Source organism: Thrips palmi, unplaced genomic scaffold (genome assembly GCF_012932325.1).
Source record: "Thrips palmi isolate BJ-2018 unplaced genomic scaffold, TpBJ-2018v1 HiC_scaffold_18, whole genome shotgun sequence".
NCBI lineage: Eukaryota > Metazoa > Arthropoda > Insecta > Thysanoptera > Thripidae > Thrips > Thrips palmi.
The window spans coordinates 15,354,758-15,420,919 of record NW_023144627.1 but is presented as its reverse complement, the minus strand read 5'-3'; the positions used below and the strand labels follow the sequence as shown (position 1 = coordinate 15,420,919).

Sequence of the window (66,162 nt, the reverse complement as noted above, 5' to 3'; positions counted from 1 at the left end):
GGTTCGAGTCCAGATTAGAGACTCTGGAGCTCAAAACGCGTTTAGAGTTCTGTCCGCCTCCACCGGTCGTCTGGCCCACTGTGCGGCGCCGTGCGACTCGCTGTGCGAGTGCGAGGCGAGGCTAAGCCGCTGCCGAGGTTGCAGGGGAGCGCGGCAGCGCAGCCGAGCCCGGCCTGGCTCACTGGGATTAAAATGCAATCACCCTATCCACTACTGTCTCTGCAACGCCGCCGCAGACTGTATTTCGCTCGCAGCGGCCCGGCACCGATACCAACTTGAGCTCCGCGCAGTGTTGCCACGTAAGCAGGCGAAAATGACCCGAGACGCAGCGGCGCTTAACTGAAACAGTGTGTCGGAAAGAGGCAGCAAGGCGCGGGAAGAGCACGGTGCACCTTCGCGACGACTGATTCCACAGGTCGCTCTGTCTCTCTCGCACCCAGACGGGAAGCCCCATGAGTGCGAGAGAGACAGAGCGACGAAACGACTCTCGGAGGGGCGAGAGCCGCGAGGGCACAAAGACCGCAGGAAGCGGCAAATGTGCGTGCAGCCGCCGCAAGCGTTTTAATCCGAAAAGAGGTGAAATGGAGTGCCAGCACAAGAGAGCGCGGTCCTTTTATTGCGGCGGCCGGTCTTACGGACCAACCAGACCGCGGCGCCAAATATAAATTCTCCGGGGCCTCGTTTAATTGAGGGTTATTGCTCTCCTGCATTCGCCACACTTCACCATTTACATGGCCTTCATATACGGGTGCCCACTCCCAGAGCAGCTGTTTTTTTGTGTGTGTGTGTTTTTTTTTTTTTTTTGGGGGGGGGGGGGGCGTGTGGCAACTCTGTTTCTGTTTATTCCCAACTCTTCTCCTGGTCGAACTCCTCCCACCCTCCACCGTGTCCCTTCCCCCCCGCCCCGTCCAAGGACCTCCAAGGACCTGAAGGGCCGGGATGCTTACGCAAGCCGGCACAATGAGCCTCCAAGAAACAGAGCGGCGGGCCTGTCGTCGCTCAGAACCCCTCCTCTCCAGGATCCTGGATCCGCCCCCAGAATCCTAGAATCCTGGCACCCTTTGCCCGCCCCGAACCCCTTCCCTCCGCTCGCGAGGATCATGGGATCACGCCGGGAGTCCCTGCGTGTGCACCCGATCACGCGCCGAGGCTCCCTGTGTCTTGGATCGCCTCTCACCTGCGGGGTTATGTGTGTGTGTGTGTGTGCGTGTGCGTGTGTGTGTGTGTGTGCGTGTGCGCGCGCGCGCCAGCCCAGACCAAATACAGACCAGGCTTTAGTAGAGGTCCGTTTCGACGTGCCAAAGCACTTCGTCTCTCTCTCTCTCTCTCTCTCTACCCCCGTCTCTCTCTCTTCTCTCCGTCTCTCTCTCTCTCTCCTCTTCATCTCTCTCTCTCTCTCTCTCTCTCTCTCTTCTCTCTCTCTCTCTCTCTCTCTCTCTCTGTGTCTCGGGAAATGGATGGCACACTCGTCATCGGGGCCCCGCATGGGGTATTAATTCCTCGATGACATGCTTGCCGGATCCCATTTTGCAAATGGCTTTGCCCCCTCGGCCCTCGCTCTGTTGGAATGCCGCCACGGCCACCGCCGTCCCGCGGCCGGAGTAGAGTGGAGATCCCTCTCGGAAACTAACCAACAACAACGACACGAGCAACCCGTCGGTGTTGTTGTTTTTGCCAGTGACGTAGCCGAGGGCCGGTGCAGGCCCCTGCAGGCCGTGCTGCCATCTGGCGCGCTCCGTCCCGTCCGGCAGACGCAGCTGCTACAAATGGCTGGAGAACCTTGTCGACCTGTCGTTGCTCCTAATTTATGTATGGACCCTCGGATAATGGTGACCAGGGGGACCGGGGCGCGTCCGAGAGCGTCGACGGGGAGCCCGTCTGGAGCGGGCCGGCCGGGCAGACTGATTCAGAGTGTCGCTTTCGTCGCCCTGTCTCTCTCGCACTCATGGGGCGTCCCGTATGGGTGCGAGAGAGACAGAGCGACGAAGGCGAATCTCGGAATCAGTCCGCTGGCCTGGCCGGGCCCCGTTACTCACCGAGTTGGGCAACTTGAAGGGGCGGCCATCCTTTCCTCGTCGCCGTGCCAGGGCGTGCCGGGCCGTGCCGAGCCGGGCAGCACCACGCCATGGCGCGCCACCCGGCCGCCAACAAGTAGTCCCCTGTCTCGTTGTCCTAGATTTGCTGCACTTCCTCCTCGAGGCCATCAAGCTGGCCGTTTACGCCGCCGTAACGACCGCGTCAGGCGGACACCTCCGTCCATAAACCATCCCGGGTCTTCTTCTCCCCCCCTCCACCCCTTGGCTTCGCTCCCGACCCGCGCGGCCAATGCAAGTTTTAATTGGGTTGTTAAACAGACGCGTCTAGTTTTTTCTTACACCGGCCGATAAAATGGACGGCGGGTCGCGGTGTGTCGTGCGGGATACGTGTGTTGTTGTTGTCTAATGTGTTGTTGTTGTCTAACACGTGTGTTGTTGTTGTCGTTGCCTAACACATGTTTTGTCGTTGTTGTTGCAGGGCGTGCGTCGCGAGGACGCTGGGCTGTCGGTGTGGTGCTCGGGGGTGTCGGACGTGGGCAGCGTGTCGTGGCGCGCCGTGCTGTCGCTGCGTGCGCCGGACCCGCGGCCGCCGCCCGTGATCGCGCTGGGCCCGCTCAACCAGACCCTGCCGCTGCGGTCCTCGGCCACGCTGCCCTGCGTGGCCACGGGCCAGCCCGCCCCCGTGCTCAACTGGTACAAGGACGGCCTGCCCGTGGTGCCCGTGCGTGGCGGCCGCACCGGCGTGGACCACTCGGGCACGCTCCGCATCAACGGTGAGCACTGCCAAAAATTACCACTTCCTTTTAAAAAAAATACTTCTTCAAAATATACAAGGTTTCGATAAAATTGTAACACTTAGTTAAACTTAAAATTTTAAACTAGAAAAAAAATAATTTATTTTTCAGAGCTGGACCGTAGCGACGCGGGCGTGTACACGTGCGTGGCGTCGTCGCGCGCGGGCAAGGCGACGTGGTGGGCCACGCTGCGCGTCGAGGCGCCCACCAACCCCAACATCGCCTTCTTCCGCGCGCCCGAGCCCAACGCCTTCCCGGGCCCGCCGGGCCGGCCGCACGTCGTCAACGCCACGGCCACGTCGGTCACGCTGTCCTGGACGCGCAACAACCGCATCGGCGCGTCCAGCCTGCTCGGCTACCAGGTCAGTCGTTTGTCTTTGGTGGCTTTTTCTTCGGGCACAGTGGGCCAGAAGACCGGCGCAGGCGGCAAAACCTCCAGGCGCGTTTTGAGCTCCGGAGGCGCTGAACAGGACTCGAACCGAACGTGTGACCCCACCAATGGATTGCTCTCAGAACGAGCAATCCATCGGTGGGGTCACACGTTCGGTTCGAGCCCCATTTAGCGACTCTGGAGCTCAAAACGCCTCCACCGGTCTTCTGGCCCACTGGAGTGCGCCGCGGTGGAAGTGTCCTCGTCCGCCGCCGAGACGACGAGACGTCATCGTCGAGCCGAAATGGAGACGATTACTGCCGTCGGGCAAACACTCTCGGGGGCCGTCGGGGACGTTGCGGTGGACGGGGCGGATCCAGGGGGTGGAGGGGAGGGGGGGAGGGGGGGGGAGGGGAGCAGCCAGCGGTGCGGCGAGCGTCCGTCCGCAGGTTGCGCACGGCACGGCCACGGCAAGGCAGCCTCCCCCTGCCCGCCCTGCCATTGTGCGTCCCGCAGCACCGCGCTGTTTTTTCTGCCCGCCCTCTCCATCGGCGCTCTTTCCCAGCCTCCCCCCTCCCCGCGAGGCGGCATGGCGGCGCTGGATTCGCCTTACAGTGGGGCCGGGATGCGTCCCCCGGGAGGCGTTAGTGCAGCGCCGTTTAGATAGGCAGCCCGCTGCAGCCGTGCGGGCGGCCTCGTCTCGGCCTCAGACGCACAGTGGGCCAGAAGACCGGTGGAGGCGGACAAAACTCCAGACGCGTTTTGAGCTCCAGAGTCGCTAAATGGGATTTGAACCGAACGTGTGACCCCACCAATGGATTGCTCTCTGGACGAGGAATCCATTGGTGGGGTCACACGTTCGGTTCGAGCCCCATTTAGCGACTCTGGAGCTCAAAACGCGTCTAGAGCTTTGACCGCCTCCACCGGTCTTCTGGCCCACTGTGAGGCGCGGCCTCGGCCACGGCCTCCACGGCCCGGAACGAGGCACGGGCCACGAGGTGCAGGGGCGGCCTCGTCGCCACTCCCAGCCACGCCCTACCAATTGCCCGGCCATCAGCCTCGGCCATCTCAGCCGAGTGGCTGTCTGTCTAGCCGCTCTGCGCGTCATGTGTTCGCCACACTGGGAAAACAAACAACAACAAAAACTTTCCAGGCGGGCCAGAGGCACGCGGCGGACTAATCTATGGACGAACCTCGCTGCGTGTTCTCACGGAGAATCTCGTTCTTATGCACATTTTTTGTCGTTATTGCGGAGCGTCTAAGAAAATAGTGAAGACGGATTGCAGTTGGCCCGCGGAGGAAAAAGGAAGAAAGAAAGAAAAAGGCGCGCAAGGAGAAAGTGCGGCCATTTCGCTCAGGAAAGGGAAGCGGCGGGGCCCTTTCACTTTTTAAAAACAATTTGTGTGCCTTTTTCCGGGACGGACGCGACGCCCTTGGCTGCTTGGCCGCCTTCGGCAGACTGATTTCGAAAGTTCGTTTCCGTCGCTCTGTCTCTCTCGCACTCGTGGGTCGTCCCGTGCAGGTGGGAGAGAGACAGAGCGACGGAAAGGACTCGAGTTCGGCACACTTCGGCCGGCTTCGCTGCTTCGTCGGGCCGCAATCTGGTTTGAAAAGTCGGCTCCCACAAAGACCCTCCTCGGCGGGGGCGGCGGGGCCGCCGGGGCCGCACAGTGGGCCAGAAGACCGGTGGAGGCGGACAAAACTCTAGGCGCGTTTTGAACTCCAGAGTCGCTAAACAGGCCTCGAACCAACCGCGTGACCCCACCAATGGACTGCTCTTCGAACGAGGAATCCATTGATGGGGTCACACGTTCGATTCGAGTCCCGTTTAGCGACTCTGGAGCTCAAAACGCGTCTGCAGTTTTGTCCGCCTCCGCCGGTCCTCTGGCCCACTGTGGGCCGCCGGGGTCGCCAGGCTTGACAAAAGACGCTTTCACGCCGAGTAATTGATTGACCTTAATTAAGACGGCGGGGCGACGGACAGAGGAAGGGGTGGGTGCTCCGTCTCTCTCGCACCCCCGCGGTGTGCCGCAACGGCCCGCGAGAGCGAGAGAGACGGAGCGCCGCTCGGATTCGGCCCGCCGACTGAGCAGCCAGCCCGCGACGTGTGCTGAAAGGGAAAGTTAAAGATGCCTTGAGCCAGGCAGGACTGAGGGTGGGAGGGAGAGAGAGAGGGAAAGGGGGGGGGGGAGTCGCAACGCTGTGCCGCTGCACTTAGACGGCATAGTCCTAGTTTGTCAAGTGGAAGTCAAACACTGCGTCCCGTCCCTCGACGGCGTCTCCGCCTACGGTCCTACGGGCCTCCGGTCCGGCAGCCGTACTCGGAGACCGGAACGACGGACTGGCAGACGGCTGGGGCTTTTACATTGGGCCGGCCGGCCGTCTGGCTGCCTGCCTGACTTTCTGACTTGCTGCCTGGCTGCCTCGGCGCCAAACCGACCAACGCCGACTCCATGAGGGACTCGTGCCGACTCCTTGACTTGTCGCCGGGACCACGTCAAGAAGTGCGCGAAGCGGAGACTTGGAAGAGACTTCGGACTCGGGGGCGGGCCCTGTCCAAGGAATGTGTTGTTGCGCAACCTGTTTTTCTGACAGCGCGCGTGTGTGTGTGTCATGTTTTGTGGACGCAGAGCGAGACGCAGTGGGTCTGCAGGGACGGCCCCAAGTTAAGCCCCTCGTCCGACACGGTCCTGACGTCCGGGGCGTCCCCCTCCCCCGCGCCACTCTCGGCATCTGTCTCAAGTCGGCGCGGCGGGAGCGGCAACTTGTGCAACAACTTTGGTCGCCGCGCTCGCGAGGCCCAAGGTCGCCAAGGTGCCGTTGAGTCGCTCGACCCGGTCGTTTTCCAGTGGGGGCGCTCCGACGCGCGTCGACGGGGGAACCGTTTTTACGGCCAAGTTTCCAGGGCGTCGTCGCCGCGCTCGTCTCCCCCGGCAGTGCGTCTTCTTCGTCATGTCCGGCCAGACCTAGACAATGGCCCAGACGCGTAAAGCTGCTCCAAGGCGGAGCGGCGGCGCGGCGGGCCGTTGCGGACGGGCCGAGTGGAGGCTGGGGGTTGGGTCGGCCCGTGCGCCCAGGTGGACACTGTGAATAGGATTGTTGTTTGCCGCTCTTTCGAAGTTCCTCGCTTCACAAAAGCAGCGCTCCGGGACTCACGCGAGGGGAAAGAGAGAGAGAGAGAGAGAGAGAGAGAGAGAGAGAGAGAGAGAGAGAGAGAGAGAGAGAGAGAGAGAGAGAGACGGCGGCCCTTTGAGCCCCTCGTCGTCGTGCCGGAACTCGGTGGACACGGTCAGCACGCGGGGGCGGCGCGTGGCCACGCCGTGCCGGCGGCCTCACCGCGGGGCGTGCTTGTCTGTGCGGCCGTCGCGGACCTGGCGGGGCCCCTTGTGGGGCGGCAGGGCCCCGGCAGGGCCTCGACTGGGCCTCGGCCCATTGGATGCGACACACTGAGCCCCCGTCGGGGCGGTGGCTGCGGGGCAGGGCGACCGCGAGGGCAGGGGAGGGGGCCCGCATATGTTCACTTGTCACTGCGGTTTACCACCCATGTCGAGGTAGACGCCACACACGCCCACACACGCACACACACACACACACAGACATGCACAGAGCGCGCGTGTAGGGTGCTAGCACGGTGTGGTGGCCGCGCGAGGTTATTTCGCCTCCAGAAGCTGGCCGCTGCCGCCCCGCCGCGACGTTATGACAATGGGGCCCATGTTGTACGTGAGCCCGCTTGGCGCGAATGGCGCACGCAGCGGCACGCTGCTGGCGTCAGCGGAGCAGTCGTCGCTCTGTCCCTCTCGCACCCCTACGGGACGCCCCATGGGAGCGAGACAGACAGAGACATCGGAATCAGTGTGCGGGCGCGGCAGGGAAGGCTTGCTGCTACACTGCGAGGAGAACGATCGCCGCGCCGCCGCGCCCTGATTTGAATTTAAATAGTTTAACCGCGGCTGCGGCTCGGCTGCCGCACCGCTGCTTAAACAGTCGTGTTTTGGGCCGACTTTAAGGAGCCACTGCGTCTGATCCGATGTGGTATTTCGTACTCCCTCAACGGGCATTTGGTCTTTGGACCTTCCTTTAGCATGCCTTTGTTGCGGAGAATGACTATCTGCCTTTGTTTAGGAGCAGTGTTGGCTCAAAGTTGATCAAAACCGACATTGAAGGCATTTTTGTCCGTTTTGATCAACTTTGAGCCAATACTGCTCCTAAACAAAGGCAGATAATCACTCTCCGCAACAAAGGCATGCTAAAGGAAGGTCCAAAGACCAAATGACCGTTGAGGGAGTACGAGATACCGCCTCGGATCAGACGCAGTGGCTTCTTAAACTCGGCCCAAAACACGATTTTTAAAGGCATTTTTGACCGTTTTGATGAACTTTGAGCCAATACTGCTCCCAAACTAAGGCGCATAATCGCACTCCGTAACAAAGGCATGCTAAAGGCGGGGTCCCGTCCGTGGGGTTGCGAAATTTTTCCTGGGATTCGCGGAAATATTTGGTTACAAATTTGTGGTCGCGAGTCGAAAAAGGTTGAGAACCGCTACTCTAGAGCTTTGGCCGCCTGCACCGGTCTTCTGGCCCACTGTGCGCCGTGGCCCAATTTGAGTGGAGCACTCAACGGAAAGGCTTTCAGCGGATTCGCTGCTCCGGTCGGCCGGCACACTGATTGCGCGCTGTCCCTCTCGCACCTGTGCGGGCCGCCCCACGAGTGCGAGAGAGACAGAGTGACGAAAGCACTTGCAGGTTGGGGGGCTGGCTCGGCCGCGCGCCGCAAAGTGTTTCTCTTTTTATTCAAAATAAACAGCAGCAGCAGCGCCGCTGTGAAAAAAGTTGGCAGTTTCCGCCTCGGCTTTTCCTTGGTAGTGCGCCTCCAATTATCCGCGTGAAACTACTGCTAGGCTGTCGTGGCGGAGGGCATGCTGCCCTCCTGTCTGTCTGTCTGTCAGTCTGTCTGTCTGCCTGTCTTTCTGTCTGTCTGTCGAGGCGAAGGAGCGCGACATCTGCCGCCGCCGAGCCGCGCCGCCGCGGCACTGTCACTGTCGAGCTGCAGACTGATTCCGAGAGTCGTTTTCATCGCTCTGTCTCTCTCGCTCCTACATGGCACGTCCCGTGAGTGCGAGAGAGACGGAGCGACGAAAGCGATTCCCGGACACAGTCCGCCGCAAGGGTGGGTGCCGCGCGCCCCGACCAGGGAGAAGTCCGCGAGGTCGACAAGTTTTACAAAACCTGCCCCAACTCCGCAACTTTGGGGCGCGCGTCGCGAACGTAGGAAACCCGCACCTGCCGAGGGAACCGGAGGCAGGAATTCCTTCACGTTTCGACAATCCGGAGGCATTTTCGCGGTTGGCGGACTACGTTGCCGCCGTGTGTGCGTCTGTCTGTCTGTCTGTCTGTCTGTCTGTCTGTCTGTCTGTCTGTCTGTCCGTCTGTTCACCAGCCGAACTGAAAGGCGTCGGTCTGGCACGGCACTGGAATTTTCCCCCTCTTTTTGGGGCCGAGCCAGTGGTCGCCGGCGAGGGCCTCCGAGCTACTCAAGTGGTTTATTCTCCTTGTTGCTCCTGGCCGCCCCGCCCCGCCCCGCCCCGCGTCCGCACTGCCCGGCTCCTTTCCCTCGGAATCACAAACGTCTGCTCGGTGCGCGCCGCGCGCATTCGTGCCTTTTTTCCCCACCCGTTTGTGTTTCCCTCTTTTTGCGGCTGCTTTATCCGCCCTGTCCGTCCCCACCCTTCCGCGTGCAATCTTGTTACTAAACGAGACGGACAGGCTGCAGCGTGAAAGGGGGGGGGGGAGAGGGGGGGGGTGAAAGATACAGATACGAGTCGCGCCACTGCAGCGCTATGCGTCTTGGGCGTCCGCAGTGCACTCGGCCCGCCGCCTCTGCAAGGCCGCAGAGCCCACTATCGCTCTCTGTCTCACTCGCACTCACGGCCGAGCTGGACTTCCCGGCAGGAATTATTTAGCTGCTCAGGTCAACACAACACTGCACGCGAACGATAGCCATGCATGCGCGCACAGCCCACCACGCCCATACCGACACACGTACACACAGGCGCACGCACAGGCGCATACACCCACACACACGTACATGTACACACACACACACACACACAGACGCGCACGGAGCTGGCATAATGGTCAAACAGTTCCACGGCGGGCTGCGCTGGGCTGCGCTGGGCTGCGCTGGGCTGCGCCATGGCTCCGCGCTCCACCCCGGTTGTTTGCCCTTCGGCCCTGCCCTGCCGTGCCGTGCCCTGCCCTGCCGGTCCGCGGTCCGTACCGGTCCGGCCTCAAGGCCCCCCCCCCCCCATTTTGCCCGGGACCACTGACCCACCTAACTGCCCGTGGACTATGTGGACTGCGGACCACGGATGCAGCGGCAATGCTATTGACCGTGGCCTTTTGCTCTGCTTCAGTCCGCCTTCATGCAAGGCCCAGACCACGCTGAATTGGGAAATACCGAAAATACGTTCCGAAGCTTCTTCGTGAATTTCCGGAGGCTTCGTGTTTCAAATTGAATTCCCTGTATTCTTACCACTTGGCTTTGCAGCGCCTACTGGAAACTCATTCGAAGGAGAAAGTTAGGAAGTTTTTGAGATTTTTCGAAGATTAGAGGACATTTTTTTAAGTTCTCTTTAAGCAATTTTATGAGATATTTTTGATATTTTTTTCAGTGTGACGCGGACCCACTAGTCCTGAAGTGCCTGACCGTCTTCCCTTCGTGGCTGTTGCAGGTGGAGTACTACGGCAGGGAGACGGCGTTCGGCGAGGACGCGGCGCCCACGACGGCGGCCTCGGCGGCCTCGGCGGCGACGCACATCGCGACGTGGCACCTGGCGGCGCGGCGCGTCAACGGCCCCACGCACATGGTGCGCGGCCTGGCGCCCGGCCTCACCTACGTGTTCCTCGTTCGCGCCGAGAACAGCCACGGCCTGTCGCCGCCCTCCAACCTGTCCGAGCCCGTGGCCCTGGGCACGCTCGACGCCATGGCCAGCGGCGCGGCGGACACCTCCAACGACGTGGACGCCGACCTGGAGGAGGCCCGCGACAGCCTGCTGACGGACCAGGCCGTGCGCCTGCTCGACGCCGCGCCCAACAGCTCCACCTCCGTGCGCCTCAGCTGGGAGGTGAGTGAACCAGTCGAGGAACGGAGCAAGAGTCGGGTATGGAGTACACGGTGAGCGACAGCGCCGTGTGGGTAGGCAATTCATTCCACGGCAGCACGCCGCGTTGCCTACCCGCGGATCGCAGGCGCACAGCGGGCCAGAAGACCGCTGGACGCCTTTCCAGTTGGGGGTTAAGTCCGTGGGTTCGATTCCCGCCCAGGCGCGGTCGGGGCTCCTTTTTTCGCGGCACGTTCAGGGACTCGATTTGGCGCGCGCCCTCTCCGACTCCACATCCACGACCTCCTTGTGCAACAACTGCACCTCCGGCCTCGCGCCGCCCCGCTGAACGCCCCGACGCTCCACAGCCGTCGAGGCGGCAACGCGGCGAGGCTGCGAACCTCGGTTCCGGTTCCGCCTCGGTTCCGCCCGGGTTCCGGGCCGCCTTTCCTGCCAACCGGGAGCCCCGGCACTCGGCGAAGGCCCGGCCCACAGTGGGCCAGAAGACCGGTGGAGGCGGCCAAAACTCCAGACGCGTTTTGAGCTCCAGAGTCGCTAAACGGGACTCGAATCGAACGTGTGACCCCATCAATGGATTCCGCGTTCGGAGAGCAGTCCATTGGTGGGGTCACACGTTCGTTTCGAGGCCTGTTTAGTGACTCTGGAGCTCAAAACGCGTCTAGAGTTTTAGCCGCCTCCACCGGTCTTCTGACCCACTGTGGGGCACCACCACACTGGCAGCGCACAGCAGCGCGGCGGGGATATCTCGTTTCCCGCCTCGAGGAGCGATAGAGAACGGTTCCGCGAAACACCGGCCAAACGGAGGGGGAGGGGGAGGGCTACTTTGCATGCTGCGCTCCCCGGAACAGTGCTTGCTCTGGTTGCTCCGCGCTCTGCGTTCCGCGCCCGGGGTCCCTCGGACGGCCCTGAGGTGTGCTGAGCGGCGGCGCACACACACCGACTCGGCCACACACACACACACCACACACACACACACACACACACACACACAGAGCGCACGCAGGCACGCCATACCCCATCCTTTCACGGTTTATCATACGCCATCACAATCCCTGGCCGTCTCGGAGTCTCGGGGGGACGATTCAATCCGTGCCCGGCGGCTCGGCTCGGCTCGGCACGGCTCGGCTCGGCCCTGCTCGCTCCCGGGCCGCAGCTCGGCTCGAACGGAGCACGAAAGTGCCGGAAAGAAGGTAAGGCGAGAGATAACGCGACGAGTATCGCCTTGCTGCTCTTGCCTTGCCCTTCTCTCTCTCTCTCTCTCTCTCTCTCTCTCTCTCTCTCTCTCTCTCTCTCTCTCCAATGTCCTCCAGCGGTGGCGGTAAATGAGCCTGTAGTTGTCCTGGCAGACCAACAAGCCGGGGTTTGCGATTCGGGCCGTGGCCTTGGTAGCCTCACCGCGGACACCTTGCGCGGCGGTCGGCAGCACAACGGCCTAGCTTCAGCTTCCCCGGGAGTCCCCGCGCCGGTTTTATCGCTGTTTTCTGCCTTGCCGTGTGTTTGTGTGTGCGCGCGTGCGTGTGTGTGTGAGGTTGCGCGCGCGCGCGTGTGCGTGTCTGGCACGGAGCCGCCTTTATCTCTATCCCGCTGTTTGGACACGGCCTGCCGAGGTGGCCGAGGCCGGGGCGCAGGCCGGGGCGCGCGCACGAAGACAACCCCTCCTCTGGGGCGGTCTAGCCTGAAAGCCTCCAGGCGGCCTCGGATAGCGTGAATACGGTGCGATGCGGCGCCGAGGCCAGCCCGCCGCAAATCAGTAGGAATCGCTGGCGAGCGAGCGAGAGAGATAGAGAAGGGGGGGGGGGGGGGGGGGGAACAAACGTAGCGTGATGACGCGTGATGGCGCGCGTGACGATCCGTGACGAAGGGCGCGCGAACCGTTCGGGAAAAGGGCGCTCATCTGATGTTCGACGCTTCTTTTTTTTTCGTCCCGATGGCCAATTATTTGTTGGGCTTACACTCAATTAATATTCGACGGAGTTGTCGGTCCGCTCCGTCGTGAAACCTCGACAGTATGACGTCGAGCGCCGGGTTCCGGGTTCGGGGTTCGGGGTTCGGGTTCGACTCCCCGCTGCTATTCCGTCTAACTCCCTCGAAGCTGAGAGGCTTGGAGGGCTGCTCGATCATCCATATCCGCTGCTATCTCAACTCCAGCTGGGGGCTCCTCCCGGCTGGACGTCGCTCGCTCTCTCTCTCTCTCTGTCCCTCTCCCTCTCTCGCAGTCATGGCGTGCTCCGTGAGGATGCGAGAGAGACGTACTGCCCGGACCTCCCGCTCGGAATCGGCCTGCTGGGCCTGGCCGAGCGGAGAGACGAACGGCCGAACTGGCCGGACGCCCCGCCGCGCCCGCCCGCCCCCCCCCCCCCCCGCCCCGCCCCGCCCCGCCCCGCCCGCCCCCCCCGCCCCGCCCCCCCGCGCCCCGCCGCGCGCACGGGGCGGCCGACCGGTCAGCGGACAAGAAGGGTGGACCATAAAAAGTTTGGAATGAGTTTCTAACCCGCAATAATAGTTATCAGATAAGGGCCGGATACGGGCGGGGCTTCGCCGGCGCGGCCAGAGCCTGCTGGAACAGAAGGAGGCCGGGGGGCGTAAAATAATTTATATCACAAGTTTGACCACTCAGCTGGACAAATAAAGGGGCGGGGGCATGCCCTGCGCTGCGAGGAGGCTGGCGCACATGCTCAGATGAGAGGGTCGTAAAGTTTTTACATCCGGCGGCATCTGGTACCCGAAGCAACCCGCGGAGATTGACCCGAGGGCGTCGCAGCAGCATATGTGACGCCGCATCTGCAGGAGACCGGAGGAGGCGGCCAAAAGTCGAGACGCGTTTTGAGCTCCAGAGTCGCTAAACAGGACTCGAACCGAACGTGTGACTTCACCAATGGATTCCGCGTTCGGAGACCAATCCATTGGTGGGATCACACGGTCGGCTCGAGTCCCATTTAGCGACTCTGGAGCTCAAAAACGCGTCATGAGTCTTGGCCGCCGGCGCCGGTCATCTGGCCCACTGCGCGCGCTCACCGAGACCGTCCCTCTGCTTGCAGATCCTCAGCCCCGCCCACGTGGAGGGCCTGGTGCTGCACTGGCGGCCCATCCTGGCGGACGACGCGGTGCACGTGGGCCCGGACCTGGGGCACGACGCCGGCTACGTGCCCACGGAGCACGCCGACGAGGACACCCCGGCCGGCGTCACCAGCGGCGCGAGCGGCGGCAGCGGACGCGGGAAGGCCGCCGGGGACGCCGTCGGCGGCCCCGGGTCCGTGACGGTGCTGCAGGCCGGCAAGGCCTCCGGCTTCCTCGTCATCTCGCTGCGCCCCTACACCACCTACACCTTCTTCGCCGTGCCCTTCTACCGCGGCGTCACCGGACAGCCGTCCAACTCCAAGTCGGCCACCACCCTGGAGGACGGTAAGTCGGCGGCCTCATTAAATACGTGTTCCAGATTGAAATCCCGGCGCGGGGATTGACGGTGTGGTCCGTGACACGGGCGATCCGTCACGGCCGCCAAGGCCCCGGCCGTGGCCCCGTACCCTGCTGCCCGGCCTGACCCGGCCTCTCTCGCACGACCCTGCAGGGACGCGCCCGGCCCTCCCTTGCCTTTCAAGCACACGGCAACCAATCAGAGGCACAGTCCCTCCCTCAAACATTGCCGTCATCAAGGCCCGCCGGCCTGTCTCTCTCTCGCACGCCTGCGTGACGGGACAGACGCCTGCCGGCCCGCCGGCCCACCGGCCCGCCTTGCGCCCCACCCTGCCTTTCAGCCCTTGAGACCGTCTTCTCGTTATCACAAAGGAAATGCAAATGCCCTAAAATAATTATACGATTCTCTGGCGGGATTTAATGTGCATTATCTAATTGCAATACGGTACTGGGCGCGTCCGCGGATCGCGATAAGCGTCTTGCTTTATGGCCGACACGTAGGGCGTGCGGAAGGTGGCAGGCGCGCCGCCGTGATCCGCACAGTGGGCCAGAAGACCGGTGGAGGCAGTCCAAATCCTGAACGCGTTTTGAGCTCTAGCGTCGCTAAATTGGACCCGAACCGAACGTGTGACCCCACCAATGGATTGCTCTCCGAACGAGGAATCCATTGGTGGGGCACACGTTCAGGTCGAGGCATGTTTAGCGACTCTGGAGCTCAAAATGCGTGTAAAATCTTGACCGCCTCCACCGGTCTTCTGGCCCACTGTGATCCGTCACTCTGTCTCTCTCGCACCCCTGCGGGCCGTGCCACGGGTGCGAGAGAGACGGAGCATTCATTCGCGGAATTTACTCTGCTGTGTCGCTTCGTGGAAACGTCATTCTCGGGACGCTGTTGCGAGGCTCCGCTCCAAAGGGAATATGGCGACGGACTGGCGCACTGTCGGACGCCCTGTCCCGTTCCATTTGGTCCTCTCGACCTGGCGCGGCCACCCGCCCGCCCGCCCCACCAGGCGGCAGCCAGAGCTTTAGCATTCGCCAAACGATATGAGGGAACGCAGCGCAACCTGTTCTGGCTCGGCCGGCAGGCCGGCTCGGCTCGGTCCCCGAGAGAAACTCAATACAGTAATGGGCAAACAACATTAAAATCTAGTCCTACGGGTCCGCCCCGCCCCGCCCCGCCCCGCCCCGCCCCGCCCCGCCCCCGCCCCGCCCACCATCCCCGCCCCCGGGAGTCGAGGGCACTACACTGAGGCCCCCGCCGCCCCTCGGGGGCCCTCGGAGGGGTGGGGGGCACAGAGACCCCTGTCAAGTGGACGGCATCCGCAGGGATGAATCTGCGTGCAGCTGTCCCGCTGCCTCTCTGGAGTACCCCCCCCCCCCCCTTCCCCCAGCCGTGTCCGCTTGCCTTCATTTCGTGTCGCGTTGTTTTTTAAATGCCGCTCTATGACGAGCTCTTTATCCCACTTCCGGACGCTTCAATTAAAATTACATTTCCCCCTCCCCCGGTGGCTATTTTCTTGTTTTTTTGGGTTTTTTTAGACGTTGCTTTAAACTCTTGCCTCGGACGACCAGAGGACTTCTCGTCTTTCATGGTACCATCATTCCAGCAATGCAGAGCCAGCTGTGTCACAAATTCCTCCAAAGTTTACCCAAATTCAAAGCTAAACGCATTCGATTTATTTTAATTCGCAATGATGAAGTCCTATTATTTTTTTCGCCGGCTGACGTGAAAATTCTAAACGGGTCTTCATTTCGCCAATTAGGAGAAGGGGGTCCGGAGGCCCCTCTAGCGGGCTGACGCCGCGCGATGTCGCTCCGTCTCTCTCGCACTCACGGGACGTCCCGCAATAGTGCGAGAGAGACGGAACTATTCGGATGCAGCCGCTCCGGCCGGCCTGTGTACGGATGGCCTTAATGGAGCCTATTTCCACGCGGCCTCTAATTTTCCTTTGTCACTGAAAGAGATGACTGAGCAGCCGAAAGAAAAGCGGAAAAACGCAGAAAGGGACACGAGCTTCTTGAATAAAGGGAGAGGTCACGGCGGCTCCCGTCTGTCTGCCTGTCTGTCCGTCCGTCTGTCTGTCTGTTCGTCCACTCGACTCATTGGCTATACGATCCCCGAAAGGTACCAACTCACCGGTCCGTCTTTGTCCAGGCCCCATTGTCCCGTTCCACGTCGCGACTACCGGGAAGAGGTCCTGGAAAAGCCCTTTCGCCCTGCGCCACCGAGACGGACTGCCATGCTGGTACACTCTGAATTGAGTGTCCTTTCTCGTTCTATAGCGCGGCCAGGCCGATGATAACTGTACCGTAAACCCGCTCCAGATTCCTCGGTTTTATCGGGTTCCACGTTATTTTCAGGTTCCTCGGTTTTTTCGGGTTCCTTGGTTTTTCCGTTTTTTTTTTTTGGGGGGGGGGGGATTTTGGGTTTTCGTGTTCCTCCTAGACGGCGCGGGTTGCTTTTGGCAGTGTGGGACGAAGCTTACGCGCCACTAAGACCCCCTGGCGGGCGGCAGCCTGGCGGCAGCGGGCCGAGCAGCGGGGGCCACGAGTAGGTAGGGCAGCTAGGGGCGGCCAGGGCGGCCGGGGCGGCGGGGGACCGGGACCTGAATGCGAAATAATTACAAAGTAACGTCTTGATTCGGTCGAGGAGGGTGCCAACGCCACTGGGTGAAAGGAGAGAGAGAGAGAGAGAGAGAGAGAGAGAGAGAGAGAGAGAAAGCGAAAGGCTGTCGGCAGAGCAATGAGTGACGTGAACTCATTCGCCGGAACGTGCCCGGATTGTTTGATCGACTGTCCGTTAGCCGGGCCGGCCTCTCCTTTACCGCGGGGATCCAACACACTTGACAGCGGAGCCGCTTAATCGACCCGACGAGCCAAGAAGAAGAAGGAGGAGGAGAAGGAGGAGAGGAAGAAGGAGGGGAAGCATCAATATTCCGTGTGTAACGGCAGCGCGCCGCCTGCGAGCCGCGGGGTAGGCAACATGCCGTGCAGCCGTGAAACGGATGGCCTACCCGCACGGCGCTCCCGCCGGTCTTCTGGCCCACAGTGTGCCGCCCGCAACGCGGCGTGTAGCCGTGCATTGGATTGCCTACCCTCGCGGCGCTCAGGCCGGCCACTTCGCCCTGCCGCCTCTGCTGCAGAACAAAGATTGCATTTTACTGGAGGCAAGAGAAGAGAAAAAAGTAATGGTCGTCTTGACGAACGAGACGCCGTTTGCGTCATATTTCCATTCTAATTCCAGCGGTTCTCCATGATTTATGCCTACCGTTTACGAGATGATCTGGCAGCCCCTCCGGTTCGGCCCTGGAAGCCCTGGAACTGGAAAAACAAAGCGCGCTCCAGGGAAGCCGAAGAGTCGCTCCGTCTCTCTCGCTCCGCGACGGTGCGTCCCGCGAGTGCGACGGAGACGGAGCGACGACACGTGACTAATGGTGGCCAATCCGGGGGAAGGATTAGCGGCCGTCTTAATGAGAGATCACGCGACTGGCGCACAAAGGGCCAAGGTCCTCGCGGGTCCTCGCGGGTCCTTGCAGGGACGCGCGTTATTAGCATAATCTAATAAATCCGAGACAAAAGGTGTGTGCTCGAGGAAAGGGGGACGCTGAAAAAGATGAAAGAAACGGAATGCGGGGAGGAGACGAAGAAGGAGGAGGGTGAGGGGGGGGCGAGGCGGCAGATTTATTCAAATGAAATCACCTCGCCAAGCGACGCCTCCCAAAGCGCGAGCCGCGGGCCCGTGAGACGGGGCCTTCTAATTGGTGGCGCCCGTTGCATTTCCCTTCGTTTGCCGACACTTTTACACGCCCCAATTTACAAGTAATTTTTGTTGCGGGCATTGTTTTTTCCTTCGGCCCCGTCCCACAGTGGGCCAGAAGGCCGTGGCGGTGGACAAAACTCCAGACGCATTTTGAGCTCCATAGTCGCTAAATGAGGCGGTCTTCTGGCCCACTGTGTGGCCCCCCTGCCTGCCTGCCTGGCTGCCGCCTTGGGGCTTGCGGCGCGTGCGGTGTGCTTACCTCTGGCTAATGTAGGAGCGCTAAAAGCCGCAACGATTCCCATGCATCATGCCGAATTGAAACTGAACGCGCTCGGAATGTGCGGCTTAATGCGAGCGAGCTCGGCCCCAGATGCTGCGCGCGGTCTGGCCGCCAGCTGTGCTTCGGGTGGCTGGGGATGCGGGACAACCCGGTGGCCGTGTGGTTAGCGACGTCGGGTTCGCGGTCTGAGAATCGCGGGTTCAAGTCCCCAGCAACTTTCTTTTTTTTCCTGCCTTGCTTGTAGTGCTGGTGCGTAAGAACGCACACAGAACGATGTCCAAGTTGGGGACAAGTGCACCTGCTCTGCCTCTGTCCATTTCTCTTCCGGTTTTTCAAACACCGTCCCCGGAGGCCGTTTTGTCGGTGGCTCCGCGCGCCCCGGCCTGACCCCGGCGAGACGGTGTTTACCTTTCCGCTGCCATCCCGGGAGAGAGAGAGAGAGAGAGAGAGAGAGAGAGAGAGAGAGAGAGAGAGAGAGAGAGAGAGAGAGAGAGAGAGAGAGAGAGAGAGAGAGCAAAGGGCGAGTGGTTCCCGGGACAGGACAGGACGTCGCGTCATCTCCGCAGCGAGCCAAGCGGGCGCAGACAGGCAGCAAGCCCCGCCAAATACAGTGTGCGGCCCGCGCCATGCTAGACATGATTTATCGGCGAGTTTGGATAGGACCCCGCGGGGGGATGCTCCATTTTTCATCCGCATCGCGACACGGTTTATTTAAGGAAGCAAACTAGCGCCTTTGCGCTTCGGCTGAGCCCGGGAATGCCGCCCTGTCTGCTCGGGGTTTATCTGCTCACTGTGAAATTCCACAGTCCCACAACAACCTCCACCTTGGTGGTTTATCAACGACCTTGACTAAAGTGCTGCTGTCTGCCGGTTGCAGTGCCCACGGAGCCGCCGAGGAACGTCGACGCCATCCTCATCAACTCCACCGTGGTGTACATCAAGTGGGACCCGCCGCCGGGCCCCGCCGTCAACGGGGAGCTCACGGTGTATCAGGTGAGTGGTCCACCAAGCCCTCGCCTTCAAAGGGAGGGTCAAGAGCTGCTCAGTCGACGGCGGCCTCTGGACTGATTCGGAGGGTCGCTTTCGCCGCTGTGTCTCTCTCGCACCCTCACGGGACGCCCCATGAGTGCGAGAGAGACAGAGCGACGAAAGCGACTCTCAGAATCCGTCTGCCACCGCACGGCGCGGACAGAACGGTGTATGTCACATAGGGAGCTACTGAGACACGCTTCATGTCGCGCAATGTGAGCTCCCTTCCAAGTCAGAGAGAGGGGGGGGACGTCCTCTCTTCCTCTCGCTCCGACGGTGCTTTCCAATCGGCCGATCCACACTCGCTAACCGCAATCAGCCAAATTGATGCTTTCATGTGGCCGTTACTGCCGTTTTTCCCTTTTTTTCGTTTTTCCCGTTTTTCCCGTTTTTCCCGCCGCTACCTCTTTCGCCCTTTTCCCGCGGCCATCCATTCGCCTAATATGCGTTTCTGCGCCGCGATTCCCACCACAGCGATGAGCCGAGCGGAATCGGCAGGCTGCTTCCGAGAGTCGTCGCTCTGTCTCTCTCGCACTCATGGGGCGTCCCATTTCCGCGCGAGAGAGACAGAGCGACCGAAACGACCCTCGGAATCTGTCTGCAGAGAAAAAGAAAATCGGATTAGAATTTAAAATTTATTTCCAATTCGCGGACGCCGGCCGGCTACTCGACCTGGAGGAATGATGGGATTGATTTTCCATCCTGCATGTGCTTTTTTTTTGTTTTCTGGTATTTGGCAGTGTGGCGGCGCATTCGCGGAATTCATAACGTGTTATCTTTTAATTAATTTATCAATGGGCATGGGCGGGCCGGCACATACGCCGGCTGCAGCGCATCGCAGGGGGGAGGGGCAGAGGGAGAGAGAGAGCGAGAGAGAGAGAGAGGGGGGGGTAGAGATGCGCTAATGAAGCCACTCCAACATTGCTTTGGCTCGACTTACAGTGAGCGCTCCCTACTCGGCCGTGACGAAGTGACGGTCTCCTTCAGCGGCCAGACTGCCGCTCTGTCTCTCTCGCACCCTTACGGAGCGCCCCATGAGTGCGAGAGAGACAGAGCGACGACAGCGACTCTCAGTCTGCGGGCTGGAGTGAGTGGCTGGCCACGGACGACGGGTCCAGTCGGGCGGAACTGCCGGCCAAATGCAGCAAACCTCGCGGCGGACGCATCCGCCTGTTAATGATGAAATGGAGCGTGACACGGTGCTCGATGTGCTATGACATTATGACATGCCGCGTCGGCAATGCCAGTTCAGACGCACCACTACACTCGAAACGAAAATCATCTTTCGAGTGGCACTCGTCATAACACTGTCATCATGAGTAGAATTCCTAAAATTTTTTTAAATTTCCTATAGTTTATCTCAAAGTTGTTTCGCGATTTTTTTCTGGTCTTGGCGCACTATTTTTTCGGGCGGCCTATCTTTTTTTCAGCCGCCTTGCTTGTCAGATTTCCCTTACCCCTATCCCTCGCGGTGCGACCACCGGGCGCCAGGCTCGGGCCTCGGCGTGGCTTCCCTGCCGCCTCGCCTTTGTGGGGGAATCCTTGCCGTTTCGGACCCGCGCTGCAATGAATCAGTATTAAACTTACATAGGCGTGGTGCCCCGTACGCCAGCCTCTTTCTCTTTCTTGCTTCTCTCTTGCCTCTCCATCTCTTCCTTTTCCCTCTCTTTCCCTCCGCTTTCGCCGTTTGGGTAGGCAACCCTGGTTGTGTTTCTTCACTCAAATTCCTGCTCGCGTGGATTGTTGATGTTATTTCTTCTACTTCCTTTTAATTCTTCTCCTTTTTCCCTCCTCCTCCTTCTCCTCCTCCTCCTCCCCCATCCTCCTTCGTCCTCGGTGACACGGAATCCTGACGAATGGCGCTGATTTTAATTTGTGCGCGCTTCCTTGTCCCTGCCTGCTTGGGGTCGTGGCCGAGGTGGCCGGGTGGCGGTCGGGGTGAAGGCACGGCGTGCAGTGTGCGCGCGGCCGAGACTTGCTCTGTCCTCGGCAGCCTCCCTGGGGGGTCGTCCGTAAATTCTCACTCCTTTTTTCCCAGTTGGTGCCCAAATTGGTCCCCCGGGCAGTGGTCTTGTTTTTCTAAACACGCACCACCGCACGCCTTGGTGGCCCTGGCGTTTCTCCCCCTCCATAGAATGCATAGCGCTCCAGGACAACAACTAACTGTGTCGAATTTTCAAAGTGGACGACCGAAGTTCCCCTACGGTGGATTGGATTTATATCTCTTTCGATAAATTAAGCCGTCATGTTTGTTTTTATCTGATCGTTTTCAGTTTTCCCAGTCTCTCTCTCCCCCCCCCCCCTGTCCTTTTTTTCGCCGGCCTGTCACTGGCGCTGTGGGTCTTGAGTCTCGGGGTGGCGATTATAAGATGTACGGCCATAAATAACGGTCCGGCGTCAAACGAGCCGGGGGGAGTGGGGCGGAAAAAGGGCCTTACTCTGTGTGTGTGTGTGTGTGTGTGTGTGTGTGTGTATGTGTGTGAAGGGTTGGGGAGGGCCTAGTAATACGGCGAGATAGGGATATCTAGCTGGATTGGCCGGTTTATTTGGAGGACCAAGCTTTTGTTCGTGATTGGTGTGTGTGTGTGTGTGTGGTGTGTGTGTGCGTGTGTGTGTGTGTGTGTGTGTGTGTGTGTGTGTGTGTGCGCGCGCGCGCGTGCGTGTGAATCATTTAGCAGACGCGAAAATGGTCACGCGATTTCAAGACGATTTTTTTCCGGCCTCCCAAATTGAATAAAAGGGACAGCTGGCTTGCTCCAGTGCTCCAGTCTCCCCCCCCCCCCTTTCTTTCCCTCGCCTGCGCCCCTCTGGCGCGACGCAGACGGACAAGACGAGAGAGTGAGAGGAGGTCGACGACGACGCGTTTAGTGGATTTCTTCAATTCTGCCCCGAACATTCTCCGAGTCAGTCCTCGCGACAAGACGTGCACTTAGCCAGTGCCGCCTTTCAGAGTGCCGTGCCGTCGCGGTGCCGTCCCTCCCCTGGCCGCCGGGGCGCCTTGTTTACAAGTATCCCGACGACATCCACAACACCACAAGCAAGGCGGAGCGAGGCGGGGCTGGGCAGAGACGCAGCCAGCGATGCATAAGCCCCTGCCTGTGGCTGTTGTGCCTCAGCCGAGCCTGTGCCTCAGCAGGGGATGTATTTAGCCGGGTGACACACACTCAAAAAGGGAAAAAAACAAGTTTAACTTTAAAGGAACCCAGTGCTAAAATTTGGATCAGTATTCCGATTTTGCTTTAAAAATCTTCTGCCGTGCCTCAGATTTCTTGCCTTCGTTTTGTTGTGACTTTTAAAAAAATCCCTCCAGTACGTGCCGGTGTTTTGCGAGACAACAGAAGATAATGCTACCCGCACCTTGGGCCTTGTTTATTTTTTATTTTTTTTATTTTTTTCTTTTGTTTGTTGGTGCGCATGCGGTGGTGGGTCAGGCGTTCCCTTCTCTTTAATTCCCACCCACATCTGCCGCAGCTATGTATCCCTTTCCCTGCGCTTCTTTTCTTGTTTTCGCTCCGATTCTTTCCCTTTTTCTATGTCTCTCTCTCTCCCTGTCCGTTTTCCCGATTCTCCCATATTCCTGCGCGCGCGTCTCTCTTTCACCGCGGCCTCTCTCTTTCTTTGTTTTCCTCCTCTTTTCTTCACGGCAGCGATGAAGTGGACGTGGGGGAGGGATGTCCAGGCCGCGCGCGCGCGCGCGCGCGCGTGTGTGTGTGTGTGTGTGTGTGTGTGTGTGTGTGTGTGTGTGTGTGTGTGTGTGTGAGTACGTGTGTGCAAAAAGTTGGGGGGAGGGAGATAGAGAGGAGTCGCACTCGTGGGTGTGAGTGCTTTTGCACGTGCCTGCACCCTCGCGTCAGTGTGTGTGTGTGTGTGTGTGTTTATTTTGTCGTGTGTGTGTGGTGTGTGTGTGTGCGTTTCGACGGCCACTCGTCGAGTCGCTCTTGGTTTCATTAATTACCAAGCCTCCCTTCCTTCCTCTCCTCTGTCTGCCTGGCGCGTCACACAGCGACGCCCAGTTTTTGACTGTGTGTGTGTGCGTGTGTGCGTGCGTGTGTGTGTGTGTGCAGTGGGACGTCCAGCCCGACGGCGTGCTCGTCGTCGAGTGGCATGCAAGGCGAATGCCTCGCCTCTTGAGCGCCCATCGTGATGGATCGCGGAGATGGGGAGGGGGACACGGCGACGACACTGGCCGAAGAAAGACCCGGCTGCTTAGCCAAACAACAACAACAAGTGAATAATGAACGACGCGACACGACTTTTTACAACGACGACCAACAACAAAAACAAGAAGAAGCGACCCAAAATAAAAACATCTTTTACCATTTTGCACAGTCTGCACACCCGCTAGGCGAGCTTCTTTTGTAAAGGGCATGGCGAGCACGAAGCACCAGCAGCTCGGGCGGAGAAGAGGGAGGGGGGCTGCCAGTGTGGGGACGCGAGGGCGCGGAAAAAGACAGATCTAGATGGAGCGAGATGGATGTGTGCAAATGAAAGGAAAACTGTGGGCCGCAAAAGGAGACTGGCTGTGAGGTGAGAGCGTCGAGCATGTGTAGGTGTGGGCGTGGGTGAAAAGAAGAGAGAGGGAGAGAGAGAGAGAGAGAGAGAGAGAGAGAGAGAGAGAGAGAGAGAGAGAGAGAGAGAGAGAGAAACCTTGTAGTGCAGAGGGGATGCGCGCGGGCCGCGGAGAGCAGTACAAAGAGTGGACCTGGAATGGGTGTAATGTTGCTGATGGTGGCTGTTTCTTTTCCCAAAGTAGCCAGCCGGTCCAGGGCGGAGCGCTGCCGGGCCTTGCGTGGCGCTGCCTGGCCGTGCGTTGCGGAGCCCAAGGCCCGGCTGAGGGGCGGACAAGCTGGTCATTAGAACGTGTGCGAGTGAGAGGGCCGAGGCCCCCTGGAATGAAAAGGGAGCGTTGAAACATGGCATAGTTTCTGACCTCTTCCGCCTCGTCGCTAGGCAACGGGCAGCAGCAGTGGCGTGCCTAAGCTGCAGGCGCCACCCCGGCCATCGTGTGTGTGTGTGTGTGTGTGTGTGTGTGTATCGAGCGAAACAAATGGTAAATTATGATTCCGAGACAGCAGGGGTGTTAAGGCTGCTGCTCCCCGTTCCCGCGCGTCGTATTGGTCGGCCAGTGCGAGCGAATATTTGCAGGCCAGTTTACTCGCGGACCGTGGGCCTAGGTCGGAGTGCGTGCAGCTTCCATTACCACTCCATAAATTGGTCGAACGCACATCCCCCCCCCCTCTCTCTCTCTCTCTCTCTCTCTCTCTCTCTCTCTCTCTCTCTCTCTCTCTGCACATGAGCACCGAATGAAGGGTGCTGCTGTATGCATGGAAGTCGCGCGCTCGCCCGCTCGCTTGACAAATAATGAATTCCTCGCCCAGTAATTTTCCGGTGTTTACCCGCTCATGATTATGACATAACTTTGGTGCGGTCCAGCGGAAGGAAAATGGGGTGGGGAGTGGGGGGTGCCTTTATTACACGCCGTAACACCCGCAACGGCCTCGCTGCTCGGTTGCACGCTGGTTGCAGCCCGGTCGCACCTCGATTGCACCTCGGTTGCACTCCTGGTTGCAGACCAGTTGCACTCCGGTTGCACCTCAGTTGCCACCTCGGTTGCACTCCGGGTTGCAGACCGGTTGCACTCCGGTTGCAGCCTGGTTGCACTCCGGATTGCACCTCAGTTGCACCCCTCGGGTTGCAGACCGGTTGCATCCCGCGGGTTGCATTCAGTGCCACTGCAGCGGGCAGGCCCCGCGACTGCATTCCTCGCTGAGGTATAAATTAGATTATTGCGGATCACAGCGCGATGGCCGATGGCTGGCCGGTGGCCGTGGGGGCGGAAAGGAATCGATGCAGCCAGCCGAAACGGGACGCGCGCTCGGTTCATTTCCCCTTGTTGTTGTTGTTGTTGTTGTTGTTTCTTACCGTGAAAATGTCAGTAAGTTATTTGTTGAAGCGGTACTTATACCGATAAAATTGTTAATTCTTAAGTCGGGTGCAATCAATGCATCACGTCAATACGTTCCTTAAAAAAATAATCAGTACGAGTCTGACAGTGCGCAGGGTTCGAATACCGACCGCCCCCGCAGTTTCGCCGCGATTTGTTTCCCCGGGGAAGGAGAGACCGCTTCAAGTTTGCACCGTCTGGATTGCTTTTGGATGAGCGTCCGACCCAGGCGGGCCGCACCGCGCGCCGGGTCTTGAGGCAGAAAATAGACCGTACCTGAATCTAGCGTGCCGAGGAGCCGAGCCGAGCCGAGCCGTGCCGAGTCGAGCCGAGCCGAGCCGAGCCACGCTGGAGAGATGCAATTTTCGGGCAGCCTGCCTCACTCCGCGCACTTTGCAGACCCTCGCATCGGGGGTGCGGTCTTGAAGGGGTGTGGGGCGGTAGTGACCAGGTTAGGCCGCTGCTGTGTATGACGTCGGGGACGCCGGGAGGGGCGGCTTGAAGCCCGAAAGGGGGAAGGGGAGGAGGGGGAGGAGGGGGCACTGCCAGATGGATTGATAGGTTATCAGCAGGCCTTGCGAGCCGACAGACGGGCACTGCGGCCCCCGCGGCCCCTAACCCCGACCCCTCCATCGGCTGGCTGCCGGACCCTACACTGCACGTGTATCGGCGATATCGGGAAAGGGGGGAGGGGGCGCAAGCGGGGGCGCACTGTGAAACACGTTGCGAAATTTCGTCGCGCTCTCTGGCAACCTTTTCCTCATGCACTTACAGTTTCTTTATTTCGGATGCTCGCAGTAAGCCCCTTCCGCCAGTTCCTTGTAAATCTTTTTCTCTTTTTTGTGGCCGTGCTAGCTGAGCCACGTCTCGCGTGTCCTCTGTTCCTTCCGCCGCTCGCCAGCCTTGCCAGCAGACTGATTCCTAGAGTCGATTTCGTCGCTCTGTCTCTCTCACACTCGTGGACGCAGGCTCGCCAGACCCCCCGGTCTGATTGGCTGGAACCCGGTGAACCCTCGGCGAACCCGGACCCGACCCACAGGGGCCGGAGGGGCACAACAGCCGGCCGGGGGCGCCCCCTGATTGGCTGAAGCCTGATGACGTCAGCAAGGGCCCGCCAACCTGGCACGTCGCTCTGTCTCTGTCGCTCCCCTATGCGGGACGCCCGGTGCGAGAGAGACAGAGCGGCGAAGTGACTTCTCCGCGCTCGCGTTATGAGGGAACACGGGGACCCGACAGTGTTTTTGCCGACGGCGTGGGAGTGTTATTAAATTTGGGTAACTGACCAAAAACAAGCGCTTTCAAACTGACATCACACTACACTACTTTACTCATACTTCTTCTTCTCCTTTTTTGGATGACGCGCTCCTAGGTGTCATGACTCCGCACAGTGGGTCAGAAGACCGGTGGAGGCGGCCCAAACTCTAGACGCGTTTTGAGCTCCAGAGTCGCTAAACAGGACTCGAACCGAGCGTGTAACCCCACCTTTGGATTCCTCGTTCGGAGATCAACCCATTGTTGGGGTCACACGTTCGGTTCGAGTCCCATTTAGCGACTCTGGAGCTCAAAACGCGTCTAGAGTTTGGACCGCCTGCACCGGTCCTCTGGCCCACTGTGGCGACGGACTGGGGCGCGAAAAACGGGAAACGCGTCTGAGGCTGGAGGTTAGCTGGCGGTAAATATCACCGAGAGGCAGGCTGCGAATAATGATAGGATGGCAAACGCAGTGGATGAGATTGGAGGGCGTCGCGACGCCGAGGCGAGGCGAGACGCAGGGCTGGCTGTGTGCGGCGAGGAAATTGAAAGCGGAAACGGGCCGTCGAGTCGTCGACGTCGCGGCGCTGGCTTGACGGCTGCGGTGAGACGCCCTGCCAGCCCCGCCAGCCCCGCCACCGCCCCGCCAGCCCCGCCAGCCCCGCCAGCCCCGCCAGCCCCGCCAGCCCCGCCCCCCGCCAGCCCCGCCAGCCCCGCCAGCCCCGCCAGCCCCGCCAGCCCCGCCAGCCCCGCCAGCCCCGCCAGCCCCGCCAGCCCCGCCAGCCCCGCCAGCCCCGCCAGCCCCGCCAGCCCCGCCAGCCCCGCCACCCCGCCAGCCCGCCAGCCCCGCCAGCCCCGCCAGCCCCCGCCAGCCCCGCCAGCCCCGCCAGCCCCGCCAGCCAGCCGCCAGCCCCGCCAGCCCCGCCAGCCCCGCCAGCCCGCCAGCCCCGCCAGCCCCGCCAGCCCCGCCAGCCCGCCAGCCCGCCAGCCCCGCCAGCCCCGCCAGCCCCGCCAGCCACGGCACTAAAGGGTAAAACAAACAGACGCCCCCGCATTTTTCGCCTTTTCTTTCCCTCGCCCGCTCCCTGCAGGAAATTGCGAAGGTCCGAAAAAGGTTGAGAATGGCTCCGTTGCATGTTGAGGTGGTACGTTCCCAAAACTCCCTCTCACCCCCCCCCCCCAAAAAAAAGAGGGTTTTCCAAAAATTATTTTTCAAAAAAAATTGTTTTGCTGTGTGGGGCCCAATTTATTCACGCGGCGTATACTGGCGTTTTAACAGAGCGGGCCGCCACCCCGCCGTGTATTGTTGCTGTTGTCGATTCCATCTTTTTTACTCGCTGCTCCCTTTATGCAAATGCGCAGCTTGTGCATGCCATTTGCACGCGTCACAGTGCCGCGGAGGGGGCAGGGGAGGGGGTGCTTCAACATCGTGGACAATTTTCGGCGTGACATTTTCTTTTTTTGCGATGACCCTTTGTGTGTTCGGGTAACCTAACCTCGGGTGTCGAAGACGGACCCCACCGATGGATTGCTCTCCGAACGATGAGTCCATTGGTGGAGTCACACGTTCAGTTCGAGTCGTGTTTAGCGACTCTGGAGCTCAAAACGTGTCTGGTGTTTTGGCCGCCTCCACCGGTCTTCTGGCCCACTGTGCATCAGCTCGCTTGCTATCTCTCACTTCCCCCTCCTCGTGGTGTTCCAGGTCGCGGTGCAGACGGCAGACGGCGTATCCGAGCCGCCCTTCGTGGTGTCCAACAGCACGGTGCTGGCGTCGGCGCCCTCTGTGCTGCTGTCCAACCTGACGGCCGGCGTGCCCTACGTGGTCACGGTGGCCGCGTCCACGCACGTCGGCTGGGGGCCCTGGTCCGCGCCGCAGCGACTCAGGGTGCAGCCCAAGGGCCACTCCCACAGGTACGTTGCCCTAGGTTCAAAACCTGTTCTAACTTCATCCATTTTCAAATTTTACACAACTCGTCAAATTTTTCAAACTTCCTTTTAACTTTTTGGGGTACTTTTTTAGTCACTTTTAGATATTTTTTCGGAATTTTTAGATCAATTGTTCTTTTTTTGTTTTGTTTTTTTTGTAATTTTTAAGGAAGTTTTTGCAATTTTCCTTAATTTTTTGCACACTTTTGGAGATGAGCCCTTGTTTGAGACTCGGTTCCCCCTCTGTCCCCGCAGGCACGCCGTGGACCCGGGCGTCCGTGGCACGGGCGGCGCGGGCGGCGACCACGGCCCGGGCGGGCTGCCCGTCGACAACCCGGACGTCCTCACGCAGACGTGGTTCGTGGCGCTGCTCGGCTCCATGGTGACCGTCATGGTGCTGCTGTTCGCCGCCATCCTCCTGGTGTGGCGCCGCCAGCAGCAGCGCAAGTCCAGCATGCTGGGCAACATCTACGGTGAGGACGCGGGTTCGAATACCCGGTCACGAGCTTTTTTTTTTTGGGTGTGGTTTTTTGTTTGTTTTTATTTTCGGGGACATGTGTTTTCTCGCGGTGCTGCCTTTGTCCGCGTGGCCCAAGCGTCGCCATTTCGTTCCTTTTGGCGGCCGGGGCGTCGTAGCCGCCACACATTAGAAGGGCGAGGCAAGGCGGGGCAGGGCGCTGTTTTTATCCCGATGACAAGTAACGAACCGTGGAAGCTGCGAGGGGGATGCGCAGCGAGCGCCACTCACCACTTGCCGTAATGTATATAAAACATGCTGACCGTAAAGGGGCCCGCCAGGCTGGCGCCAGGGGCGGGGGGAGGGGGGGGATGGCGGCCGGGTTTAGGCCATCCCCTCGCCCGCTTTACAGCCAAGGGGTGGCAAGCCCGGGCGAGCCCCGCGAGGCTGCGAGGCAGCGAGGCACATCCAGTCGTGAAATAACAGCCTATAAATGGTAATTAGCCGGCACTCTGGGAGGAATGCAGTTGACTGGGGCGCCGAGCCGCACCTGCCGCACTGTGTCACCGCCACTCCACCACACTGGCAGGCATGGCACAGTGGGCCAGAAGCCCGGAGCGGGCGGTCACAACCCCGGACGCGTTTTGAGCTCCAGAGTCGCTAAATGGGACTCGAACGGAACATGTGACCCCACCATCGGATTGCTCTTCGAACGAGGAATTCATTGTTGGGGTCACACGCTCTGTTCGAGTCCTGTTTATCGACGCTGGAGCTCAAAACGCGTCTAGAGTTTCACCAGTCTGGTGGCCCACTGTGCGGCCACAGGGCCGACCGCAGTTATGTGTCAGACTTTGTTGCGGTACTGCTGCTGCTGTGTCCACTGGAAAGACTAGTCGAGAAAAAAAATCGTCCGCCGACGGTGGGATTTGAACCCGCGCGGCCTTTGGCGTTGGTCCGTCGGAGGAGCCCCGGGAGGTCGTGGAATATGCCTTGCCCGCCCCGCCAGGCGCGGTTCTGGCCCACACCTCCACGTCAATCCATGTTTCCATAAAGGAGCAGAAGCACTTCTGTGTGGTGCCGGAGTCATTGAGAGGGGAGAACGCCGCGCCCCAACCCGCCCCGCCCCGCCCCGCCCCACCCCGCCCTGCCCCGCCCCGCCACGCCCCGCATCCCACACTGCCCCTTCCTGCCCGGATTACACCCACTGTGCACCCGCGGAGCGCCCTCTTCAGCAGAGAAGAAGGAGAAGAACCGCGAAAAAAAATACAAAAAAAGCACCCAGCGGGAGTTCCAGACTTCCAGACCGCCGCGCTGCCGCCGTTGGTGCGGAGGATTGGATTTTGCTGAGATAATTTTTTTCCCTCCGGTGAGGAAGTCAAGCAGCGTAAAGGTGTGGGCGCGCCGAGACGCGGGGGCACTGTGAGATTAAGACCGAGTGTTATCATTTCCCGGAGGAAAAAAAAATCTCGCTAAAAATTCGCTTTTTCTCGTTTTTTTTGCTGTCTACTTTCTGTGTTGCGAGTGTCTGGCATGCTAACAAGGAGACTCGTGCTTTGTGGACCGTTCCCACTATTTCACCACATGAGCAGGTACGGCGACGGCGGTACGGCGGTACGCATGGCGTGAGGGTGAGGGGTGGGGGTGCCGCTACGTGTGTCTTCGAGGGGCCCTCCGCCGCGTCGCCGCGTCGCACAGTGGGCCAGAGGACCGGTGGAGGCGGCCACATCTCTAGACACGTTTTGAGCTCTAGAGTCGGTAAACAGGACTCGAACCGAACGTGTGACCCCACCAATGGATTCCTCGTTCGGAGAGCAATCCATTGGCGGGGTCACACGTTCGGATCGAGTCCTGTTCAGCGTCTCTGGAGCTCAAAACGCGTCCGGGATTCCGACCGCCTCCAGCAGTCTTCTGGCCCACTGCGCGTCGCCGGGGCAACGCCACGTCTCTTGATGCACGCGCGCCCCGCCGCCAGAACAGCAAAGTGCATTCAAGTGTATTTTTATCGCTAACGGCAAGGTTGTACGTGGGTTAGTTACGGCGGCGCCGGCGCAGGGCGGGCCGGGCCCAGCGGATGCACGCCGTGCGCCGTGCCTTGCTCCTCGCGCCGTGCGCCGTCAGCCATGAAATGGCGCCCCGACATCGCCACACCTCTTTCGCATTCCCCTCGAGCGAGCGCGGCGCAAACGCGGACGGGCAAACGCACCCCGACGACGACGACGACGCGTACGGCCGCAGCCACACCGCCTTCAGACTGAGAGTAGCTTTCGTCGCGCTGTCTCTCTCGCGGGTGCGCACCTGTGTGACTGCGAGAGAGACAGAGCGACGAAAACGACTCTCGGAGTCAGACTGCCGCCCCGGGGCGGTGTCCTCTCTTGCCGCCGAAATGACGCATCCCCGGAAACTCAAATATAACGAGATGCGACCTCTGGCACTGTCTGCCGTGCGGCACGACGGGCGCAGCAAAACCACACGCGGCAAAAAGGAGTAACCAGTATTTGAACCCCGGACCTTCCCCTCTCTCCGACAGGATCCCGGTCCAACGGCGCGGTGCTGGTGACGCCGCTGAGCTTCAAGCCCGAGGACAGCCTGGGCGGCCTGGGGGGCCTGGGGGGCCTCGGGGGGCTCGGCATCGTGCCCCCTGGGGGCTCCAAGCCGCTGCTGCTGTCCAGCCAGGACGCGTCGCTGTGGATTGAGAAGCGCCTCGCCGACCAGGTGGGGCCCGGCGCGGCGGGGTGGCGGCTCTCTGACGTGTCCGCCGGGCCGCCCGGGTCCTCCCTCCAGGGCCACCAGGCCCACCAGGCCGCCAACCTGCCCGACTACTCCGAGGTCGTCAGGCTCATGGCTGGCGACGGCCAGAACCCCAGGCCAGGTAGGAAACTCACAACTACATTAACTGAAAAAAGTTAGCAAGAATTTCGGTTTTGCGGAAGTGAACCCTTTCTTGCTTGGCCCCCGCAGAGTGCGTGGCCAACCCCATGCCGGACTACGCCGAGGTGAACGCCAGCCCCTACGCCATGACGTCCTTCCACGGCTCCTGCCGCTACGACGGCAGTGGCGGCAGCTGCAGCGGCAGCGGAGGCAGTGCTAGCTGCAACAGCGGTAGCAGCGGCGGCAGCGGCGCGGGTGGAGCGGACTGCGCGCCCGCGCACACCACCTCCACCTCCAGCGACAACACCACGCCCTACGCCTCCACCACGCTCGTCGTGCGCTCCAGGCCCAACGCCGCGCCCATGGTCAGTGCCTCAGCTTGCCGTGCAACAGTTTTCACCAAAATACGAATAACGTGCAAGAACAGTGGGCAAGGAGACCGGTTCTTTTTGCAAGGGTCCTTGTGTGTTCGGGTTAAAGACGGGTCTTTATGGCAGAGTCTTAGGATCATGTGTGGTCTGGCCTCTAATGGTAATGTTAATGGAGGGTAGGCCACTCAACGCACCGATGCCGTGCGTGTGGCCTACACTCCGTTTGACGGGCGCGCTGCGCTCGGCGCACAGTGCGCCAGAAGACCGGTTCAGGCTGGCGCCAAAATGAACTAATGTTCTAACTTGGAGTCGAAACTCTGTTGAAATGGACCGCATATTCTCCAAATTCTGTCAAATTGACGTCAAAAATGGGGGTCATTTCGACGTCCTTTCGACCACCTGTGCCCCCTTGGCGGGGCCGACCCGGGCCTGGACAGATCCGCTCCCTCTTAACGAGGGGGTGGGGGGAGCCGTTTAACCGGACACCGAGACGGTCTCGCCCGAGGCCTCGCCCAAGGCCCCCAAGGCCGCGCCCGAGGCCGCTACTTTGCCGGGCTGATCCCCGACTGAGGGCGTGTTAATTTTAATTAGCACCGCCTCGGCCGGCCTCGGCCCTTCCTGCCCTTTATTTCGAGGCGAGCGTCAAGAGCGCGCAACTAACGCCAATTGTGGCCGCTTTGTTTGGGCAGAGTTGGGATTACGGCATGTCGAGGCCGCAGCAGCAGCAGCAGCAACAGCAACAGCAGCAGCAGCAACAGCAACAACAGCAGCAGCAACAACAGCAGTCCGATCAGCAGGCAGGCTACAGCGGGTCCTGTTGCTTGCAAGGCGAGGTCTGCTACTCGGAGAGCTGCTACAGCAACAACGAATACGAAGAGTGCAGAGCAGGTGAGCGATCCGGGTTCAAAAACCACCCTTTTCAATATTGTTTTTCTGTTTGCTTTTTTCCTTGGCTGTAGGTGCTCCTTGTGTAGTGCCCCGCAACCCTCCATTCGGCCTAGTTCTCCATAGTCTCACTCACACACTCGCACATTCACACGGACACACGGACGCTTGGCGGCCAGCCGTTGTGCCGGCTCGCTAACGATGGGAACGCAGCACAGGCTGATTCGCTCTGTCTCTCTCGCACCCCCGCGCCGCGCGCCCTCAGTGCGAGAGAGACACACTACTTGTTGATGTGATCTAATCAGGCTGCCAGCCCTCTTGTAGTGGGCGAGGTGGGGCGGCGGCGCGGCCAAGGACGAATCGATGTGCTGCTTTTGTAGTGCCTCGCGGACTAGGACTGCCATGGGCAGCACCCGGGGCAGCGGGGCGCGGCCACGTCGCCGGAGATGCCGCGCCTATCCTGCGGGGGCGGCATCGCATCGCCCGGGCTTCGCGCGCAAGTGGTTCTAACGATCTCGCAGCACGCGAAGCGACGCGAAGTGCCTGTTGGCGGAGGAGGGGCGTCGCGGTCCGTCCGTCTTCCACGCATTGTTGCCAGATATTAAGGCGGCAAGAGTTGGTTCTGTCTCTCTCGCACTCGTGGGGCGTGCCGCCTGGGTGCGAGAGAGACAGACTGCTCCCTGCCTTTCCGAGGTCACACAAAGCGCGACGCGATCCTGGCACATGTTTGGCCCGCCTAGCGAGTAATCCGCTTGCGATTTCACAGTGTGGTGCCACCGAGGCGCAGGGCTGCTCGCGTCACGCCCCGCGGGCTCACCACCTGTCGGTGGCGGGCCGCACAGCCACGCGGCACAACACGGGCATCGCTGGGATTGTGTTTTTCGACACGCCTGGCTTCGAATCCTGTTAGAAGCGACCCAATTTTTTTCCCATCCGCCTTTTTACCCCGGCCGATTTCCTTGGCTTGCTTTAACGACAGGCTGGTGAAGCGGCGCACCCTTCGGGGTCGAAAGCCGCCTGGTGACGTCACGTACCCGCGTTTCCGCGAACCGAGACAAAGGGCAACTCTTTTGGGTGGCGGCACAGTGGGCCAGGCAGTCAAAAACCCGAACGTGTTTTGGGCTCCAGAGTCGCTAAACAGGACTCGAACCGAGCTTGTGTGGCGCCACCAGTGGATTCCTCGTTCGGAGAGCAATCCATTGGTGGGGTCACACGTTCGGTTCGAGCCCTGTTTAGCGACTCTGGAGCTCAAAGCCCGTCCGGGATTTTGACCGCCTCCGCCGGTCTTCTGGCCCACTGTGCGGCGCTCGGTCCCGAACGCGGCCGTGGGGTTTATGCCATCGCACTAATGGATGCGTCGTTGGCAAGACTGTGGGCGGGGAGGAAAGTTGGCGAGGCGGAGCACGGCGTGGCGCCTCCCCTTTTGGTGTTGCCGTTTTTCCAGCCGTCGTCACCCTAGTGAGACTCCGCCGTCACGGTTCGCCTTCCTCTTCCTCTTCCTCTCTCTCTCCCCCCGGGCCGCGGCCCACGCCACGCCGTTGGTTAGAGAGAGAGAGGCCGCGAGAGAAACGAATTTCCCGCCGGCTGGCTGGTGTCTGCCTGCTCGCCCCACCTGCCAAGTCCACTTCCTAGGCGTATCTTGATCAGTCGCACCAGAGGAATATCACCCAAAAATAAAAACAACAAATAGTCATAATCAATTTTTTTTTCCGTAATAAGGAATTTAAACCTTTTTCGAGTTGTGTAGTAACCTTGCCCGTCTTTTTTTTTTGAAGCCAACTCCGCTGAAATCCTTTTGAAATTGATAGGGAAACATTGTTGGCGTATAAGAAAGGCACATCACGTCCTGGCGGCCCTGGCGGCCCTGGCGGCGTCGCGCCCCTTTCCGCCTTCCGCCGACGCGTCATTTCCCTTGCTTATGGCTCCACCACACCTTCACTTACTTACTTGCCCTCACTTTCGCCCTCTCTCTCTCTCTGTGTGTGTGTGTGTGTGTGTGCGTGTGTGTGTGTGTGTGTGTGTGTGTGTGTGTGTGTGTGTGTGTGTGTCGGGGAGCCCCTTGGGGTGCCCACGGGGACCCCTGCCGGGAGCCCCTGCGGCCACGACACCCGCGGGGGCGGCTCGGCTTATGTTTTGCATCTCCCATACGCATAGCTGATGCGCTTTGGCTCGGTGCTTTGGCGTCCAAGCCGCCGGGCCGTCGGCAGCAGCTTTGCAGCCAAAGACTGTTTGCGCAGAGGGGCTGGCGGCGTCGGCCGAAGTTTCTCAGCTTGATGGTCTTGTTGCAGGCGGGTCGGTGCGCGGCTCGGAGCCCGAGTACGCGTACTCGTGCGCCTCCGTGGCCCTGGGCGGCAGCCACGGTGGCAGCAGCCACGGCGGCCACGGCGAGAACGTGCAGCGTGCCAGGTCGGCGCTCGACTACCGGGACATGCAGGACTACCGCGGCCCCTCCGCGCCTCGCCCCGCGCCCCCGGGACACGCCCTGTCCGCCGTGTCCGCCTCCACCCTGCGGCGGGTGCGGCAGCTGCGCATGCTACGCCCGAACCCCCAGCAGGTAAGCAACCCTCCAACGAAAAAAAGTGGGGTTTGAACCTCAATGAACACCAAAAGCGACGAGGCCGTGTTTTCACTTGGGTTCTTTTAATGTTGGCAGCCTGGCAACAACTACTCGCGGTCCCAGCAGATGGCGGGCGTCAAGCGCCCGCACCAGAGCAACCACGGGCAGCAGGGCCACCACGGCCAGGGCGGCCACGGCCAGGCCGGCCAGGACGCCGTCAAGGACAACCTGCGGGGCTCCAACGGCGGCCTCCACGAGCCGCAGTGGCGCTCCGTCCGCGTGGACAGCCGCTGAGCTCCACAGACTCTTTCTCCAAAGTTTTAAAAAAGTGAAGTGACGTTTCTCTGTGCTGCGCCTGGACAGTGTAGTGAACCAGATGTTAGTCTGTAGCGCGACTGCCGCCAAGAGGCTCGTCGCGGTTCTAGTCAAAATGTGCCATAAAAATTGAAGGGGGCGCTGTCCTCGGATTGTGTTAATTCTACTGTAAATAGGTTCTAGTCTGTGTTCCTGCCCTTCCCGTCGTTATTCGTACTTCCAAAATTTAGATTGTATCATGGGCTCTAGTTTAGATTGTACATAAGCAGTCGTCTCTTTGACATATCAACAAACATTACTTTGGAAGTCTCCGACTGCGTTGGGGGTTTCTCTGACTGATATACCATCAGCCTCCTAGAAAAGCCGAAAAGCCTTTCCCTGACTGATGAAATGTTAATTAAACAAGGCTTATTACATGACTGAAACTTGTACAGCAGACAATACATGTATATTGTGAAGTTTCATCAGAACCTGCGCTGACGATCTTGTATGACCAGTGTAATAGTTACATTGTGTATTGAATAGTATAGATGTTGCTTTCTGTGGTTGGAACTTGGTTGCGATACGTTGAAAGAAATATTAATGGAGTTCTTGCTATGAAGTAGTAGTGTAAGGAGATCGAACCCGATTGATGTAGTGGCACGATCGTAAATTGATGACTTCGTTAGAAATAAACTACACTAATAAACTTATTAAGTCTATTCCACATATTACGTAAGACAGATGTTAAGGCTGGAGTGTAAATTCTCTTTTTTGGCTTTTGACTGTTATCTCAAATCAACTGTCTTACGACAGGTTGATATAATTTTTGTATAAAATTCGAGCCTTTTGTTTAATGCATTGCATGAAACGATGCACACATATCTCATTGTTGATATTTTGTATTGTAACAGGATGATAATTTATCTAGTAGTACCCTTGAGTTTTATGTCATTTCATGAAATGAGATCAGTATTATTATAATTTAATTTCTTTGTACCTGTTAATAATAAACGCCTTGTTTATTACTGCTATCTTTCTGTCGTTTTTCAATCCCGAACCAATTGATATGGAACGTTGCTATAGGTTTAAGAAACGGATACCCGGTGCCAAATGGTCTCTGAGACAATCAATTCTGAATTTTTTGGTGCTTTAGCTTGGAAGTTGCACAGTGTCCATACTGTGCTTTCTCAACAGGAAATAAAAACATACGCACAACTTAGATTTTATTAGTAATTTATTTTAACAAATAACATTAGCTTCTCATTCTCAACAATCTAACCTAAGGTGTTGTAGGAATTGCTTTAGAGATTTACTTCTTACTTTATCGTAAACAAGACGGCTGTGTTGATTTTTCTTAACTTACAATTTGCGAGAGTCGCAATTTTCGAAATTCGGAAATATTCCGATGCAATAACAGATTCTTTTGGAAACAAAACAGCTACATTGAGATACAACTTGTAGATTTATCCTCCTAGATAAACGCCTTTCCATGTTTAGACGTTAACACAGTACACAAAATTACATGCCCTAACGTAGAAAACAAGTAAATTAATTTTTTAAAACATTCATCTTTGGATTACATATACAGTGCCTCGGCACTGCCTGTCACTACACTTGGTCCCTACAGTAGTCAAGTCAGGTATTCTAACACCAGAAGGCACATTCTTCAACATCACAGTTTCGAGTGAGCAATAAGATACCGCGGCCCCGTCGCCTCCCGGACCATTTGTGGATCGGAACAGTAAGTCATGGAAATTAAAGTTCGAGGCACTAGTTGGCCTGGCTACGCCTGGCCGGCGACGACGCAGTGACGCAGTGACGCCGTGACGACCTCGTCGAAGTTGACCAAGTTCCGCAGGGGATTGACGCAGAGCGACGCAAAGCTGGTGCAGCGAGGCGCGCACCGGCACGGCCCGGCACGGCCCGGCACGGCCCGGCACGGCCCGGCTCGCAGCGCAGTCTTGTCGGCAGAAGGCTCGGCGCGACTCTTCTTAAAGTCTTGTTTGAAACGCAAACAACGCCAAGAGAGGCTCGCCGCCTTCTGCTAGATGCCCCTGGTCACCCCAAAGTACATTCCCGTCCCGCTGTCGGGGATGAGTCCGTCTTCAGAGCTCCTTCTTGCCGGCGATGCCGTTGGCCACCCCGTTGGAGAAGACCTGCGCGCCGGGCAGCTTGTTGGGAGGGGTGATGTGGGTGTAGAAGACGTCTCTCCAGATGTCGATCACGCTCTGCGGGAAAAACCTGCACAACGAAATGGCACTTAAGAAAAAGAGGGTTCACCATGTTCACCTTTAAGTTGGCGCATGTCCCAGAATGATGACCACGCGGAGGTGGTCAAAATCCCGGACGCGTTTTGAGCTCCCCTGAGTTGCAAAATGGGACTCGAAACCAACGTGTGACCCCACAAATGGATTCCCCTCCGCAAAAGGAATTCATTAGTGGGGTCACACGTCCGGTTCGAGTCCTCTTCAGCGAATTCTGGATCTCAAAACGCGTCTAGAGTTGGCGGTCTGCACCGTTCTTCTAGCCCCCTGAGCCACGGCCGGCCACGGCTGCTCACCTGGAGAAGGCCAGGAGGTAGAACAGGAACTTGGGGATGGTGACGGAGACGTTCTCCCTGCGGACGCCGCGCACCACGGCGCTGGCAACCCTGTCCGGGGTGATGAGAGGCAGCCTGCAAGCGGGGAGCAGAGTTAGCAGATTGGCAGTGGAGCGTCGTCGGCCCGCAGCCCTCTAGCAGTGTTGCCACACTAAGGAGGCTAAAGTTCGCGCGCTGAAAGGATGGCCAACCGCCGCCTTTCCACTGACCCATTGTGGGTGGGTGGAAGTTGGCAACCCTTCTGACACTGATGCGTCGCAGTCATTTTTGCCTGCTTATTTGGCAACACTGATAGGAGCGGCGAGCGGGTGCCGTCAGTCACAGCACCACCAGACCCATTGCTCGAGCACCGTGCCACTCCACGACAGGCAAGCAGACAAAACATTGTAAATAATCGGAAAAAAAGAAAGAAAAGAAAATATAATTCTATGCCTTTAAGGAGTGACACGGTGGAACATGATGTTTAGTTTGGAGATTGAATCACCGTTAGTTAAGACAGAACCAGTACCTCAGAACGAACTTGATTACTTCCATCTCTGTGTAATACTTACGGGCTTTCATAAACACACACTCATAAGTTCAATCTTAAAATCTAGGTGCGAATGACACATGCGTGAAGCATACAATGACAGTGGAAATGACTGGTTGATGATGGTGATCATGGAAGAGATGCACTTCGGGTCGGTTGCCCCCGGAGGGTAGGCAGACCAATCTACGGCACGCCGCGTGGGCTGCGGGTCTGCGGGCGGAGTGAGTGCCGGCCCGGCCGCGCCCGGCCGCCAGGGGCGCTAGTGTCGCTCCGCCGCACCTTGAGGCGAGCCTTGGGGCCAGCCTGGCGCACCTCCGGGCATCCATACACGTCGTCCAGCTTGAGCGATGAGGTCCCAAAGTCGCTGGTGCACTGCCGCCGTTCTCAAGCGTCCTCTCACTCGCACACTGTCCTTACACAAGTCTCGCGCTAGCACAGAATGAACACGATGAGGGTGATACAGAGCGACATGGAGATGGGCATGAGGTGAAGCGTGTAAAATGAAAGCGACTGGTTGGAGCCGCCCTGACCTGTGGTGCCAGCCCTTGATGAGGTCCGGCCTGGTGTTGATGAAGTACGGGTGGATGGTGGTGAGCTTGATGTCCTTCTGCTTGGACCGGAACTCCTCGTGCAGCGACGACATGAGACCTGCCAATCCAAAGGCCTTGTCAGCCAAGGAATCCAACTGCTCCAGAAGAATCACTTCCTGTCTCTCTCGCACCCCAGTGAGTGCGACAGAGACACAGAGAGAGCGCTGACCTTCGACGGCGAACTTGGTGGCGGAGTAGGTGGAGAAGTTGGCGACGCCGATGAAGGAGGCGACGGAGGCGATGGCGACGATGTGTCCCGAGTTCCTCTTGAGCATGTAGGGCAGGAAGGACTGGATGGTCTGGAAGCAGAGGGCGTCGCCAACGTCAAAACAAGAAGCAAGCAGTGAAAAAGTCCCGCTGCGGCGCGCCTGCAGGGCAGGCAACCCAAACGACTCCGGGCGGCCGGCAGGTTGGCAGCAGTTTTAATCCGTCTCCTGGGAAGCAGCGCCCCGCGGCCCCGCGGCTCCAACACCAACGCCGGGCTTCTGTTGTTTAGTTTGCCCGCGTTCCGGCGGGGGACTCTTTAACCGCGTTAGCCAGCCAGGCCCGCGCATAAAATCGCATTTAGGGGATTATTAATACCCTCGGTGCAGCCAGCAGCCAGGACACGGGAAAAACAGAAACAAAACACGGTGCAGCCGCGAAAATAAAGAAAATGAAACACACCGCAGGCCGGCCGTGGCGGTGACACGACTTGGAAAAAATCCAAAAACAAGGACTGCAGTATAATAGAGTCCCGCGTTATGAGTGGTGGTGGTTCAGCAGCCCCGCTACTGCACTGCAAGCCACCCTCTTCTTTTCATTTTCCGCCCTAATTGTGGGCCCCTGGATGGCAGTGGGGCTGCATCACCACGTCACGTCGTGGAATGGGGAGGGGGACTGATTAAAACAGCGACGCGAGTGGTGTCCGAGAGGCTACCGGGGTGGGGGCCGTTGCGCCAGGACCCACGCCAGGACCTCATCCGCCACCGGCAGGAATGTGGCACGACGCGCTGTTCGCATGGATGGCGGGGAGCAGCGCCACGGCGGTGACGTGCGTCCAGGACCGCCTCCAGGACCACGCCGAGGACCTCTCCAGGACGGCGTCTAGGACCGCGTCCAGGACCATCACCGAGAGGGTGTTCAGGACCGCGTCCAGGACCGTCACTAGGACTAGGATTACGTCGAGGACCACGCTGCGAGCCGCGTCCAGGGCCGCGTCTAGGTCCCCGTCGAGGACCGCACCGCGTCGAGGAAACGCGGCCAGGACGACGGCGTGGCCCGCGCCAACCCTAGCCGGAGGGCCGGACGGCGTGCAGAACGAGGACGGTGACGACGGAGACGCGCGCAAAGACCGAGGAAGGACGCCGTCGGCGTGCTGCCGGCGTTCCCATGTTCCCATGCTGTTTGCCGGGTCATAATTGGCGGTCTAAACAGCGTGCGCGCGCCTCCCGATCCACGGCCGTGCGCGCACGCCTCGACGCACGCGCCGGGCGCCACGCACCGCCACTGTAAGCAGTGATTGCTTACATATTTCTCAGCCGGTGTGGTAATTACGGACCACACTGACACACTTCCCCGCGAGGGGTCACCGCGTGCCGCGCGCCTCGGGTTCGAATACCGACACCGGCCGCGTGCCTTTCGTTTTTTATTTTCTCCTTCTCTCTCTCTTTGACCCTGACACTTTTTCTCCAGAGTTCAAGTTGAGCGGATAGGTGGGCAGCTCCAGCTCGCACGGACTATAGTAGCATCATCGTTGCCGATTCCCCCCCCCCCTCTCTCTCTCTCTCTCCCTCTCGCTCTCAGCCTCTGCCTACTACTGTGGCCCCATCCTTCGTTTTGTCCAGTGTGCGCGACGCCCGGACGGGTTTGCCGTTGAATTAGGCAATGTGCGACTGGTCAGCCCGCTCGGGAAGGCAAGGCGAGGCAAGGCGAGGCATTGCCTCAGTCAGTCTGCAGCGGCGCAGCGCCGCCGCCAGGCTATGCAGTGGCCTCTTCACCTTTTTTCGGCACCTCCACACGGACACCGGTTTTAATGACTCACCTCGAAAAAATTATATGAGAAACAATGGACTTTCATTCATTGTGTGAGTTATAACGTCTGTGAGAGACGATTGAGATAGCACATAAAGAGTTCGGGAGGCGATATAAATCCAAGCAGTTTCAGTCGCGTAGACTTTTTTTTCACGGCGCTGGCGGCGCTTCTTGTCATGATCTACTCTGCAAACATCGGATAAGTCGAAAGCTCCCGGCGCACGAATTGGCGCTAAAATGTGGGATTTGGCGGTGTGGAGGCGTTCTCTGCCGCCAAAGCTTTTGCTTGCAAGCGGGAAGTGACGTCAATAGTCTCAAGGCCGGCGCCGGTGACACTCCATCCATCGCACGAGCAACAAACGCACGGCGGGTGCCAAGTTTGCCGCTGGCGAGCCGCTGGCAAGCCACTGGCAAGCCACCGGCAAGCCGCTTGCCATCTTTTTACGGGCTTGGCACGCAGGAAAAACACACGCCTCCGCTATTATGCGTCTTGTGCACTGCTAGCCCACAGCTCTGACAGAGGGAGAGAGAGAGAGAGAGAGAGAGAGCAGAGAGAACCAGAGTCACGCTCGCCGTGCGTGTTCGCTCGTTCTCACCCAGAAGTGCGAGGTGAAGTTGACGTTGATGGTGAGGTCGATCTCCTCCGGGGTGGCGTCGCGGAAGGAGTGCTCCGTCAGGATGCCGGCGTTGTTTACCAGGATGTCCACCTCGCCCATTTCTTTGGTCACCAGCAAGGCGAGCTCCTGGACCTGTAAAACAAAGGAAGACATTGACTGGGTGGTTCGGTCGGTCCGAACGTCCGTCCGCGGTCGTTAACCTGGACGCGTATACCAGCAGACTGATTCCGCAAGTCGCTTGCGTCGCTCTGTCCCTCTCGCACCTACACAGGACGCCTCCATCGGTGCGCGAGAGAGACAGTGCGGCGAAAACGACCCTCGGACTGCAGACCGTCGGCCGGAAGGTCACCGAGAGTGAATTCAGGAACCCTCCGAAAGCGGTTTGGCCCGTCTAACTGGAACCTGGGGCGCTCTTTCCTCGTCGGACAAAACAATGCCCCGGGTACCGGCAGAATAATGTCCACACCACCGTAAAAAATAAAAGAAGACGAAGTAATGAGTTCTTACCTTCTTTCTGTCCGCCACGTTGCAGATGTACCCCTTGACCCTGGGGCGGCCGTTGCCCGGCATGTTGGCCTTCTCGGCCTCCTGGAGGATCTCCCTGACGGTCTCCTCGTTGCCGACCTTGTTGATGTCCACGCACACCACTCTGCATCCCTGGCGCGCGAACTGCAGGGAGATCTCCTTGCCGAGGCCGTGGCCCGCGCCGGTGATCTGGAAAAATGGCCCAAAATAAGTGGCAGATAACCTTTCTGGCAAATCACGTGTGTTGGGGGCGCCTCGTCCGGAGGCGCGAAAAACAAATGTGCGATCGGGATCGTAAGCCCTGTCGATGCCACGGACAGAGACAAGCAAAGGGAAATAAATAACGGAATGAAAGATAAAACGTCAGGGTGCAGTTTCGAGGGTGACCCCAGCCTCCCTCACATGCGCGGCCGCCATGCACCGCCGGCACCGGGGGGAGAGAAAAAAAAATCGTTACATTTTTCGTCTCTGTCGCACGCATTCAGTTTCCCGGCACTAGAAAAAGAGAGCGAGCGGCAAACCGCACGGCGGAACGGCGAGTCGGACAGCACAGGGCAGATCAATCCATCAGCTGTCATGAGACACCAACCCCCTCCCCCCCTCCACCGTCATCCCCATTCACTCACCGCCGAGCCCTGCTGGCCCTGCTAGGTCCCCCTAAACCCCCAGGGGGATCACACGCTATAAATTACGTAACGCTGTGTTTGTTTCCAGCACCGTAAAAGACATTCCATCACTCTGCAAAATTCCGCCGCGTCAGCCGTCGGCGGGTGTTTCACTTAACGAGACGTCGAATCCGACAAAGTGCAAACAGCACAGGTTCTGATTTACAGTCTGTTTCCGCATCTTTTCGTCTATGGTGAGTTAATGTTTTTACTAGCCTCAAAAACTAACTTTTTTTTTTTCGAAAGTAAAAATTTATTTCATTTACCTATTTGTTTATTTCTTAATTCAACTTGCTTGTTTTCGTTTGTTCTCGGTCTACATTTGATTGAGCGCGCTGGCAACGCTGGCACGTCAAATCGCGTTCCCCCCGCAGCGTTGCCACATCGCCGTGCACCCTTGCAGATATAAAGCGGCACTCCGGACGGCCGAAATAAAATTTTGGGAGACAATAGACTTTTATAGGGGTGGCGCGCCGCGCGCTCGGCGCGTTTCTGGCGGCGGGACGGCCGAAGCAAGACGGACGGCCCCAGAGAGGGGAGGGGGGGGGCACACTCGCGAGAGGGGCGCATTCATACTGCGCGCGCTCCCACACGCGAGGCGCCAGTCCGTCTCTCTCGCACCCCTACGGGACTCCGCGCGAGTGCGAGAGAAGCAGAGCGGACGAAAGCAGAAAATTGTCAAGTGACGTCAAAGTGACAATCAAGTGACCGCCAAGAAAGCATGTTCACCGAGTTGGACCCAACGCGACGAAATCGGATGAAATTACTCGTATTGCCAATCGCGGCGACGCAGTGGGACGTGCCCCACGCGATGAGGCTTGGAGGAAAACAAGATTGGCGAGGAGTACCACCATTACGGGGAAAAGTGCCACAATGTAACGCCAAGTACAGGGTGCTTTAATGATCGAAGCAATCGACGCTCGGGTCGTTTTAAATTCAACAACAGCCACTGTGAGAAAAGAGGATTCGCCGGCGTTATTCGTGAGTGACTCGTGAGAGGTGCCTCGCTCGAATCAAAGGCGTTGTTTGTTTTGATTCGCAAAGTGGGAACCCAGGAAAGAAACTTTACCTGTTTGGGGCAGTGTTTTTTCGGTCAGTCTGCGAGAATTGCGCGCTCTATCGGAGCGAGGCGGCCGCCAAACCCACGTGACCCGCGTGACGTGGGTTCGGCCAAGCGGATAGCCTCCACGCCAAGCAACCTGCAGACGGATTCCGAGAGTCGTTCTCGTAGCTCTGTCTCTTTCGCACTCGTGGGGCATCCTCTGAACGCGAGAGAGGCCGACGAAAAGACTCTGGCAATCAGTCGGCTGACAGTGTGGACGCAAAGTGACAGCCAGGAACAAATTCGACGACACTACGAGCGAATCCGTGAGACGCTCGCATGCCGACTTGTGATTTTCGGAGCTCGCGTTGCTGCGGAGCTCGAAGCCACCGGCCGGACTGCGCGTGTGGTAAAGCGGGCTGGAGCGATGGGGCATTCGGCATTGCCTGTCCACTAGCAGAGCCAAGGGCCCCAGGATGTCCCTGCCGCCCTGCCTGGCCGCTCGGGCCCTTCAACGACCGTCACCTGCAGCGAACCCAAAGGGAATTTTCCCCGATGGAACATCCCAGCGGACGACTCCCCGGCCCAAGCAACTCCAGGATAATCGCTTGCAAGCCCGAGTCACTCTAATGACCCAGACACGTGCTAACAGAGGAGCCGCCTGTCTCTCTCGCACCGCCAGGGGACGACCCACGAGTGCGAGAGAGACACCGCGACCAAGCACATCATTTGGCGCGAAAAGTTTCCCGCGATATTCCCAGTGTACGTCACCAGCAGGCAGAAATAGCCAGCATGTAAAAAGGGGATCCGTGTAGTGTTCATCATCATTTGATCTGACTGCCCCGTGGGGAAGTCCCGCAGTTTTCAAAATGCATCCTGATGGCTTCCAATTGATTGCTTCGGGGCTGTACTCGCGGGGAACGTGTCCACGCTCTGAAGAGGTTGGGATTTGCGTTGGGTTTGGGTGCAGATATGAATTTGAAATTCCTTGAGACACTGTCCTAAACGGTATCATCCCTACAAAGGTACAATTATCTTTCATTTTACGAGCAATTACTTCGTGTATTACGAAGTACTTCCTCTATGAAACACTGAAATATTTTGCAGAAACATACAGTCCTTCGCAAGGCTTGTTTTTTTTTCGAGTGTGTTGGGTCATAGTCAATGGTAGCTAGACTGTGGAGATTACACGTATCCGTATTGAGATCTCAAACTGGAGGTGATTGAGGCCACGTTCGACTCGTTCAACACTTCGATCTATCGAATGAATGCTGCGCTGATGCCGAGCCACCCTTAATTTTCGACCTGACGAGCGATTCAGAAGAGTCGTTTCGTCGCTCTGTCTCTCTTGCACTCATGGCACTCATGGGGCACTCCATATGTGTGCGAGAGAGACAGCGACGAACCACTCGACTGTTAGCGTGAGCTCAAAGGGGGCCGCGGCAGTCCGTCTGGGCTAATCTATGAGAGAGAGAGAGAGAGAGAGAGAGAGAGAGAGAGAGAGAGAGAGAGAGAGAGAGAGAGAGAGAGAGAGAGAGAGAGAGAGAGAGGGGCTGGATCGGCCCCGGGGGTGTGGTCGAAAGGTCAAGCACCATGGTGCCCGTGAAACCACCCAGGGCGTTGCGATACGCGTTACGTCACACCGAGGCGGCCGAGCGGCGAAGCCTGCGGGCTGACCAGCGCTGTCTCTCTCTCGCACTTGCACGGACGGCCATAAGGCCGCATGGGTGCGAGAGAGACAGAGCGAAGGGCGAGGAATGCGGGGACGACCGCCTGAAGGAGGAACGGCCGCTGTAATTCGACCGGCCGGCCGGGCTGGACACTGCAGGTGGGACACTGGGTCAGCCTGTCAGCAGGCGGCCGGAGTTCGTCTAGCGATCAATATTTTGGCGCGGCGGGCCATATTTGGAGGAGTCTTCGCCGGCCTGTACACAGCACAGTGCGGGTGCTAAAGCAGACGCACTTGCGTGCCGGGGCGGCGTGGCGGGGCGTGGCGGGCGGGGCGTGGTGGGGCGGGGCGGGGCAGGGCGTGGCGGAGCACGACCGCGTGTGAAGGTCAGGACTGCGCGGAACCGGTTGGCCGGAGCGACTACCGCCACCGCGTCGGCCGGCGGGAGGAGGATGTCCGGCACATGCCTCGCGGCTCCAGCCAATGCCCCCCCCCTCCCCTCCCCCTCCCCTCCGCGGCCCCGGGCGGCCCCCCAGAGACCACGCAGCGGACCAGACTGAGGTCCCCGCGCCGGCCGGCCGTCCAAGAGTACTCTCTGGACTAATCTGGATCCCTGTTCCGCGACAGTCGTTTTCGTCGCTGTCCCTCTCGCACCGACACAGGACGCCCCATGAGTGCGAAAGAGACAGCACGGCGAAAACGACTCGCGGAACGAGGATCCAGGGGGAACTCATCGACGGTCGGTTGGCGCTCTGTCTCCCTCGCACCTATACGGGACGCCCCGCGAGTGCGAGAGAGACAGAGCGACTGCAGTGCAGCGCCCTGCCAGTGTGGGTGCGGCGATCGCGCGACTCCCAGCCAGGCAGGCTACGCTAGGCCAGCTAGGCCGGCTAGGCGTGGCGGGATGCCCACTCGAGTTGGCCGTGGTCAGGGTCCCCATCGCTCCCATTACCACAAACTGAAAAAAAGGCGAAACTGGTCTCGGCAGGGCTGTTGAACCCGCCGGCGTACTCACCAGCACTAGTTTGCCCGTCAGGTCCTTGCCCTCGTTGGGCTTGATGGCGTGGTAGACGGCGTCCAGGATCATGAAGATGGACTGCACGATGAGCCAGGCCACCTCGACGGCCAGCACCGCGGCGGACACGAAGCGCGTCCGGGACTGCGGCTTGGCCGACGACACCACCACGGGCTTGGGGGGCGGGTCGTCCATGCCCGGCGGTGCGGTCTCGATCAGAACCTTCGGCGACATGCTGGCACTCTGCAAGCCAAGAGGACGCCGGTTAGATCACCATTTGTGTACCAAAGGACTTCGAACCCCGAGCACAACAAAGCTCAAACAGTAAAGGTCACCTTCAGACCTCCGCACGTTTTTCAACGGCGGCGGTACTTAAAACGCAGCTTCCGACCAACATAAATTCCGAACTTAATTTCTGTCGTATTGAGAGCCAGGCGTGCGTAACTGTCTCCGATCGAGAGACACGGTCGCCATAAAGGCACTCCCGGCAAACCGCCCGAGCAGCGATCCCGCGCAGTCTCTCTCGCACCCACGGCCCACGGGGCGAGCCAAGAGTGTGCGAGAGAGACAGGGTCCTCCAGCGGGTTCAGTCCGCAGGTGCGCCATGCCACGCTGTAGCGTTGGCGTCCAAGCCGACTTGACCGGCCGTGGCCCGGCCAGCCAGCATTCCCCGGGCCGGCCGGCGGGAGAGACAGAGAGAGAGAGAGAGAGAGAGAGAGAGAGAGAGAGAGAGAGAGGGAGAGGAGACGGATGCTTTTCGGACGCTGACCACCGCCGCCACAGACTCCCGCTGCCCGTACTCCACACGGCCGGCCGCACCGAGCGCGGCAGGGCGTTGCAAAATAAACTGCAGGACGGCATGCTTCGCCTGGCTTCGCCTGGCTCTGGCTGGCCGGCGGGCTGGCCGCCTGGCTGGCCGGCTGCTCTGCCTGGCGGCAAGGCGCGGCCGGCGCGGCCGGCGCGGCACAGGGGCCAGGCTGGGCCAGGCAGCGGGCGCAGCGCCGCGCGAACCGGTTCCAAATTACACAATGCCCCTCGCGCTCTGTCGCGCTCGGGCCGCGTCTCCCTAGCGCGCTCGCTCGCACGCGTACTTAGCGCACTACAGCGCGTCGGTCAGCTGTGCGCGTGGGTGTGAGTGAGCGCGTTGACACTCGATCTCGCCGACAGACCGTGAGTGCCGTCTGTCGATGACAGAACCAAGTCGGCCGAGTACCGACGCCACCGGAGTGGCTTATCGAGTCGTCGAGACTCGCCGTTTTTCTTCTTTTTCTTCTCCCTTTATTCGCAGAGGCTACTTAGCGTGAATGTATGAACCGACGCGGGATATGAATCCGAGACTAACGATGGCTTGCACCAGCGAGCAGCCAAGGCCACGCCGCATCTGCATCCACGCCCGGGGCGTCCGTTCGTGTCTCTCTGGCCGGGCCCAAATTTCGACGCCGGTCCGACCGAGCTGGCAGCCCCGTGCAGCCATGCAGCCCCACGCGGCGGCCTTGGCTGCCTGCCTTGGCGGACCGGTTCCGATTTTCGTCATCCATGACGCTGTCCATGACGCTGCAGAGGCGCGCGTCCTGCCACTGCATTTTCGACGCACCGGTTCTCATTTCTTCATTTTTTTTTGTGACGGGTAGGGGTGGCCCGGGCCACTGGACACTTAACATTCTCGAGCTAGAGCGAGGCAAGACTTACACCAACTGGACAGAAATCCTTTGTCTCTTTCACTATTTATTTTCCATTTTTATCCAAAATCACCCCAGAAACTGGACACCTTACGTTCTCCAGCTGGAGCGAGGCGCGACTTACACCTAATGGAGAGGAAACCTTTACCTCTTCCTCCTTCTTATCTCTGTTTACTTTTTACCTTTATTCTAAATCACCCCAGAAACTGGGCACTTTACGCTCTCCATATGAAGCAAGGTGAGCCTCACCTACTGGACAGGAAACCAATGTCTCTTCCTCCTCCTTTTTTTTCACTTTTTTAAATTATTTTTTTTAATACTAAAATAAATTAATACGCAAAAGGCGGGTGGCGGACGCGGCGCCTCATCGCAACCGGATGGTATTCACTTTGTGATGCCACGGGGATCGTCATGAATAATGAATAATGAATGCCTCTACAGTGCAGCCGCGGGATGGCTCGCGGTAACAAACAAAAGCACTGCGACGACTAGTCCAGTCCACACACGGGAAACGATCGACTGTGCGCGCATACACACACGGTCAAAGAGAGAGCGAGAGAGAGAGAGAGAGAGAGAGAGAGAGAGAGAGAGAGAGAGAGAGAGAGAAAAGGAGAGCAATAGCACCGGTTCACCCCATCAGCGGGGCCATGATTGTTTGATCGCTCATCAACAAGCAGCATAAAACATGACGGGGCATGAGGTTAGGGCGGGGACGGGATACGTCATGGCGTTCAAGTGCCCCCCGCCAATCGCAAACAACAACAACAACAACAACAACAACAAGAGTCGGGGTGTGGTGCGCACTGCGGGTGGACGCCACCGCGGTCGTGGATTCGCAAACCACCCTCCATGCCTTTCCGACCCGCCAACAGCGGAGACAGCCTTTGCTGTCGATAGCACGGCTCTCTCTCTCTCTCTCTCTCTCTCTCTCTCTCTCTCTCTGTGACGCTCACCTGTCAGCGTCACGCTCCCCACGCGAGTTTTCCACATTATTTTCCGCGCAGACGTACGGTCGGCGGCAGCGCTTCGCTTTGTCGGACTCCTTCGCGTATTCCTTTTACGTTTTGCGCGTCCGTCTGTCCATCTGTCTGTCTGTCTGTCTGTCAGTCAGTCCCCCTGTCTACCAGCTTGGATCCAGGGAGGGCAAAGGGGGAGGGGGGAAAATGGACCCTTAGTCGATAGGTAGGTAGGTAAAATGCAACACTTTGCCCTAGTAAGTAGGCAAAAAGTGGTACTTTGCCCTTTCCTCAGGCAATGTCTGGACCCGCCACTGTCTATCAGACAGTCTGTGAGGCAGTCTGTCTGTCTGTCCGTCTGTCTGTCTGTCTGTCAGTCTGTCCGTCTGTCTGTGTGGCCCTGTCTGTCTGGCCGGCGGGCGGCGCGTCGATGACCGGTATGCGTCGAGGCTGCAGCCTGTTCGCACGCGGTACCCGCAGAATGGCGAATGCATTCGGCGCGCACGCCACTGTTTAATGCACGACCACAATGCGCGCGTTGCAGCGACGCCAGTGCAGGCGCCCCTTCGGCTGCCCCTTCGGCTGCCCCTGGCTGCCCCTGGCTGCCCCTGGCTGCCTTCGGCCTCGCTGCCGGAGTCGTGTGAAAAGAGCGGCGCCGTGCGAGCTACGCGCGGAATCGGAGAAAAAGAGGCGGCATCGGGAAGTGCACTGTAACTTGTAGTGTAGCGACAAGTCTCCTCCGTCTCCTCCTCCGGGCGGTCGTGCGCGGGGTCACGTGTGCCTGCTGCAGACTGAGAGTCGCTCTGTCTCTCTCGCACTCGCGAGGCGTCCCGCACAGGTGCGAGAGAGAAAGAGCGACGAACACGACTCAGCGTGCTGCTGCACGTTTCGCGGCTGCACTGCTAGAAAAGGCGGGCCGAGGATACGCCAATTAGTGTAGTTGCAGTCGGCTTCGTCGGCTAGGCGGTGCTTCAAACGCCAAAGCAAGCAAAAAAAAAAAGGTTGATGCATGTTGCTGTTTTATCGTCTTGGCTACTAATCCACATCGGCACAGACATGCGCCGTCGGTGCGCTCGGATGGGAGTGGGCAAAAGCGCCGTTGCGATGGAAGTGATATTCAATAAGTGATGGAGCTGCTGGGCCGGTCTGGCGAGTTCCATCTCCCTGATTTGTCGCTGGAGGTTTACTTGGCAAACGCCCGCAAAGTGAGGAATCCCGCCCCCAGCACCGCTTCAAAACTGGTCTCCGTGTTTTGCGCGTGAATTCACTCAGATCGCTCAGAATCCGGCTATACGAGTTTTGCATAGGTACGCCCTGGATATTATTATTGGCGCGCGCTCTTGGACCAAGATCATTGCCGACAGGACAACAAGAAAAAACAAAAATAAAACTTAAACCTCGGCAGTTTTTTTTTATAGAACCTTCTACGGGGCAGGTGTAGGAATTGTTTGTTGGTTCGCACTCGTTTTTAAATGGGTGCCGTTCCCAAAGAAAAAGTAGGAAAAAGATGAGCCGGATCAGAGATTAGAGACTCACAGACAGAAGAAAAAACTGTAATTGCCGGGATTGAAACGCGAGTTTCAAGTTCAAGGCGCGAGTCTGGGACGCGCTAGAGGTCGCCGCTGTCGCTCTGGGTGGGACGTGACCCTAGGACCAGATGCACACGCTTCCAGGCGAAATGTTTCAAAACGACTCCGGCCGGAACAGGGGCTGTGTCTGCCGGGCCGTGCGGTACCAAGGTCTGGGTCCCCGTGACGCAACAATCATGCGTGGCCCGGTGGTGCCCGCTGGCCAAGGCCCCGTGCGAAACCCCTCTTTTCAAGGACAATGGCCATGGCAGCCGTGGCACGGACGCCGTGGGATCTCCCGGGACTCCGTGGAGAGTGACAGGTCCCGGGTTCGAGTCCAAGCCGACTCTCATTCATTTTTCAGTTCGGGAAACGCCGTTTCTATCAAAGTACGTAGCCGAACTCTTTTTTACCCACACGCTCAAAAACTTATGAAGTATTTTGAGCATTTTTAAGGTACAAACTGTTTAGTTTGTTTCAAAAGATTTTCTTTTGTGAGTTACGTACATTCAAAATACTTCGTTTGAACAAGATAGTTCTCCTTCTGTCTGAGGCCCATAGTAATTTGCAAAGTTTTCAAAGTGCATGCCCCGACGTTTTTTTTTAAATTTCAAGCACATTCTTTCAAAAAATAAATTGAGTTTGCAATGACTGGCATCAGCCAGGGCATTCTCTCGGTCGGCCGTCGTTTGAAATCCACAACTCCCGCAGAGGATTGCAATTTGCGACTAAGATAATGATATCACGCGAGCAAGGGCAGACAGGCCGGCAGGCCCCAGGGCAAGCCGTTTGCGTTGGCGTTCGCATTCTAGGGCACACCGCAACGCCCTCGACCACCAAGACAAGAGACACGCACACACACGCGCGAACATTTCATGTTTACGAATTTCGCATTTTTATACAATTTTTGGTTCGTGGTCTCAGGCAGTCTTAAACATGCGGACGTTTTCGTGCAAATTGGTTCGCAGAATCGCACAAATTCGTGTGACATTGCTTTTGCATTAATGCAAAATTGTGAGAGACCTCGTGGAAAAATTGTACAAAGGAATGTAGCGTGTGCAAAAAATCTTTGAATGAGAATGTGAATGTGGAGGAAAGGAAGCGAGACACTCGGCAGACGTGTGGAAAGACCTCACACTGCAATCAGAGCCCATCCCATTTCGGGGATGAGTCATTAATTAACTGCACCGCTTTCCGTCGGGGCGACCTTGACCGGGTTGGCGGCATCGTCCGCCCGCCGCGGCCGGACAGCCAGGGCAGCCAGCCAGCCAGCCAGCCAGCCAGCCAGCCAGCCAGCCAGCCAGCCAGCCAGCCAGCAGGGGCAGGCAGTCTCCGGCCGGGAACTTGAACGCAAGGCCCGAGGCAGAGATCGGCCCGACCCTTGCCACGAAAAAAAACGCACCCATTTCGTTTCCCGACTCCGTTGCAGTGTCAGGGCTCGCGTGTGTCTTGTTTCGCATGCGTGTGGACCCCACGAAGAGCATGGCACGTGGACGACACACAGACACACAGACACACACAGGCGCAGATACTGACACTCACATGTATTAAATATACCAATTACACGCACACTGTCCCCCATACAAACGCAGCATGGCCCATACAGATACACGCACACTCACACACAATCACACACACACAGACACGCACACAGCGGCGCTCGGGCTATAACGCCCTACATGGCACGGCACGGCCCGCGCCGCGATTTTAGCGTCATCGTCCCAACGACGTCTGATGCCGAAGGCTCGATTCGTCCGTCTCTCTCGCACCCTTTCGGGACGCAACGTGCGTGCGAGAGAGACGTCGGCCAGAAACGACCCTTCGGCATCGGTCTGCGGCGCGGCACGGCCAGGCACGGCCAGGCACGGCTGCAGGCTCGGCCCGTTGCGACAGGGAACCACGAGGGAACCTAGGCGGATATCGTAAAAAGGCACGGCCGGCCGAGGCCTGCCGACTTTGTAAACAGCGTTAGAGTATTTCACGGTGTCGGGCAATCGTTCCCCTGACCGCCATCACTAATGACACGCCGCTCGCAACGTCCGCGGTACAGTCTCTCTCTCTCTCTCTCTCTCTCTCTCTCTCTCTCTCTCTCTCTCTCTCTCTCTCTCTCTCTCTCTCTTCTCTCTTCCGCGGGCCGTCCAAAAAGCAGGAGCAACAGACCGCAAGAACCACAGGCAGCAGCAGGTTCAAAGGGAACGCTTGCTGTTTTTTGCGAACTCTTCGTGGCAACATGTCCAATCTGTTTCTCGGTTCCCAGTGTACCGCCGTTCGGCCATCGGGATCGGCTCGGCCACTGCACTGGCCGCATCAAGCGGACCGTCTGATGAGATACAAACACGCTCGCCCTTTAGCCAGCCGCTGTACAAATGCACCTATGCAGCAATGCCTGCCGAGCCGCCGTGCAGGCCGCCGCGCCGCACGTCTGCAGTCGTCTTCGTCGCCCTGTCTCTCTCGCACTCACGGGGCAGCCCGTTCGGGCGCGAGAGAGACAGGGCGACGAAAACGACTCTCGGAATCAGTGTGCCGGGAGCGGAGTGCAGCGATGCGGCGATGCACTGGCCAGCCTGCCGCCGGCGTTGCGTCAGTGGAGAGAGAGAGAGAGAGAGAGAGAGAGAGAGAGAGAGAGAGAGAGAGAGAGAGAGAGAGAGAGAGAGAGAGAGACTTGGGCCCTGTCAAGGTCGACTCTGTAGCAGCTAATTGTTCCCGTGTCCTCTGGGTGTGGTTTTGGGGTCCGGCGGCCGGCCGGCCCGCCTACCAGCTGTACCGGCTCCGGATTGCGCGCCGCCCGCGTGCAGATGCCTTCGACTGCTCCTTCTGGTTCCATTAGCTAAGTGCGCACCGCCTGGCTGACTTGGTCACAGGTCGGCCTAATGAGGGACTTCCTTTGTATTGCAGTGGTGCAGCAGGAAGCACGAATAACCCTTCATAAAGTTAAAGCTGGGTTGGAACTAGTGCGCGGTCCGCGGGACTGGGGCGGGACGCAGTCTCGGCCTGACGGAAAACAGTGCAGTAAAACTGCGTGTTTGCCCCGTCTCTGGATTCACAAGAGTATAGCGACAGTCCGCAAGCCTGTGCCTCAAAGTGGTCGGGCCATAAAACAAGTTAGAAACAAAGCAAGGCGTTGCGTTTTACCGACCGGCACACAGTGGGCCAGAAGACCGGCGGAGGCGGCCAAACCTCCAGGCGCGTTTTTAGCTCTAAGCTGCCAAACAGGACTCGAACCGAACGTGTGACCCCACCACTGGATTCCTCGTTCGGAGAGCAATCCATTGTGGGGTCACACGTTCGGTTCGAGTTCTATGTTTAACGACTCTGGAGCTCAGAACTCGTCTAGAGTTTTGTCCGCCTGCCCCGGTCTTCTGGCCCACTGCGCAGGGCGTGCAGGCGGTCGGTGCAAGGACCGTGTAAAGCCGGGGATGGCGTTCAATGCACTCAGCGACTTAGGCCCATCTTTGTCGAAACCGGTTCCAGCAGAAACCTTCACCCTGAGCGCGTTGCATCACTACGGACGCAACTAGGCGCTCCAGCTTCCCGGCCTCCCGCCGCGGAGAAGGCCGTTATCCTGTTGCTATGCCGGCTGTCGTTAGCGGCAATTTCGTCCTTTTTCGCAGCACCGCAATTCAGGTTAACCCTGGCAGGGCCGCAGGATGCATGCAGTTCGTTCACCTCATTCCCGTCTTGGCATCGGCTCAAGTCCGCCGGTGCGTAGACCGGCCGCCCCGCCGCGATTCTAGGGCAGGTTAACGGAGACCGCAACAAAGTCAGGGGTATTTTAACCAGTTGGCTCTGATTTGCATGCTGGCGACTGCCCGGCACTCGCCCAAGGTTACACTAATCGCCCGGGCCGCCCATCTAGATGCCGGCCGATGCGTTTTTAATGCCGCCGCGCTACGCAACGCCGCGAAGGACAATGGCGGTCGCAAGCGCGCCGCGAAGAGCTGAGAAATACCCCGACGATTGAGGCGCGAGGAGGCCTGCCCAGCCTGCACTTGCACTACTTGACGAAATCCCCGGTGGGTGAGAAGTAGGCTGCATAAGAAACGCAAAACGCAAAAGAGACGCGCACTGACGCCGCCGCCGGGCAAAAATCTTATAATTGGCTTTTCTTGCTCATTTTTCGGACGTCGCGACGCCGGCGTGTGGATTTCGCGTCGCCTCCTAGGCCCGCGCTGAAAAATGGAGCCATTGTGTGCCAATCAGGGAGCTCTGATCGCAGCGCTGATCGCAGCGGGGGGCGACAAAGGCCAGCGAGACAACGCCAGCTGAGGCTGCGGGTTGCTGCGGGTTGCTGCAGGCGCCAACAGTGCAGGTGCCAAGGTGCCACGCAGAACGGTTTGGCCGGCATTGTGCTTACGATCGGCACCCCGTTGCGACACTCACAGTGCAGGCACGCTTAAAACCTTACGAAATGAGTATCTTAAGTACATACAGAAAAATAATTTCTCTTTTTTTTAAATTTCTTGGTTTTCTTTGGTTTTGTTAAGCTTATCCAAAAAAATGTTTTTTTGATTTTTAATTCTCTTGGTTTCTGTCGGACGCGGGTCATCGAATGTGGTCTATTCCTGGACACGCTGCCCATTTGTTTTCCCGCCACCGCCGGAGCCCGGCTTTGTTTTGTTTTGATAGCAGCTCCCACGCTCAAGGCGTCGCCGGAATAGGATAAAAAGCCGACGGGTCTATCTTCCTTGCTGCTGGAGCGGCCAGTGCAAGGGCGACAAGCAGATGAGCTTTGCGAAACAGACATCATCTCCTGAGCTTCAGAATTTTTCAATGTCAGGAATTGAGGTATAAAGATACGTGAACCTCACGATCAAGACTTTAATATCTAATAATGTAAAAATATACATACGAAGAAACTTTCCGAGAATTCACCAAAAAATGCCTGATAAGTTCATGTAAAAAATACCTGAAAATTACAGTTTTCTCTGCCATGCCTTAAATTTTCTGCAAGGTTTCGCTGCTTGCTGCAATCATTGGCCCTACGAGACATGCAACAATTATCTGTCATTTGGCGAGATTTGCATTTTGGTCAACCCAATATTTTTCTCGTTGGCGTTCTCAACTTTCACCGAGAGTGCCAGCCCAAGGGGCCGGTACATGCAGTGACCTCCAAATAGAGTGAGATAACAAGGTTTTTCGCGTCCTTTCACTCGCTTCGAATTCTCACTCGGAGGTCAGGCCGCCCATGCCGAGTCATATTTTATCACTGTTTTCAAGGCTGTCAGAGGCAAAAGGTTAAATACGTTGAGCTTTCGCGATCTGTGATCTGCCATGATTGGTCCCTGCTAGTGTACTAGTGGTGATATTATAAAAGTGAATTGAGAGACTGAGAAGATAAGAAGTTCACAACTTTGTTTATTAAACCGATATGGTGCTAGGCGCATTCAATTCGAATCAAAACCTTTTAAAAACAATTCGGCAAGGTGCTTTTGTATTTCGTCCCACATGACCGGGAGCGTGATTTACATGTTTTCTTAGCACCTACCTAAACAACGGCTGGGTCGACTTCGACGGCGGTTTCTCAGGGACCGGGGCGTCGAGGCTCAAATCCACAAACACGCTGAATTGTCACACACACGCACACACTCTCTCACACACACACCCTCACACACAAACACACACTGGCTGAGAGTTCCCGCGAAAAATCCGCCGCTTCACTCTCGCCGGCCGAAAGTGCGGAGTGGAACTGATACGCAAGGAGTGGATGGCAAGCGGCCGAGAGCCCAGCCGCCGGTGTCTTCAGGTGCCCCACCGCGCCCCGCCCCGCCCCGCCAGCGGCGTGGAGGCCCCGCGGGGGAGGGAGAGGGGGGAGGGGGAGGTCCAGGCTACCGGCCCAGACGTCGCCGTCCCCCTCCCCCGAAGAGTCTGTCCCATTCAAACCTGCCGCCAAAACCATTCTTCGCCGCACTAGCGCTGACCTGTCACTGCCCGGGCTACTTTTCAAGCGACATGACACGCTGAACCAGGAATGAGCACAGCTGCGTTGAACGCCAAGACAAGAAATTAACCGATTGCTCGCGGGAAAAGGAAGCCACCTGTTTTTTACCACCCGCGTGCGTCACCAAAATCACAAACGTCTACAATTTTCGCGTCGCCTGCGCTGATGTCGCGGAATCGTGTCGAAGACAAGTCACGCAGATTCCAACCTAAAAATAGATTTAAAATGGCGGGAAAGTTGGAAGAAAATGGCGGGAAAACTGAAAAATAATTGAAAGTAGGAATTTTTAGCCAGTAGATGCGCGGCTGCTGCAGAGAGCACAGTTTGTTGGCGAAGCCAGACGGAAGCGGCTTTTGTGACGAGGTCGACTTACAGTGATGTGTGCGCCGCTCGCAGTGGGCAAACGGACAGACTGTGCTCTGACGTCGGCGGGGGGAATTTGAGAGTCAAAGGCCTCAACGGGCAGGATTTTGATTCATTGTTCGTTTAAAGGGGCACCCCCCGAACCCGAACTTGTTCCTCTCCCGCTCCAAAGGAATCTTTCGAAACAGTTGAACACGAGTACAAAGCCACGTTCGCGTCACAACAACGAATGTGACGCACTAGGCGGCTGGTTCGTTGGCCGCGTTCTTCTTGAGTTCTTCTGCCGGCTTGGAGTAATTGGCTCAAAGATCGTGGAGGAGGCGTTGTCGAACAGTCTAGCACCCAGGGACCACGCGTAATAGACGAAGCGGACAGAAAAACAACGAAGATTTGGCGAGACGGCTCTTGTGGCGTGATAAGATCGTGACACAGTCAATAGTGTACAATTTGGAAAGGACGAAAAAATCATACGTAGAACAGTAAAAAAACAACACAAATGTTCAAAAATGTTTTAAAAAATTCAAAAATATTCCAGAAAGAAAATTCTAAAATAAGGTTTTCTTTCAAAAAAAATGAACAAAAAACCTTTAAAATTTTCGAAAAGAAAAGCTCCGAACAAATTCCTAGCAATGAATTTTATAGCTCTTTTTCTGGATGAATGAGGCTGACCTGGCCTGAACCGCGGAAAAACCAGCCGGCCGCCGAGTGAGCTGAAAGTCTTTCTATCCGCGTCGCGTGCGCTGCGCGGTGCTACGCGGTGCCACGTGTTTGGGAAGTGAGACAGATCCTCATCTCATTGACAGCCTCGCGCTGCCCCACGCCATCCTCCGTCCTCCTCTTTCTTCTCGATTCGGCCAATCCCTTTTCCCTCTCCCTCCCAGTTGCATCACATGTGTTGTGGTGTCGCCGGCCGTAAGCAGGTCAAGAGCAACTACTTCTTTCTCTCTCGTTCGGCCGGCCCCCCCTCCGTCTGACTCCGTCTGACTCACTCGCAGGGATGCAGTCGTTCCAACTGCAGTGCTGTGTCGGTCCACCTTTACTGCAGCACGTTACAAGCGAAATTGATGAACTCGTAAGTCACGGCTAAAGAGTCCACTGCGTCTCGGGGGGCCGCGTAGAGCGCTCGCTTGCCGGTGTCACGCGGAAACAATACAAAAACAACACGTCAAAAAAAACGAAACCGGGAAAATTGACAAAAAATTACAGGTTTGTTTGAAATGATTTTGGGTGCGTCGAAGGGCACGGCGACGCCTAGCCCCTAGAACAGTAGCGCAATCATGCAACCTGCGGGTAATAATTCACTATGTAGGCCAACTCGGGCTGACCGCGCCTGGAGGGGCGGGGAGGGGGGAGAGGAAGGGGGTAGAGAATGGGATGGAGTGCGGCTGCATGGAATTTGGGGAGACAGACAGGAGGCACGTTAAAAGAAACGTGGGCGTAAACGAAGGAAAGCAACTAGCCCAGGCTCTCTCTCTCTCTCTCCTCTCTCTCTCTCTCTCTCTCTCTCTCTCTCTCTCTCTCTCTCTCTCTCTCTCTCTCTCTCTCTCTCTCTCTCTTAGGAACTGGTGGGAAGAGGACGGCCCGATATCGGTGCCGGGCGGCGCAATAAAATTAGCACCACGGTGCGGTCCTGTCCCACAGCGCACCCTCCGGGGGCCGAAAAGGCTTTCGCGTTTCGAACTTCGCGCTGCAGGTGTCATTGGGTGGCGCAACGCGTGCCAAGACGCATAAAAATGTCCGGTCGGCCGTGGCGCTGCTTAAATTTCAAAGAGGCGCATTTGGGTTAAGCACCCGTTAGGAAAACGAGTAGTGCCTGATGAATGGTTTCTTTCCACAGATTAAAAAGCGGCGTCACGTATGAGAAACTTGTTAAACACATGTGGTCTACGAAAATGAGACACACTCGTAAGGCCGCCAACCTGAGACGGGAAGTGGGGTCCTTTCCTTCCGAGAGAGAGGGGGGGGGGGCTGCTGGCAGGCAAAAGAAACAGGAACCGTACTCGCAAACTGATTGTTTGTTGTCCCGTCGTATCGTACAGTGTGTCGTACCGCAGGCACCTTTTTGGGCACGCGAAACGCTGGGACCGCCGTGGGGACCGCTTCCACGCTCCAACATTTTCGCAGTCACATTTCGGCACTTGCCATTGGGCCAGTGCAGTGTGTCCTTTGCCATATTCTCATGACGAGGCGGCGGCACTTGTCACACGTTGGCCGTGACAAAGAAGGTCCTCCGCAATGTCTAGGTACTCCGGGTCTCCGAGTATGTGTGGGTCATCTGGCTCTGCGGCGCGTGTGCGTGTGTGTGCGTGTGTGTGTGCGTGTGTGTGTGTGTGTGTGTGTGTGTGAACGGGACATGTGGGACCCAAACACTTGATACTCCCAGAGGCGAAGCCTGCGACGGACACATCCACTTGCACTCACACACAAACACACGCACACACACACGCACAGAAGCAAGCGGTGCTCTCGCATCAATGTATATACATCCAATGACAGTGGCCTGATCAGAAACGCCAGTGGCTTCTCGTGACACAAAAGACGCGATCATGAAGAAGGGGGTCGTCGACCTGGCTGGGCGCTGGCGGCCGCGACGCCGCGACCATTGTCACACACTCACGCACACAGACACACGTACGCACACACACGCACACACGCGCACGTGTTGACGGTCCCTAAGGACCCAAACAATGACCTAGGACACGGCGAGGCGAGGCAAGGTCGCTAGATGAGTGCGCAAATACAGGAGTCACAGTGACCCTGGCCGAACGGTAAGCATGAGGAGGAAAATTCAGAGGAGGAGTCCGCATTTTTCAGTGTGCCAGTCAGTGTTCGACTGAGCAGTAATAAGCGGAGAACATCGTTCTCAGGAATGTGCTTCTTGTGTAGGAACGACGTCCAAACGTGAACGAGTGTAAAGGACACACAGGTCTGAATTTGGGCGCGGCAGTTACACCATCGACAGTTTGGGCATTCCAAAGTGGCCCGCTAGAGCACCAGCAGAGCGCTGCTAGAACACTACCAGAGCTCTGCTAGAGCACTGCCAGAGCGCTGATAGTTAGCCGCTAGAGCGCGGCTAGAACGCTGCCAGAGCTCTGATAGAACGCTGCTAGAGCGCTGCTGGAGCGCTGCTGGAGCGCTGCTAGAGCGCGGCTAGAGCGCTGCCAGAGCGCTGCCAGAGCGCTGCTAGAGCGCTGCCAGAGCGCTGCCAGAGCGCTGCCAGAGCGCTGCCAGAGCGCTGCCAGAGCGCTGCCAGAGCGCAGCACCGCCGAGTGTGAAGGTCGCGCCGGCTAGACGAGCCTAGACTGGACAGCGCCTCTCTCGGGCGTGGCGTGGCGTGCCGATTGCCTCATGCAGTGTACCCCACTTCTTGGGCTCCGGACCGGTTGCAAGCCGTGCCGAGCAGCGCCGGGCCGGGCAGCGCCGAGCCGGGCCGAGTCGAGCCGAGCCGAGTCGAGCCGAGCCGAGTCGAGCCGAGCCGAGTCGAGCCGAGCCGAGTCGAGCCGAGCCGAGTCGAGTCGAGCCGAGCCGAGCAGCCGGGCCGTGGCGAGCCAGCGGGTCCTCGTGCGTGCGCCGCGGTGCGCCGCGGTGCGGTCCGATCGCCGGCAGGTGGGTTGCTTGGAGGGAATGCACCTACGAGATTCTCGCTTCGGACAAAACGCGTACCCGCGGCGGATGCTGCGTCGGGAGGGAGGAGGATTGCAAACCGTACGCCACATATGATTACCGCGGGCACCTCACATACGCACCGTCCGCCGAGTACAGTAATTTGGGGGCCTAAGGTCACCAATGAGCGCCGCGCTCCGATGATGATGCACTGTCCGAAACAAAGCACGCTTCGTCGCGGATTACGTTGTTGACGTACGCTGTTGAAAAACTCGGCTTGTTGTCAAACAAATATAGCGCTCATGTTCTTGTTTGTGGTCAGTGAACTGAAAATCGTGCTGTTTTGTCCAGCGCCTCAAACCCTCAAGTAGCCGACTTCACTCCGGTCGACTGCGATTTTTCTTTAAATACTTGCTCAACTTTTCATACAAGAGCAAACGTAATCAATTTAAGAAAAATTATTCTTTTTTTTTTGTTTTTGTTTTTTGTTTAGCGAGCCGGGTGGTGATTAGGAAAGGAGTGGCAACACGCAGTGCTTGTTGTACAGACTCGGATTATTGGTACACGCGGCAAAAGGGCTTGTCCAGCATACCGATTAGCATACTGCGACAACGGATATCCGGTCCCTGCTCTGTGTGTGTGTGTGTGTGTGTGTGTGGTGTGTGTGTGTGTGTGTGTGTGTGACTGTGTGTGTGCGTGGAAGGGGGAAGTCATCACACCCAAAGGTCTGGCCGTCCTGTTTAGACGCGTCTTTCACGCGGCCTCGGCCATTTTCCGTGTTCAAATATCGCGCCGCGGGTCCGCCGCTTCCGCTCCGAACGCCCACGGCCTTCCAGGCGACCGCTCGGCCTTCCCCTGGAGCACCCTGGAAGTATGCACAGTGGGCCAGAAGACCGGTGGAGGCGGCCAAAATTCTAGACGCGTTTTGAGCTCCAGAGTCGATAAATTGAACTCAAACAAAACGTGTGACCCCACCAATGGATTGCTCTTCGGCCGAGGAATCGATTGGTGGGGTCACACGGTTCGATTCGAGCCCTGGCACTGCGAAAACGCGTCTAGAATCGGTTTTACAGCGAACACACCACAGTGAACGCAGCGCGGCGAAAAAGCGCGACATTTGATAAGCCTCTGACGCGCTCGTCGCCGCGCACTACCGGGGCACCGTGACAATTCATCCGCTCGCCGGAGGCAAAGACGTCAAAGAAAGAGCGGCCATTGTTCGAGGGTCAAGGTCCCCGCCAGAATCAATCACGGCTCACTGGAGCGTGTGACACTAAGGAGCTGCTTCTGCCGCCGAAAGAAAGAGTCCGGAAGAAGAAGGAATGGCGACAATGTAACGCGGCAGGCGGCACGGGCGTCTTGATGCTTCGCGCCCGCGCTGCAGGCAACCCATTCAACGCGAGTGAAGCAGGTGCGGGGAGCCTCACCGGCGCAGGACTGTGTCGGCACACCAGAACCAACCGTGGGTTGTTGCTGTTTTTGTTGCTGATGCTGTCGTCCCTTTCGGACTGCATGACTGGCTCGCGGGACTGTGCAGGAGCCGAAAGGTAAGTAAAGCAGCGTGATTTGTATTCAGAGCGAGGCGACCCGCGAATCCGAGCCACTGAGTAATGACCGCCTTCCACCGCGTCTCTCTCTCTCTCTCTCTCTCTCTCTCTCTCACTGAGCCTGCCTGACGCCTGCAGCGTAGGCAACCCTCTGTGGTTCGAGACACAGGAGTCCACCGGGTTGCCTACCCGGTGCTTGGCAGGCGCTCGCGGGCAGGCGAGTCTCGGTCCTGCCCCGCCGTCTGCAGTGTGATTCCGAGCAGTGTCTCTCTGTCTCTCTCGCACCCCTCACCCCCCAAGGGACGCCCCGTGAGTGGGAGAGAGACAGCGAACAAGCTCGTTGCTCCTCGTTGGCCGGCGGGCGGGGCCGCTCCCTTCCCTGACCTCTCCGCCCACTTAAGTCAGAGTTGTTGTGTTGCGTCAATTCAAATTCCCGGCACAGCCGGCCGGACAATACTTCTGTCGATTTCCGGCGCCAAATCAGTTTCAATTCAGCGCGGCGCGTGCGGGCGGGGCCCAGCCCGGCCGGGGCGGGGCGGCGCCAGTTCGGGGCGTCGCTCGCTCCAGCCGAGTGAATCGGAACGCAGCGAATCGCCCAACCCCTTGCCTCGCTCCATCTCTCTTCATTCGTCGACTGTCTCGCTTCTGCAATCTAAGCATCAGCACAATAGACGCACGGTTAAGCTTGGTCAGACGGGGGCGGCGGGGGCGGCGGGGGCGGCGGGGGCGTGAAAAGGTGAAGACAGAGCGGGCCGGCCTCGGCCCTCGGCTTGGGGGCTGTGTCCGGCCGGACTCTGTAAATCGCCATTCGTATGCTGGCCACGGCGGCACGGCCTCGGCCACAGCCGTGCTGGAGGGCTGGCTGGAGACTCCAGGAGAGGCCGGGGCTGCCGGGCCGGGGCTGCCGGGCCGGGGCCGGGATGGAGGTAGTGGCGGCGGTCCACGCAATCACAACCAAACCCTGCAGAGCAAGAAATCCCAGTGTATTGGCGGCGCGGCGACCGCAGCTGGGGCCTGTGCTACAGTACCGAGGGTGGAGCCCTGCAGTCCGAGGGGGAACAGTGCAGTGGCCAGGCGCCTTGCTAATTCACCGGGGCAGGCTGTAAAATAATGCAGTGGCCATGCGGCGCAGGCCAGTTTGCACCTAGCAAGTGGCAGTACGGCGCGTGACCCACCGAAGAAGTGAGGTTGGGGTGCGAGAGAGACAGGGCGCCGAAACGCCCCTTCTGGCGTCTGGATTTGGCGCGCGCGTGGGGCCGCGGGGCCGCGGGGCGCTGGCCTCCAGGACCCGCGAACAGCGGCCTGGTTGCAGCCTGGATCAACCGGGGCTCAGCAAGGCCCTCCCCGCTCTCAACAAGGCGTATGTGATATTGCACCTAACCTAGATATATTGCGGCAGCAGCCCAACCCCTTGCAGGGTGATGCCGCGCACCGTCTCTCTCTCTCTCTCTCTCTCTCTCTCTCTCTCTCTCCTCTCTCTCTCTCTCTCTCTCTCTCTCTCTCTCTCTCTCTCTCTCTCTTTCTCACTCACTCTCTCAGCCCACCTCGGCTGCCGAGCTTACTACACTGCGTTATTATAACTAACATGGCAATAATCCCTTGCATGCAAATTCAGGGTTGGATGACGTTATTGTACCCGGGCTGGGCGTCCTCTCAGGCCTCCCAGTCCACCGATTCGGAGAGCCGTTTTCGTCGCTCTGTCTCTCTCGCGCCCAGACGGGAGGCCCCATGGCCCCCGGTAGTGGCCGGGGACTGTCGGGGGCGTTATTGCTAACAGTGGCTGGTCGTAATCGTCTCCGAGCGGCGACGAAAACTCGACAAGTCGAGCGCAACAACGCGGCGTTGCCACCCTGACTTTGTCGCCCATAGCGCTGCTGCGCGCCAGCACACTCCGTCTCTCTCGCACTCATGCACCTTGCGAGAGAGAGACAGAGCGACGAAAACGACACTCGGAGTCAGTCTGCTGGCTGCGCTGCAAGTTAGTTTGACGTCCGGCCACGACGAAAGGCGGCATGGAACCGCCCTGGAAGGGGCAAGAGTGAGAGAGAGAGAGAGAGATGTCCACAACACTGTTAATACCTCGACTCGATCATCACCAAGTTTATTATGTCCCAAGTTGGTAAAGGACGGCATAAATTCAATGGCACCCTCGCCTTGGGCTCGGGAGGCCTCGCTTGAGGTGATGCATCTGCAGGTGGCAGCAGCGACACTGCTAAAATTTTTGTTGCAAGGGCAGTGAACTCCAAGACAGTTTTGTTTTGACGAAACAGTGTTGTTTCACCACGTAAGCGAAAAAAATCAGCTCACTGTACCACGCGTGCGGCTCAGTTCCCAAACGAAAGCAGGAAGTTGTTTTGTGCGGTGCGGTGGCAACACTGGCGGGTTGGGCGGTGCCGCTGCCACACTGCGAAATTCACAGTGTGCCCGTCCCGGCGGGATGTGCCGGGACGGGCCGGTTGCAAACGTCAGCTGCAGTCGCGGTCTATGAGTCAACGGGCGCAACATCGGAGTGCCATCACCATCTGTCTTTGTCGCTCTCAATAATTGGGAGCGTGGAGAGAGAGAGAGAGAGGGGGGGGGGAATGCAAGGTTAGGGCGGGGCGCTCTCACCTGGGCACCTGCCTCTCTCTCAGTGCTGCGCTCTACACTAATTACCTCTGGGCTGCCGAGGTGGTGCAGCGGTCCATTAGGACAGATGGCTTGCGAACCGCACAGGCGATGTGCCGACGCGGGTTCAAATCCCGCCGAGGGCGTTTGTATTTATTTTCAAATTTATTATTATTTTTACTCGAAAACGAGTACTAAAGAGTCACTCTAAACGCACGGAACCCGATGCAAAATAATAAACAGCCGCATTCAAAAACCACCAAAGAATTTTTCATGTTTTTGCTTTGATGTAAAACCAAGCAGATAAAGGCGATGTGCCAACAGCAAGGAATGAATCACTCGTGACGCCCGGGCCCACAACAGTTAATGTGTTGTTTAACAAGTGCCTCCCCCTCCCCCCTCCCCTCCTGCCCACTGCCGCGCGCGGCCCAGCCCGGCGGCCCTTCAGATCACAAAACCTCCCCCAACCACGACACTCGAAAGGGTTGATGTGCCGAGAGGGGCGGGTGCTGCTGCCGCCACTGTCACGCCCCTGGAAAAGGGGGGGGGGGGGGGGAGTCGAAACCAGATTAAAGAGGATGAGCGCCATTAAACGGGAGGAGTAGCCAAAAAAGAAGAACGAGGAGGAAAACGAAATCTCCAGCATAAGACCCAAAAGCGTGAAGAAAAAACAAATACTCGCGAGTATTTGAACCCGGACACTCAGGGAGTGACCCCACCAACGGATGGCTCTGCGAACGAGGAATCCATTGGTGGGGTCACACGTTCGTTTTGAGTCCGATTTAGCGCCTCTGGAGCTCAAAACGCGTCAAGAGTTTTGGTCGCCTCCACCGGTCGTCTTGTCCACTGTGCACTTCTCTGTCCGCGGATGATGTGTGGCGGCCGCACCAGCGCCCCTGGCGGTACGTGGCCGAACTGCAGACGTTATTTGCAGGCCGCAGCAATGCCGCCGCAAACAACGAGGTGAAATCACAATGACTGGAGGGGGAGGGGGAAGGGAGGGGGAGGGGGAGGGGGGGGTGGGGGAGGGGGTACAGCAGCGGGGAGTACGCCGGCGGGGAGGGGTGGGGCGTGTCCATCCCCATATTTGCTCATTTCCTTGGGGTGTGGCGACTGCACCCCGAGATCCGTTTGTGAGGGCGTGTGTGTGTGTGTGTGTGTGTTTGTGTGTGTGTGTGTGTGTGTGTGTGTGTGTGTGTGTGTGTGTTGTGTGTGTTTACGGATATGAGTGTTTGTTTTATGTGCACGTGACATCGGCCCCGCGCTGCTCGCCGCGCT

The 66,162-nt window shown here is 58.4% G+C and overlaps 2 protein-coding genes across 2 annotated transcripts; one reads left to right on the top strand and one right to left on the bottom strand.

Annotated features, from left to right (window-relative positions):
- The first annotated feature begins 10,062 nt into the window (after positions 1-10,062).
- LOC117644739 (roundabout homolog 3-like) lies at positions 10,063-36,390 on the top strand. Its single transcript, XM_034384353.1, has 11 exons — positions 10,063-10,323; positions 13,359-13,447; positions 13,511-13,722; positions 18,652-18,767; positions 27,701-27,909; positions 28,180-28,397; positions 30,909-31,250; positions 31,340-31,614; positions 32,310-32,508; positions 34,794-35,059; positions 35,159-36,390. Exons 1-11 carry the CDS (start codon positions 10,063-10,065, stop codon positions 35,354-35,356), a joined length of 2,385 nt encoding a protein of 794 aa, XP_034240244.1. The 3' UTR covers positions 35,357-36,390.
- Positions 36,391-37,283: 893 nt separating this feature from the next.
- LOC117645443 (epidermal retinol dehydrogenase 2-like) lies at positions 37,284-56,525 on the bottom strand. Its single transcript, XM_034385646.1, has 8 exons — positions 56,312-56,525; positions 46,624-46,866; positions 42,215-42,421; positions 41,687-41,839; positions 39,247-39,376; positions 39,018-39,135; positions 37,920-38,033; positions 37,284-37,600 (listed from the first exon to the last, which is right to left on the bottom strand). The coding sequence occupies exons 2-8, from the start codon at positions 46,855-46,857 to the stop codon at positions 37,465-37,467; spliced, it is 1,092 nt and encodes a 363-aa protein (XP_034241537.1). The 5' UTR covers positions 46,858-46,866; positions 56,312-56,525; the 3' UTR covers positions 37,284-37,464.
- Positions 56,526-66,162: the final 9,637 nt, after the last annotated feature.

Bases quoted from the DNA above. Each gene is read 5' to 3' on its own strand.
- LOC117644739 (XM_034384353.1), top strand. From the start codon at position 10,063: ATGGTGCGCGGCCTGGCGCCCGGCCTCACCTACGTGTTCCTCGTTCGC. The intron at 10,324-13,358 runs GTGAGTGAACCA...CTCTGCTTGCAG, and splicing joins CCGTGCGCCTCAGCTGGGAG to ATCCTCAGCCCCGCCCACGT. The intron at 35,060-35,158 runs GTAAGCAACCCT...TAATGTTGGCAG, and splicing joins TACGCCCGAACCCCCAGCAG to CCTGGCAACAACTACTCGCG.
- LOC117645443 (XM_034385646.1), bottom strand. From the start codon at position 46,857: ATGTCGCCGAAGGTTCTGATCGAGACCGCACCGCCGGGCATGGACGAC. The intron at 41,840-42,214 runs GTAAGAACTCAT...TTTGTTTTACAG, and splicing joins ACGTGGCGGACAGAAAGAAG to GTCCAGGAGCTCGCCTTGCT. The intron at 39,377-41,686 runs GTGAGAACGAGC...CTCTGCTTCCAG, and splicing joins ACTTCACCTCGCACTTCTGG to ACCATCCAGTCCTTCCTGCC.